The 72,089-nt window shown below is 45.5% G+C and overlaps 1 protein-coding gene and 1 non-coding gene across 2 annotated transcripts; one reads left to right on the top strand and one right to left on the bottom strand.

Annotated features, from left to right (window-relative positions):
- Positions 1 to 39,546: 39,546 nt before the first annotated feature.
- JAM3 (junctional adhesion molecule 3) lies at positions 39,547 to 70,452 on the bottom strand. The gene is made up of 9 exons (XM_027531545.1): positions 70,305 to 70,452; positions 46,329 to 46,394; positions 45,761 to 45,874; positions 44,734 to 44,886; positions 44,204 to 44,406; positions 43,695 to 43,794; positions 42,486 to 42,615; positions 42,348 to 42,402; positions 39,547 to 42,095 (listed from the first exon to the last, which is right to left on the bottom strand). Exons 1-9 carry the CDS (start codon positions 70,435 to 70,437, stop codon positions 42,060 to 42,062), a joined length of 990 nt encoding a protein of 329 aa, XP_027387346.1. The 5' UTR covers positions 70,438 to 70,452; the 3' UTR covers positions 39,547 to 42,059.
- On the top strand, positions 59,147 to 59,219 carry TRNAG-CCC. The gene has a single exon. It is a non-coding gene; the product is annotated as a tRNA-Gly (tRNA).
- Positions 70,453 to 72,089: the final 1,637 nt, after the last annotated feature.

The following is a 72,089-nucleotide window of genomic DNA, read 5'->3' as shown; positions in this document are numbered from 1 at the left end:
AAAATATTGAATCACTATGTTGTACTCCCAAAACAAATATAGGAATGTAAATCAACTGTGCTGCTGCTGCTGCTAAGTCGCTTCAGTCGTGACCGACTCTGTGTGACCCCATAGACGGCAGCCCACCAGGCTCCCCTGTCCCTGGGATTCTCCAGGCAAGAACACTGGAGTGGGTTGCCATTTCCTTCTCCAATGCATGAAAGTGAAAAGTGAAAGTGAAGTTGCTCAGTCGTGTCCTACTCTTCGAGACCCCATGGACTGACTTCAGTTTAAAAATATAGTTGATGTCCAAGAGATCTTCTCAACCCAGGGATCAAACCCAGGTCTCCTACATTGCAGGCAGATTCTTTACCAGTTGAGCCATAAGAGAAGCCCTGATGGTTAGCTACAGACACAAAAAATAATCAATAAAAAAGTAAAATAAAACAGAAAACTTCAAAAATAGAAGATTCCATCAAGAAATTACTTTCAATGAGATTTAAAATAATCAAAGTAGTTTTACTCTTAAATAAATTTGTTTCACAAAGAAATAGTCAAGTCAAGCCAGTTAACTACAGAATAAATATTTTTTTGAAAGTGAAGTTGCTTTTGTCAATGTTCTCTGACAAAACAATTTAACATTATTTTTGATGGCTACATATTGATTTCAGTTCACAATGCCCTAAAATGGAAGTCACTTAGCAATCTTCTAGTTTCAAATTAAGACTTTTGTATGAATTAAGATGTAAGACAGTATACTTGAGTTAGAAGAGTTATTTTAAGTCTTTAAAAGCGTTACTCAAAAGGCACAATGATTCTCATTATGGTCCATAGACTGGTATTTGCAAATCTACTAAACGAGACGCTCTGGAACTGCAATCTGACAATTTGAGTTAATAGTCCTCCAGATGCTTCTGAAGTACCGAAGCACACTGCAGTTTGAGAGCTATGGCCTCAGAAGTCCCGGTGAAACACACTTTACCAAGCCCACGTAGTAAAAACTTATTGTTATAAGTTATGGTAAAATTGTGATTATTTTGTATAAAGAACAATAGCAAAGGAGTTCACTCTACAAATGTATATACCTTTTCATATATGAAATGTCTCTTTTCACATATGAAATATAGAAATGTCTATTTTCATATATGAAATATGCACCAATATTTTAATATGTGAAATATAGAAACTTCTAGTTCCATTAATGAAATATGCACTTACATATTCATAAGCAAAGTATGGAAAATTCTATGTTCATATGTGAAATATGCACTGATATTTTACTGTGAAGAGTCCTATTTTTATATATGAAATATGCATGATTTTCAAATGTGATTTCTAGAAGTTTCCATTTTCATATATGAAATATGCACTGATATTTTCTTATATGAAATATAGAAAAGATTGAAATGCCATTTTCAGCAACATGAACCTAGAGATTATCATACTGAGTGAAGTCACAAAGATAAATACCATGTGATATCACTTATATGTTGAATCTAAAATATGACACAAGAGAACTTACCTATGCAACAGAAACAGACTCACTGATATAGAGAACCAGTGGTTACCAGTGGGGAGAGGGAGGCTGGAGGGACAAGACAGAAGTAAGGGTTGAGAGATACAAATCACCATGTGTAAAGTGAATAAGCTACAAGGACACAGTGTACAGCACAGGGAAATATAACCTTGATTTTATAGTACCTTGCTGGAGAGGGTGTGAAGAAAAGGGACCCTCTTACACTGTTGGTGGGAATGCAAACTAGTACAGCCGCTATGGAGAGCAGTGTGGAGATTCCTTAAAAACCTGGAAATAGAACTGCCTTATGTCCCAGCAGTCCCACTACTGGGCATACACACCAAGGAAACCAGAATTGAAAGAGACACGTGTACCCCAGTGTTCATCGCAGCACTGTTTATAATAGCCCAGACATGGAAGCAGCCTAGATGTCCATCAGCAGATGAATGGATAAGAAAGCTGTGGTACATATACACAATGGAGTATTACTCAGCCATTAAAAAGAATGCATTTGAATCAGTTCTAATGAGCTGGATGAAACTGGAGCCTATTACACAGAGTGAAGTAAGCCAGAAAGAAAAACACCAATATAGTATACTAACACATATATATGGAATTTAGAAAGATGGTAACGACAACCCTGTATGCAAGACAGCAAAAGAGACACAGATGTATAGAACAGTCTTTTTGGACTCTGTGGGAGAGGGTGAGGGTGGCATGATTTGGGAGAATGGCATTGAAACATGTATAATATCATATGAGAAATGAATCGCCAGTCCAGGCTCAATGCAGGATACAGGATGCTTGGGGCTGGTGCACTGGGATGACCCAGAGGGATGGTACGGGGAGGGAGGTGGGAGGGGGGTTCAGGATGGGGAACATGCGTATAGCCATGGTGGATTCATGTTGATGTATGGCAAAACCAATAAAATATTGTAAAATAATTAACCTCCAATTAAAATAAATTTATATTTTTTAAATAAAGTACTGCTGAGAAAAAAATTAAAATAAGATAAAAATATAATTTTCCATAAAAATATTGAATCACAGTCTTGTGCACCCAAAACAAATACAGTAATGTAAGTCAGCTGTACTTCAATTTAAAAAATAGTTGATGGCTAGCTGCAAACACGAAAAATAATCAAAAAGAGCTAAAAATAAAAATGGGAAAATTTTGTACTTAGAAGATAATAAGGATTCTATTAAGAAACTAATTTTGATGAGATTTTAAAAAATCACATATAGCAGTTTTACTCTTAATTTTTGCTTCACAAAGAACTAGTCAGGTCAAGCCAATTAACTACAGAAAGAACGTGGTTTTTTGAAAGTTGCTTCTGTCTGCGTTCTCTGACAAAACACCTTATATAACATCATTTTTGACGCCTATATAGTGATTTCAGGTCACAGAGCTTTAAAATAGAAATCACTTAGCAATCTTCGAGTTTCAAATTAAGACTTTTGTATGCATTAAGATGTGAGACAGTATACTTGAGTTAGAAGAGTTATTTTAAGTCTTTAAAAGCATTACTCAAAACGCACAATTATTTTTATTATGGTCTCCAGACTAATATTCGGAGAAGGCAATGGCACCCCACTCCAGTACTCTTGCCTGGAAAATCCCATGGACGGAGGAGCCTGGTAGGCGGCAGTCCATGGGGTCGCTACGAGTCGGACACGACTGAGCGACTTCACTTTCACTTTTCACTTTCATGGAGAAGGAAATGGCAACCCACTCCAGTGTTCTTGCCTGGAGAATCCCAGGGACGGCGGAGCCTGGTGGGCTGCAGTCTGTGGGGTCGCACAGAGTCAGACACGACTAAAGCAACTTAGCTTAGCAGCAGACTAATATTTGGTAATCTATCAGATCACAAGCTCTGGAACTACATCTGACAATTGCAGTTAACAAGCCCTCCAGGTGAATCTGAAGCACTGAAGCACACTGATATTTGAGAGCTATTGCCCCAGAAGTCCAGGTAAAAATCACATTTTACCTAGCTCAAGCTGTAAGACTTAGTATCATTTTAAGTTACAGTAAAGTTTTTATTCTTTTGGTTAAAGAACGATAGCAAACGAGTTCACTCTACAAATGTTCAGTTCAGTCAGTTCAGTCTCTCAGTCGTGTCTGACTCTTTGTGACCCCATGAACTGCAGCGTGCCAGGCCTCCCTGTCCATCACCAACTCCCAGAGTCCACCCAAACCCATGTCCATCGAGTCAGTGATGCCATCCAACCAGCTCATCCTCTGTTGTCCCCTTCTCCTGCCCTCAATCTTTCCTAGCATCAGTGTCTTTTCAAATGAGTCAGTTCTTCGAATCAGGTGACCAAAGTATTGGAGTTTCAGCTTCAACATCAGTCCTTCCAATGAACACCCAGGACTGATCTCCTTTAGGATGGACTGGTTGGATCTCCTTGCAGTCCAAGGGACTCTCAAGAGTCTTCTCCAACACCACAGTTCAAAAGCATCAATTCTTTGGCGCTCAGCTTTCTTTATAGCCCAACTCTCACATCCATATGTGACCACTGGAAAAACCATAGCCTTGACTAGACGGACCTTTGTTGACAAAGTAATGTCTCTGCTTTTTAATATGCTGTCTAGATTGGTCATAACTTTCCTTCCAAGGAGTAAGCATCTTTTAATTTCATGGCTGCAATCACCATCTGCAGTGATTTTGGAGCTACAAATGTATATACCTATATTTTCATACATAAAGTATAGAAAATTCTATTTTAATATATGAAATATGCAATGATATTTTCATATGTGAAATATGGAAACTTCTATTTTTATTAGTGACATATGCACTTATATATTCATAAGTGAAGTACAGAAAATTCTATTTTCATATAAGAAATAGGTACCTATGTTTTCATACATGAAATATTAAAAATTCTACTGAAAGTATGAAATACATGAAATATGCACCTATAAGTTCATATGTGAAATATAGACTTGGTTTTGATCTCTTGGTCAGGAAGATTCCTTGGAGAAGGGAATGGCTACCCATTCCAGTATTCATGCCTGGAGAATTCCATGGACAGAGAAGCCTGGTAGACTACACTTGATCCTTGTAAGGAAAGTTATGACCACCCTAGACAGCATTTAGAAAGCAGAGATATCACTTTGCCAACAAAGGTCTATATAGTCAAAGCTATGGTATTTCTAGTGTTCATGTACAGATCCAAGAGTTGGAGCATAAAGAAGGCTGAGCGTCAAAGAACTGATGCTTTCAAGTTGTGGTGCTGAAGACTCTTGCAAGTCCCTTGGACTGAAAGGAGATCAAACCAGTCAATCCTAAAGGAAGTCAACCCTGAACATTCCTTTGAAGGTCTGATGCTGCAGCTCCAATATTTTGGCCACCTGATGTGAAGAGCTGACACTAAGAAATACCCTGATGGTGGGAAAATTGAGGGCAAGAGGAAAAGTGGGAGGCAGAGGAAGAGATGGTTAGATAGCATCACTGACCCAATGGACATGAATTTGAGCAAACTCCAGGAGATAGTAAAAGATAGGGAAGCCTGATATGCTGTGGTCCATGTGATAACAGAGTCGGACACAGCTTAGTGACTGAGCAACAACAATATACATGTAGAAATCTATATCTGTAATATTAATATATAATTCACAAAACTTATCTCCTTCCTTTTCTTCCTTCCACATATACAAAAAATCTGTATCTCTAATAGATACTCCACAAGGACCTGATGTTCAGCACAGGGTACTTTGTTCAACCTTCTGCAATAACGTCTTTAGCAAGAGAATCCAAAAAAAGAACAGATATGCTGCATGTATATGTCATAACTGAATCAAAGTAGCTGTACCTTGACCACCAGCCCAAAACTGGAAATCGACTATACTCCAACATAGCATGGGCATGAGGTTAAAGAAAAGGAATAAAAAAGCAATGCCTAGTTTACTCACTCCAACCTCCCTGACTTTTGACTTCTATCCCATCCTGGAGCCTGAGCAGCTTGGGTCTCTAGTCTGGACTGGGTAGAGTTCAGGCCGCTGGGTCAAGACAACCAAAATTTTAATAGAGAAGTATACCCATGTGATTTCGGCCCCACAAGGTACCAAGAAGCAAGAAAGGCAAGCAAGCTAATTATAAAAGCACAGATGGATGGATACAGAAGGTGGGGTATATTTACACAATGCAACATACCTCAACCATAAAAAGTAGGATATAATGCAAAGTCCAATCACAGAAAAAGTAGACATAATCATTCTAAGTGAAGTTAGGGAGACAGGGAGATAAAGTAGCACATGATACCCCTTCCTAGGTGTAATCTAAAAATGGATACAAATGAACTTCTTTCAAAAGGAGACACAGACTCAAAGACTTAGAAAAGAAACTTTCGGTCACCAAGAATGTAAGATGTGGGGCAAGGAGAAATGACCTGCTTCAGACTAACATATGCACATAACTATTTATAAAATAAGACACCAGGACCCATTGCATAACACAAGGAATCTTACATAACACTCTGTAATCTCTTGTATGGAAAAAGAACCTGAAAAAAAAAAAAACACACATGTATACATCTATGTGGAAGTGAACCAGTTACAGTAAATTAAAAAGGAAAAAAAAAAAAAAAGATTGCAATTCACCTATATATATTAGTTCAAATAATAGATTAAAAACAGAAAAAAAGAAGAAGAAAATGCTGACTCTGTTCCCCTCAGGTCATAGTGAGCCGGGCGGGCATCACATCCCTGGAGCCTGATTGGCTTGGGTCCCATGGTTGGAGTGTCCTGGGGCTGAGTGAGCCTGGAGCATGCAGCAAGTGTGTCTCCACAATGGACCTGGAGTGCCTGTTACCCTCTGCAGAGCCCTGAACCTCTGACACAGGCGGGATAAATTAAGAGTCTGGAATTAACGTATACACATTCGTTCCTTCATTGGTTCATTCAATCGCTCAGATATGTCCAATTCTTTGTGACCCCCATGAACTGCAGCACATCAGGCTTCCCTGTACTTCACTGTGTCCCACAGTTTGTTCAAACTCATGCCCATGGAATTGGTGATGCCATCCGACCTTCTCATCCTTTGTTGTCCCCTTCTCCTGCCTTCAATTTTTCCAGCATCAGAGTTTTCTTCCAATGAGTCAGCTCTTCGCATCAGGTGGCCCAAGTATTGGAGCTTCAGCTTCAGCATCAGCCCTTCCAGTGAATATTCAGAGTTGATTTCTTTTAAGATTGACTCGTTTGATCTCGTTGCTGTCCAAGGGACTTTCAAGAGTCTTCTCCAGTACCACAATTCACAAGCATCAATTCTTCAGCACTCAGCCCTCTTTATGGTCCAGCTCTCACATCTGTACATGTATCATGTGAAGTGAAGTCGCTCAGTCGTGTACGACTCTTTGCGACCCTATGGACTGTAGCCTACCAGGCTCCTCATGGGATTTTCCAGGCAAGAGTGCTGGAGTGGGTTGCCATTTCCTTCTCCAGGGGAACTTCCCGACTCAGGGATCGAACCCGGGTCTCCCGCATTGCGGGCAGATGCTTTACCCTCTGAGCCACCGGGAATGGAACATATATAGGTGATCAAAAGTACATACTGAATAGCACAGGGAAGTTCATTGAACACTGTAGTCATCTAAAGCGAAAAAGGACTGGAAAGAGTTTAGATAAACATCTCTATATAAATTAATTGAGTTTCTGTACACCTGAAACAAACATCAGAGATCCACTACATCCAATATGAAATAACAAGGAAATTACGGATTCTTTACTCTTGGAGCCACCAGGAAAGCCCATGGAAATTACAGAGGAGGGGAAAAAAAAAAAAAAAAGATTGTGGCATGGAGAAGTGCTGCCACCTTGTGGCCATTTCCTGTAACAACACCAAGAAAAGCTGTGCTGCTGAGCATTTTAATTATTCACAAGGATCCAGGGCAGTAAGTAAAAACTGCCCTCCAGAAATGTCCTAAAAGGGTGGACATCGAAAAAGAATTTAAAATGAGGCAGGTGTTTAAATAAGCCAATTTTAAGAGGTAGCTTTAACTCACACACTTTTAAAACATCACATGGGAGAAGGAAATGGCAACCCACTCCAGTATTCTTGCCTGGAGAATCCCATGGACACAGAAGCCTGGGAGGTTACAGTCTATGGGGTGGCAAGAGGCAGACACGACTGAGCGACTAGACACATGTATATATGGTTGAGTCCCTTCACTGTTCACCTGAAACTATCACATTAGTAGGCTATACTGCAATACTCAATAAAGAGTCTAAAAAAACTTTTAAAAAATACGTGAAAGATGTCAACATTACTAAATGTTAGAGAACTGCAAATCCAGACTACAACGAGGTATCACATCACATCAGTCAGAATGGCCATTACCAAACACTCTAGAAACAGTACTGGAGAGGGGCGGGAGACAGAGAACACTCCTCCACCAATACCTGGGGTGTAAATTGGTAACAGCCACTATGCGGGACACTGTGAAGATTATTTCAACCATGAAAACAACAATGATGTTAGAGTCCTCCCTAACCTCACATAGAAATAGATTCCAAATAGTATAAATAAAGAAATGTAAGGATGGGTACAATGAAGTTCTTGAGAAAATATGAAGAGGATACAATTTGAAAAAATATGCACCACGTTCTTTGTGGATCCATATTTTAGAATGAAGTGTGTGCTCAGTCGCTCAGTTGTGTCCAACACTTTGCAGCCCCATGGACTGTAGCCAGCCAGGCTCTTCTGTCCATACAATTTTCCAGGCAAGAATACTGGAGTGGGTATCCATGCCCTTCTCAAAGGATCCTCCAGACCCTGGGATTGAACCACATCTCTTGAGTCTCCTGCAAAGGCAGGTGGATTCTTTCCCACTCATAACACCTGTGAAGCCCCTTTAGAATAGTGAATAATAAACCACTATTCAGAAACCTGACCAAATTAACCTTCAAAGTATTTGCATACCAAAAAAAAAGTATTTGCATACCAAAGGAAACCCTACACGAAAGATAAGGACAACCCTCAGAATCCAAAAAAAAAAAATTCCAACTGGACATACCCACAAGGAATACATCTCCAGAACATATAAACAGCCCTTGCAACTCAATATCAAAAGTACATACAACCCACGAAAAAAATGGGCCAAAGATCAAAATGGATATTTCTCCGAGGATGGCCTGTGGATTACAGTTGGCCCATGAAAAGATGCTCAGAATCATGAATTACTGTTGTTGATCAGTTGCTAAGTCATGTTTGACTCTTTGTTACCCCAGGTACTGCAACATTCCAGGCTCCTCTTTCCTCTACTATCTCTTGGAATTTACTCATATTCATGCCCATTGAGTCAGTTATGCTACATAACCATCTTATCCTCTGCTGCCCACTTCTCCTTTTGCTTTCAACCTTTCCCAACATCAGCATTTTTCCACTGAGTCAGCTCTTTGCATCAGGTGGCCAAAGTGAGTTTCAGCATCAGTCCTTCCAATGAATATCCAGGATTGATTTCCTTTAGGATTGACTGATTTGATCTCCTTGCTGTCCAAGGGACTTTCTAGAGTCTTCTCCAACACCCGAATTGGAAAGCATCAATTCTTTGGTGCTCAGACTTCTTTATGATTTACTTTCACATCCATTCATGACAGCTGAATGGATTGGTCCAAATCATAGCTTGGAGTACAGACCTTTATCAGCAAAAATGATGTCTCTGCTTTTTAATATGCTGTCTAGGTTTGTCATAGCTTTCCTTCCAAGGAGCAAGTGACTTTGAATTTCATGGCTATACTCACTATGCAGTGATTTTTCAACCACCCCCCAAAATCATGAATTATTAGAAAAAGGCAAATCAAAAGTCCAATGAGGTAAGCCCTCACATTTTCCAGAATGGCCATCTTAAAACATCTTAAAGAATAAATGCTAGAGAGGGCGTGGAGAGAAGGGAAGCCTCCTGCACTGCTGTTTGCGATGTACATAGGTACATCCATAGGCAGAACAGCATGGAAGTTCATTAAAAAAGAACATAGAAGTTATTTATGTTATTTACTTTAGGACTTGGCAATCCCAAGGCTGGGCATAAATCCAGAGAAAATAAAAAATTGAAAAGACTAGCACACCCCTGCAATCTCGGCTCCACTAGGTGCAATAGCCAAGAGAAGGAAGCAAGCTAGATGGACCAGGACATGTGAATGGATTCAGAAGGTGGGGTACTATACGCAGTGAAATAGTTCTCAGTCATAAAGAAGTAGGCTATAATGCCAAATCCATCCACAGAAGTAAACATGATCATTTCAGGTGAGGGAAGGGACACAGAGAGAGACATGTATCATATAATATCACATCGAGGTGTCAGCTAAAGATGGATACAAATGAGCTTCTTTCAAAAAGAGACACAGCCTCACAGATTTAGAAAAGGGACTTTCGGTTGCCAAGAAAGTAAGATGTGGGGCAGGGAGAAATGAGCTGCTTCAGCCCATATGCACACTATTGTTTATAAAATAAGTCACCAGGACCCACTGTGTAACACAAGGAAACATACCGAACACTCTGTCATCACCTATATGGAAAAGAACCCCCCAAAACATGTGTACATGTATGTGGAAATGAACCAGTTGCAGTATTTGAAAAGGGCGGGGGGAAATAAGATTGGAATTCACCTATATACTCCAGCTCAAATGGAAGGATAAACACAGAAAAAATGAAAAAAAAAATGCTGACTCTATTGCCCTCAGGCCATAGTGACCTGAGCTGGTGTCACATACCTGGAGCCAGACTGGCTTCATCTCAAGGCTGGAGTGTCCTGGGGCTGAGGGAGCTGGGAGCATGGGGCAGGTAGTGTTTCTCCACAAAGAACATGGAGTGCCTCTTGCTCACTGCAGAGCCCCCAACCTAGAGATACAGGAGGGATAAATTAAGAGTTTTGAATTAACATATACCACTTATATATATACGAAATTTAGAATCAAAGTACATACTTAATAGCACAGGGATGTTTATGAACATACTATATGAACATACTATATAATTATCTATATGTGAAAAGGACCCAAAAGAGAATAAACACCTATGTATAACTGAATCGAGTCCCCATACGCCTGAAACAAACGCAACATCCGAAATCAACTATATTACAATATAAAATTACAAGGAAATTATAGGGGCGGGGAGAGGGGGTAGAGATTGTGCCAAGGAGACGCGCTGCCCCCTTGTGGCCATTTTCTGTAACAACACCAAGAAGAGCTATGCTGCTGAGCTTGTAATATTCATAAGAATCCAGGGGTTGAAAGTGAAAAACACTTGCCCTAGAGAAATTTCCTAAAGGTAGTAATTGAAAAGGAATTCAGAACAAGACATTAGTTCAAGAAGCCAATTTCAAGTGGTAAGTTTAACAAACACCCTTTAAAAAAAAATCACATGAAAGATGTCAACGTTACTAAATGCTGCTGCTGCTGCTAAGTCACTTCAGTCGTGTCCGACTCTGTGTGACCCCATAGACGGCAGCCCACCAGGCTCCTCCATCCCTGGGATTCTCCAGGCAAGAACACTGGAGTGGGTTGCCATTTCCTTTTCCAATGCAGGAAAGTGAAAAGTAAAAGTGAAGTCGCTTAGTCATGTCCGACTCTTAACGACCCCATGGACTGCAGCCTACCAGGCTCCTCCGTCCATGGGATTCTCCAGGCAAGAGTACTGGAGTGGGGTGCCATTGCCTTCTCCTACTAAATTCTAGAGAAATGCAAATTCTAAACTACAGCGAGGTATCACATCACACCAGTCAGAATGGCCATTGTCAAATGCTCTATACACAATAAGTGCTGGAGAGGAAGGATGTGGAGACAAAGGGAACCCTCCTTCACTGATGCTTGGAATATAAATTGGTAAAAGCCACTATGGAATACACTGTGAAGCTTCCTTCAGCCATAAAAATGACAATGAGATTAGATTACTCCCCAACACTGTGCTGCTAAGCTGCTTCAGTCGTGTCCAACTCTGTGCGACCCCATGGACTGCAGCCCACCAGGCTCCCCCGTCCCTGGGATTCTCCAGGCAAGAACACTGGAGTGGGTTGCCATTTCCTTCTCCAATGCATGATTGCATGCTAAATTGCTTCAGTCATGTCCGACTCTGTGCGACCCCATGGACAGCAGCCCACCAGGCTCCCCTGTCCACGGGATTCCCCAGGCAAGAACACTGGAGTGGGTTGTCATTTCCTTCTCCTCCCTAACACTATGCACAAAAATAAACTCCAGATTGTATAAATATCTAAATGTAAGGACAGGTACTATGAAATTCTTGAGAAAAATATAACCAGGGCATGATTTAACATAAATTGCAGGAATTTTTTGTGGATCCACTTTTTAAAATAATGAAAAATAAACCACAAGTCAGAAACCGGAATGAAGTAACCTTCAAAGCATTTGCATAGCAATGAAATCCATAAACAAAAGACAAGGAAAATGATCAGGATAGGAAACATAACCCATTACACATACCCACAAGGAATACAGCTCCAAGACATATAAACAGCTCTTGCAACTCAGTATCAAAAACACATACAACTCAAGAAATAATGGGCCAGAGATTGAAATGGATATTTCTCTGAGGAAGGCCTCCAGAGTGCAACTGGCACATGAAAAGATGCTCAGCATCACAAATTATTAGAAAAAGGCAAATCAGAAGTCCAGTGAGGTGAGTACTTATACAGATCAGAATGGCCTCTCAAAACATCTTAAACAACACATGCTGGAGAGGGTGTGGAGACAGGGGACCCTCCTTGCACTGCTGTTTGCAATGTGCACAGGTACATCCAGTAGGGAGAATAGTATGTAGGTTCATTAAAAAATAAAATAGAAGCTCGTCAGGAGCCAGCAATCCCACGCCAGGCCATAAATTCAGGCAGAATGAAAAGGTGAAAAGATGTGGGTATCCCTGTTATCTCGGGCCCACGAGGTACCACAGCCAATATAAGGAAGCAAGCTGACTGTGGCGTGACAGATGACGGGTACAGATGATGCCATACACGATGCGAATACTCTCAACCACAAAGAAGCAGGAAATAAAAGCCAAGTCCAGCCACAGAGACCAAAGTAGACATGAGCTTTCCAAGTGCAGTAAGGGAGACGGAGATACAAGTATCATATGATATCACTTCTAGGTAAAAACGGATACAAATGAACTTCTTTTCCAAAGAGACACAGCCTCACAGACTAATAATAGAAAAGGAACTTCCTGTCACCCGAAAAGTCAAACGTGGGGCAGGGAGAAGTGAGCTGCTTCACACTAACATATGCACATTACTATTTAAAAAGTCACCAGACCCAGTATGTAACACAGGGAAACATACACAACATTCTGTAATAATCTATAGGAAAAAGAACCCCTCCAAAAAACATGTGTACATCTATGTGGAAGTGAACTAGTTGCGATAGCTTGGAAAGGAAGAAAACAAAAATACCAACAAGATTGTAATTCACCTGTATATTCCAGTTCAAATGATAGGATAAAAGCAGAAAAAAAAAAAGAAAAAATAATTCTGACTCTCAAAAAAATAATTCCAGTTCAAATGATAGGATAAAAGCAGAAAAAAAGAAAAAATAATTCTGACTCTCAGGCCATAGTGACCTGGGCTAGTGTCACATCCCTGGAGCCAGATTGGCTTGTGTCCCAAGGCTGGAGTGTCCTGGGACTGAGGGAGCTCGGAGCATGGGGCACGCAGTGTGCCTCCAAAATGGACTGGGAATGTCTCTTCCCCTCTGCAGAGCCCCCAGCCTAGAAATACAGGTGGGGAAATTAAGAGTTTGGAATTAACATATGCCATTTATATGTATCAAGATCCAAAGTAACTTGAAAAGCAGAGGGAAATTTATTGAACATTCTGTAATCACCTTATGTGAAAAAGGACCCAAATGAATAAACATCTCTGTATGTATAACTGGATCAAGTTCCTGTACACCTGAAACAAACAATATCAGAAATCAACTATATTCCAATATAAAATTACAAGGAAATTACAGAATTTAAAAAACAGAAAAGTGTGGCATGGAGAGGTGGCGCCACCTTGTGGCCACCTTCTGTGACAAGCCCGTGGAGCGCTGTGCTGCTGGGCATTACTATTCACAGGATCCAGGGGCCTAAAGTGAAAAACACCTGCCCCAGAAACGTCCTAGGAGTTGTCATCAAAAAACAATTCGAAACAAGGCAGCCATTCAACAAGCCAACTTTAAGAGGTAAGTTTAATTCACACCCTTTAAAAAAAAAAAGTCACATGAAAGATGGCAACATCACTAAATAGTAGAAAAATGCAAATTTTAAACTACAATGAGGTATCGCATCACACTGGTCTGCGTGGTCATCGTCAAGCACTCTGCAAACAAACAGCGCTGGAAAGGGTGTGGAGACAAAGGGAAACCTCCTCTGCTGGTGCTCATGATGTAAATTGGCAGCAGTCACTATGAGGATACCGTGAGGGTTCCTTCAACCATGAGAATGAGGTGAGAATACTCCTGAACACCATACACAAAGATAAACTCCTAATGGTATAAATATCCAAATGTAAGGACGGGTAAACTCCAAACGGTATAAATATCTAAATGTAAGAACGAGTACTATGAAAATTTTGAAAAAATATAAACAGGACATGATTTGACATAACCTGCAGCAAGTTCTCGGAGAAGGCAATGGCACCCCACTCCAGTACTCTTGCCTGGAAAATCCCATGGACGGAGGAGCCTGGTAGGCTGCAGTCCATGGGGTCGCTGAGAGTCGGATATGACTGAGCGACTTCCCTTTCACTCTTCACTTTCCTGCATTGGAGAAGGAAATGGCAACCCACTCCAGTGTTCTTGCCTGGAGAATCCCAGGGACGGGGGAGCCTGGTGGGCTTCTGTCTATGGGGTCGCACAGAGTCGGACACGACTGAAGCGACTTAGCAGCAGCAGCAGCAAGTTCTTTGTGGAGCCATCATTTAGAATAATTAAAAATAAACCATAAATCAGAAACTGGACTGAACTAACCTTAAAAGTATTTGCATAGCAAGGAAAACTCCACAGAAAAGACAAGGATATCATTCAGGGTAGGAAAAAATGTTTCCAATCGGAAACACCCACAAGGAACTTATCTCCAAAACGTAAATAAAGAGCTCATGCAACTCGATATCAAAAATACATACAACCCAAGAAAATAATGGGCCAAAGATCATAATGGATATTTTTCCAAAGAAGACCTACAGATTGCAGTTGGCACATGAAAAGATGCTCAGCATCACAAAAATTATTAGAAAAAGGCAAATTAAATGTTCAGTGATGTAAGCACTCTTATGTGTTGGAATGGCCATCTGAAAACATCTTAAGGATACATACTAGAGAGGCTATGGAGAGAAGGGAACTCTCCTGCACTGTTCTTTGTAACGTGCATAGGTATATCTAGTAGGGAGAACAGCATGTAGGTTCATTAAAATATAACTTAGAAGTAATTTGCTGCTGCTGCTGCTGCTAAGTCGCTTCAGTCTTAGGACTGAGCAATCCCATGCCTGGGAATAAATCAGAGAAAAGAAAAAACTGAAAATACATTCCTACCTCTGCTATCTCAGCTCCATGAGATACAAAAGCCAAGACAAGGAACCAAGCTAAACGTATCAGGACAGATGAATGGATATATAAGGTGGGGTACCTATACACAATGAGTATTTCTCAACCATAAAGGAGTAGGAAATAATGCCAAGTCCAGCCACAGAAAGTAGACATGATCATTTCCAGTGATGTAAGGGAGACAGAGAGAGACAAGTATCATATGATATCACTTCTGCTGCTGCTGCTGCTAAGTCACTTCAGTCATGTCCAACTCTGTGCGACCCCATAGATGGCAGCCCACCAGGCTCCCCCGTCCCTGGGATTCTCCAGGCAAGAACACTGAAATGGGTTGCCATTTCCTTCTCCAGTGCATGAAAGTGAAAAGTGACAGTGAAGTTGCTCAGTCATGTCCGACTCTTAGCGACCCCATGGACTGCAGCGTCCCAGGCTCCTCCGTCCATGGGATTTTCCAGGCAAGAGTACTGGAGTGGGGTGCCATTGCCTTCTCCTAGGTGTAGTCTAAAGATGGATAGAAGTGAACTTCTCTCCCAGAGAGACACAGTCTCACAGACTTAGAAAAGAACTTCCAGTCACCAAGAAAGTAAGATGTGGGCAGAGAGAAGAGAGGTATTTCAGACTAACATATGCACGCTATAATTTATGAAATAAGTCACCAGGACCCACTGTGTAACACAAAGAAACTTACACAATACAGGCTAATAACCTATACAGAATAAGACCCCCCTCCAAAAACAAAAACAAAAACATGTGTACATCTATGTGGAAATGAACCAGCTGCACTAGACTGAAAAGGAAAACAAAAGACGCCAACAAGATGGTAATTCACCTATATACTCCAGTTCTATGATAGGATAAAAAAAGGGGAAAAAAAAAAAAAAACCAACAAAAAAAAAAAACAAAACAGGCTGACTCTCTTCCCCTCAGGCCACAGTGACCAGGGCTGGCGTCATGTCCCTGAAGCCAGATTGGCTTGAGTCCCAAGTCTGGAGTGTCCCGGGGCTGAGGGAGCTGGGAGCACGGGGCTGGTAGTGTAAAGAACCTTAAGTGCCTGTTGCCCCCTGCAGAGCCCCCAGCCTAGAGATAGAGGTGGGAGAAATTAAGAGCTTGGAATTAACATATACACATGATTCCTGGGTCGGGAAGATCCGCTGGAGAAGGGATAGGCTGCCCACTCCAGTATTCTTGGGCTTCCCTTGTGGCTCAGCTGGTAAAGAATCTGCCCGCAATGTGGGAGACCTGGGTTCTGATCCCTGGGTTGGAAATATCCCCTGGAGAAGGGAAAGGCTACCCACTCCAGTATCCTGGCCTGGAGAATTCCATGGACTGTATAGTCCATGGGGTCGCAAAGAGTCGGACACGACTGAGCAACTTTCACTTTCACATTAATATATATCAAATAGATGATCCAAAACTACTGAAAAGCAGAGGGAGGTTTATCAAACAAACACACTGTAATCTACTATATATGAAAAACAACCAGAAAGAGAATAGATTAAGGCCTATGTACAGCTGACTCAAGTTCCTGTACACTGAAACAAACATCAGAAACTGACTCTATTCCAATGCAAAATAACGAGGAATTTACAGAAAAACAAAAAACGAAGTGTGGCAATGAAGACGTGCTGCCACCATGTGGCCATTTTCTGTAATAACAACATTTAGCTCTGTGTTCAGTTCGGTTCAGCGGCTTAGTCGTGTCTGACTCTTTGTGACCCCATGAATCGCAGAACGCCAGGCCTCCCTGTCCATCACCAATTCCCCGAGTTCACTCAGACTCACGTCCATCGAGTTGGTGATGCCATCCAGCCATCTCATCTGTCGTCCCCTTCTCCTCCTGCCCCCAATCCCTCCCAGCATCAGAGTCTTTTCCAATGAGTCAACTCTTTGCATGAGGTGGCCAAAGTACTGGAGTTGCAGCTTTAGCATCATTCCTTCCAAAGAAATCCCAGGGCTGAACTCCTTCAGAATGGCCTGGTTGGATCTCCTTGCAGTCCAAGGGACTCTCAAGAGTCTTCTCCAACACCACAGTTCAAAAGCACCAATTCTTTGGCGCTCAGCCTTCTTCACAGTCCAACTCTCACATCCATACATGACCACAGGAAAAACCATAGCCTTGACTAGACGGACCTTTGTTGGCAAAGTAATGTCTCTGCTTTTGAATATGCTATCTAGGTTGGTCATAACTTTCCTTCCAAGGAGTAAGCGTCTTTTAATTTCATGGCTGCAATTACCATCTGCAGTGATTTTGATGCCCCCCAAAATAAAGTCTGATGCTGTTTCCCCATCTATTTCCCATGAAGTGATGGGACCAGATGCCATGATGTTTGTTTTCTGAATGTCGAGCTTTACGCCAACTTTTTCACTCTCCTCTTTCACTCTCATCAAGAGGCTTTTTAGTTCCTCTTTACTTTCTGCCATAAGGGTGGTGTCATCTGCATATCTGAGGTTGTTGATATTTCTCCCAGCAATCTTGATTCCAGCTTGTGCTTCTTCCAGCCCAGCGTTTCTCATGATGTACTCTGCATATAAGTTAAATAAACAGGGTGACAATATACAGCCTTGACGTACTCCTTTTCCTATTTGGAACCAGTCTGTTGTTCCATGTCCAGTTCTAACTGTTGTTTCGTGACCTGCATACAGATTTCTCAAGAGGCAAGTCAGGTGGTCTGGTATTCCCATCTCTTTCAGAATTTTCCACAGTTTATTGTGATCCACACAGTCAAAGGCTTTGGCATAGTCAATAAAGCAGAAATAGATGTTTTTCTGAAACTCTCTTGCTTTTTTGATGATCCAACGGATGTTGGCAATTTGATCTCTGGTTCCTCTGCCTTTTCTAAAACCAGCTTGAACATCTGGAAGTTCACGGTTCATGTATTGCTGAAGCCTGGCTTGGAAAATTTTGAGCGTTACTTTACTAGCATGTGAGATGAGTGCAATTGTGCGGTAGTTTGAGCATTCTTTGGCATTGCCTTTCTTTGGGATTGGACATCACATGGACATCACCAGATGGTCAACACCGAAATCAGATTGATTATATTCTTTGCAGCCAAAGATGGAGAAGCTCTATACAGTCAGCAAAAACAAGACTAGGAGCTGACTGTGGCTCAGATCATGAACTCCTTATTGCCAAATTCAGACTGAAATTGAAGAAAGTAGGGAAAACCACTAGACCATTCAGGTATGACCTAAATCAAATCCCTTATGATTATGCAGTGGAAGTGAGAAATAGATTTAAGGGCCTAGATCTGATAGATTGAGTGCCTGATGAACTATGGACGGAGGTTTGTGACATTGTGCAGGAGACAGGGATCAAGACCATCCCCATGGAAAAGAAATGCAAAAAGCAAAATGGCTGTCTGACGAGGCCATACAAATAGCTGTGAAAAGAAGAGAAGCGAAAAGCAAAGGAGAAAAGGAAAGCTATAAGCATCTAAATGCAGAGGTCCCAAGAATAGCAAGAAGAGATAAGAAAGCCTTCCTCAGTGACCATTGCAAAGAAATAGAGGAAAACAACAGAATAGGAAAAACTAGAGATCTCTTCAAGAAAATTAGAGATACCAAGGGAACATTTCATGCAAAGATGGGCTCAATAAAGGACAGAAATGGTATGGGCCTAACAGAAGCAGAAGATATGAAGAAGAGGCGGCAGGAATACACAGAAGAACTGTACAAAAAAGAGCTTCATGACCAAGATAATCACGATGGTGTGATCACTGATCTAGAGCCAGACATCCTGGAATGTGAAGTCAAGTGGGCCTTAGAAAGCATCACTACGAACAAAGCTAGTGGAGGTGATGGAATTCCAGTTGAGCTCTTTCAAATCCTGAAAGGTGATGCTGTGAAAGTGCTGCACTCAATATGCCAGCAAATTTGGAAAACTCAGCAGTGGCCACAGGACTGGAAAAGGTCAGTTTTCATTGCAATCCCAAAGAAAGGAAATGCCAAAGAATGCTCAAACTACCGCACAAGCTCTGTGTTGCAGGGCATTTAATATTCACAAGGATTCCAGATCTGTAAGAAAAAACAAATGCCCTCAAGGAATGTCTTAGGGGTTGTCATTGAGAAAGAATTCAGAACAAGGCATGTGTTAATGAAGCCAATTTCAAGATATAAGTTTAACTCACACCTTTTAAAAAAAATCACAAGAAAAGATGTCAACATCGCTAACTAATAGCGAAAGGCAAAGCTAAACTACAGTGAAGTATCACTTCACATCGGTCAGGATGGCCATTGTCAAACACTCAAACAATAAGTGCTGAAGGCAAGGGAACCCTGCTATTGGTGCTTGGGTTGTAAATTGGTAGCATTCACTGTGGAGGATATTGTGAAGGTTCCTTTGACCATGAGAATGAAATTAGAAGACTCCTTAACACCATACACAAAAATAAAGTCCAAATTGATTAAATATCTAAATTTAAGGATGGCTACTGTGAATTGCTTGAGAAAAATATAAACAGGACCCAATTTGACATAAATGCAGCAAGTTCTTTGTGGATTCTCCTTGATGGATGAAAGCTTAGAGTGTTCCGCCAGATTTCTGGTCTCTGAAGGATAAGGTTTAACTCAGGGACCAAAGATAGTCTCAGTCACTCAGAGCTTTGTGTAGTAGAATTTTTATTAAAGTGATAATGGCAGAAAAAATCTTCTGACATAGACATCAGAAGGGGGTAGATTACCGCCTTGTTAGTTTGAAGCAGGGCATTATATACTTTTCTGTTAGCTGTTGAGAATAGAAAAAAGAAAAAAAAAAAAAACAAAAAAACTCATGGCTGTGAAAATTTTTCCCACACCCTTTCCTGTAACATACATCCTGGGATGACATCAGCACGAGATTCAGTTCAGTTTAGTTCAGTTCAGTCGCTCAGTCGTGTCCAACTCTTTGCGATCCCATGAATCGTAGCATGCCAGGCCTCCCTGTCCATCACCAACTCCCGGAGTTCAATCAGACTCACGTCCATCGAGTTGGTGATGCCATCCAGCCATCTCATCCTCTGTCGTCCCCTTCTCCTCCTGCCCCCAATCCCTCCCAGCATCAGAGTCTTTTCCAATGAGTCAACTCTTCGCATGAGGTGGCCAAAGTACTGGAGTTTCAGCTTTAGCATCATTCCTTCCAAAGAAATCCCAGGACTGATCTGAGAAGTACCAAAGGATGAAGCAATCCCATTTTTGGGCATAGATCCAGAGAAAACCATAATTTGAAAAGACAGGTGCATCCCAATGTTCATGGCAGCGCTGTGAACAATAGCCAAGTCATGGAAGCAACCTAAGTGGATAAGGACACGTGAATCAGCAAACAAGACTGGGTACTCACACACAGAGCAGTATCATTGAGCCACTAAAAGGGTGACATCATGCCATGTCCAGCAACAAGGAAGAAAGTAGAGAGGATCATAATAAGTGAAGTGAGACAAAGAAAGACAAGTATCATATGATATGATATCATATGGATATATAGGAACTTCTTTCCAAACAGAAAGGGCCTCACAACATAGCAAAGCAACCTCATGGTTACTGAAGGGGAAAGGTGATGTGAGGGGCAGTGAGAAATGAGCAGGTGGAGATGAATATACAAAAATAATCAACAAGGACCCCTAATCAACACTGTGTAATAAACTATATGGGAAGGGAACCCAAAAAAGGACATGTCCACATCTATGGCAAAGGGAATCATGTTGCTGTACAAAAAACACCCTACGACATTATAAGTCACCTAATTCACAAATACAAATTATGAAAAGAGAATGTTGACTCTGTTCCCCTCAGGCCTTGGTGCCCTGGGCTGCTGGCACATCCCTGAAGCCTGGGCAGGCTTGGTTCCCAAGGATGGACTGTCATGGGGCTGACAGAGCTGGGGAGGATGTACCAGCCAATGAGCCCTGCCCCATGGACCTGGCATGCCTGCTCCCCTCTGCAGGGGCCCACAACATCCAGATCCAGGGGGTCCTCCTGCAGTGAAACTATGCCTACTGCACCCAAAGGATGTGGAGCCTCTGGGCTGGAAGAGATTTGAAAAGCCCCAAGGGCTCCATGTCTCGTGGTGTTGGGGTTCCCACCTCCAGCCTCCTTCCTTGGGGTTCTCCCACCTATGGATGAAACCACCCTCCACAGAGTGGGTGTTAAAGGAATTGGGGTTTGTCCAGGGGATGGGGGAAGGAAGAATGAATGGGACACAGGCCTTGGGTGTTTCTCCTGGCACTTTCCACTCTGACAATCTAGGAACTGGACTTTCCCTAAGGCTACGGTTCCCCCAGTAATCAAAGTTGGGCATAAAGACATGCTGCCCTGTGCCCATTTCCACAGCAAATTTGAAACCAATGCTGATGGGCACTTAATATTCACAAGGCCTGCGGGGCTGGAAATAAAACACACCTGCCCTCAAGAACTGTCCTAGGGGAGGTCTTCAGAAAAATATTCAAAACAGGGCAGGTGTTCAAAAAGCCAATTTGAATAAGTATGTTAATTCACATTGTTTATAAAAACATCACCATGTAAAGATATCAACATCACTAACTGTGAGAGAATGTGAGAGAAACATAAATCAAAACTTGAGCGAGGTATCACCTCACACCGTCAAAATGGCCATAGGCAGAAACTCTACAAACAACCAGTGCTGGAGAGGGTGTAGAGCAAAGGAACCTTCCTGCACCGATGCTGTAAATGGGAACTGAGAACAGCCACTGTGGAGGACATCGGGCAGCTTTCTTAGCAATGAAAATGAGTGGAGTTAGAATACTTCCTAACACCATACTCAAAAAGAAACTCCAAATAGATTAAAGATCTAAATGAAAGGACAGCTACTATGAAACTCTTGTGGGAAAAAGCAGAACAGGCTTTGACATAAAATCCAGCATTTGTGATCCACCTCTTAGATTCATGAAAAGTAAAACAAATGTAAACAAATAGGATCTAATAAACAATAAAAGCATTTGCACAGCAAAGGAAACCATCACTGAAAGAAAAAGACAACCCTCAGAATGGAAAGTATTTTTGCAACCAAAGACACTCATAGGGAATTTATCTCTAACACATACAAAACACTCCTACAAATCCACAGCAAAACAAAACAAAACAAAACAAAAACCTAATAAAAAATTGTCCAAATATCTCAATGCACATTTTCCCAAAGAAGTCATAGAAATGGCCATAAAACACATGAAAAGATGCTCAGCATCACTACTTCTTAGAGAAAGGCAAATCAGATATCCAGTGAGGTATCACCTCACACTGATCAGAATGACCATCTCAGAAAATCTACAAGTATAAATTCTAAAGAGGGTGTGGAGAGAAGTGAACCCTCCTACACTGTTGGTGGGAATGTAAACCGGTACACCTACTGGGGAGAACATTATGGAAGTTAAAAAAAAAAATAGAAGTACCACCTGACACAGCAATTTCATTCCTGGGGTAGATCCAGAGAAAACCAAAATTTATAAACAACACCTGCACCCAAAGATCACGGCACCACGGGGTACAATAGCCAAGACGTGGGAGCAACTTAAGTATTCATGGATGGGTGAATGGATACATAAGATGGGGTATACACACACAGTCAGTATTACTCAGACATTAAGAAGGATGAAATAATGCCATTTCTAGTTACAGGGAAGAAACTAGAGGTGATCATACCAAGTGAAGTGAGACAGGGAATGACAGGTGTCATATGATACCACTTCTGGTGGAATCTAAAAATGGATACGAATGAACTTCATTATAAAGAGAAACAGATTCACAGACTTAGGAAAGAAACTTATGGTTACCCAAAAAGAAATACAGTAGCGGGCAGAGAGTAATTAGCTGGTTCCCATCAACATATACACCTTAAAACAGGGGCTGCTGCTGTTAGTCACTCAGTCGAGTCTGACTCTTGGCCTCCCATGACCTGTAGCCCCACCAGGCTCCTCTGTCCATGGAATTTCCCAGGCAAGAATACTGGAGTGAGTTGCCATTTCCATCTCCAGGTGATCTTCCCAACCCAAGGATCAAACCCGCATCTCCTGCAAGTCTCTTGCAATGCAGGCAGTTTCTTTACCACTGAGCCAGCAGGGAAGCCACAAAACAGATGCTGAAGGGCTCCTAATAGTCACTAGTCCAACAGGGCTTTAAATGACACCTGCCCTCAAGAAATGTCCCTGAGTAAATCTCACAGAAGAATTCCAACAGGGCCAAGTTTCAAGAGGTAAATTGCACTCACAAGGTGAAAAAGAATAAAAGCACATGGAAACATGGAAAGATACTCCACATCAATAATTATTAAGTCAACATCAATCAAAACTACAATAAGTTATCACCTGACACTGGTCACAATGACCATCATCAAAAAGATCTACAAAGAATAAATACCGCAGAGGGTGTACAGAAAAGGGAATCCCCCTACAATCTTGGTGGGAATGCAAAAGGTGAAGCCACTATGGGAAAGAGCATGGAGGTTCCTTGAAACACTAAACACAGAGATAGCATATGATCCTGCAATCCTGTTCCTGGGCTTAGATACAGAGAAAATCACCATTCAGAATGACATGTGCACCTCAATTTTTAGGGCAGCACTATTTACAATAGACAAGACACAGAACCCACCAAAATGTCCATTGACAGAAAAATGAAGACTAAGTGGTACATCTGTACACTGGAATACTGTGCGTGTGTGCTCAGTGACTTCAGTTGTGTCTGACTCTTTGCAGCCCTATGGATTGCTGCCCACCAGGCTCCTCGGTCCAGGGGATTCTCCAGGCAAGAATACTGAAGTGGGTTGCCATGCCCTCCTCCAGGATCTTCCTGACCCAGGGATAGAACCCACGTCTCGTTCATTGTAGGCGGATTCTTACTGATAAGCCACAAGGGAAGCCCCACACTGGAATACTACTCAGCCATAAAACAAAACGAAATAATGATACTGGCAGCACCATTGATGGATTGAGACATTTTCATGCTAAGTGAAGTAAGTCAGAGAGAAAGAGACAAATATCCCAAGATATCACATGCTGGTGGAATCTATAAAGTCATACCAATGAACTAATTTACAAAACAGACTCACAGCCTGAGAAAACCAAATTATGATAATCCAAAGAAAGTTAGAAGGGAGGAATAAATTAAGAGTTCAGGATGAAAAATGCACACTAATATATACCAAATTGATAATGAAAAAGGACCTACTGAATAGAACAGGGAGCTCCATGGTAAAAAAAAAAAAAAAACTGTAGCGTCCTATATAAGGAAAAAAACAGAAAAATAGATATACTTCTATGTATACCTGAACCAAGTTCACATACACCTAAAACAAACAGAACATTGGAATTGGAAATCAACTCTATTCCAATATAAAATAACAATAAATTATAAATTAAATTACATGAACTCAGTCTAGAGGAAACCAGACCGTGGCGACCCTATGAATTAGGTATGTGATATGCTATGATATGACTGTCGCATCACCAAAGGTTTTCACTCAGCAGAACACAGAGCAGCAACTCACTCAAAAGTGCCTGACCTCAAATGAATGGGACAAGATGATGAGAAGAAAAAGGACCACGGGTTAATCAGGGCAACATCCTCAATTCAGACGCTGGGAATCTCAGAGGGGACAAGACACACTGCAGGTAGAGAGCAGGCTTGGGGTCTCCAGGTGCAGGATCCTGACCCGTGCAGCTGGGATGAGACCCACACAATCCCCAGACCTGGCACCTGGGGACACAAGTCCACAGTCTGTAAGGTGACACCTCCTCCCCAGGCCCTGCACCTGGGGTGGCATGACCCTTGGACAGGACACCAGTTTCCGCTGGTTGGGTCCTTAAGGTAGAAATGAGTGGGTTGCGGTAACCTCCTGGGATGGTAGAAAGAAGTGCAGGGTCGGTCCCCTCTCCCCACACTTTTCCGGAGAAGTCCTCCTCTTTTCCCTTTGGTTCTGTGTGATATTAACTGCTTTTACAGCTGTCATGATAATGTTGAACACACTATTTAGTTTTGGCAAGCATGGTCCTTTCTTGTCCCACTGAAATGCTGAGAAAATACAACACGTGCAAGGCAGGAAGACTAGGGGCAGGTCTGGTTTCTGTTGAGTAGAAACAGTCAATCTGATGAAGATCACAGCAGCAGCCTCACCTGCTGCCCGTTGACTTCTTCCCCGATCCGTGTGCCCTGCAATCAGTTCATCAGGGGAACCTGCCTCCCTACTCAATGTGAAGGCGCTAGAAAATTGGAATAATTACCAGGTAGCCCACCTGAGGAGTCTCCATGAGCCCCAGGGAGGGTGAACCTAGCAGGGGGAGAGACTCAGAGCCCACTGCAGCCCCGACCCTGGGAGGGCCACGGAACCCCCTCAGAGAAGAGCACGTTGCCCAGAGAAGCCACCTCAGGTCCAGACCCCAGACATCTGAGCACTGACATTCAGACGCAGGCGCGGAGTTTTCCAGGACAGAGGCAGGCCAGGTCCCACCCAGGACTCCAGTCCTAGCGCACAGAACAGGGTCAGGTGTAAATGTTCTCATTGTAGAAAGCCCATGGTCTCATCTACACATCATCAGTGTATACAGGACTTAGGGGTGTAAATCCACCATGTAGACTGAACTTGGTCAGGTTTTAACTAGTTTAAAGCTGCTCTCCCAGGAGGCACAGGTCACACACTGGCAGAATCACTCATTGTTGGAGGGGGTTCACCCTCATGTGGGAAATAGGATGTATATTTCTTGAAGAAGAAATTGTTGCTGGGCTCCACACTGCACCTACACCAGGGAACTGAAAGAATCCGTGCCATTGCAACAGGCAAAAGAAAAATGTCTTCTCTGACCATGTGATGGCCAGGATCCAGGGGAGAGCCAGGAACTTCTTACAGTGCAGCCTGGTGTCCTGTAAAGCCAGGACGTGGCCTGATTCCAGCATTCCAGGCTTCCAGCAGGAGGCAACCACACTGGAAGCCTTCTGGAAAAGGATATTCTTTATCAGAATAAAAATATATTGTTGAAATTACAAGTATACTAGCTATCATTTGCAAACCTAAAATGTTCTTAAAAGCTTGCCACCCTGATCTTTGTGGTTCCCCTTGGTTCCTTGGTATTCAGATTTTCTAGGTAGAAGCAAGCCATCATTTCAAATTAAGTTTCTTCTATTTATATTATTTCTTATCAATGAAAAGTCACACTTAAAAAAAAAAAGAAAATTCCTGGAAACAATTAGTGATTCAAAGAGTCCATAAGCTGTGTATACTTCATCTTCTAGCAGTTTCATTTTTCTCCCTGAAGAAACCTGAAAAAATAGGCCCGCTGATTTTTTGCTTCTCTATTCAAACTGAGATTAAATGAAACATAGTCATATCAACAGGTGAGAATCTCTGAGGTTTGAGATGTCATACCAGGGTAACAGTGCCTGGAGAAAAGGGAATGCTCCTACGCTTTTGGTAGACAAGCCACATCCTAAAAATAAAGCTTAAAATAAAGCTTTTGGGTGCAACGTGATTCCTTTAGGATCTGTTATGGGCTGAACTATGTCTCGCTGCAACCCAAATTCTTATCTTGAAGCCCTCACCCTCAGCACTTCAAAATGTGACAATACGTGGAGATAGGGTCTGTAAAGAGGTAAGTTAAAGTGAGGCCAATCTGACTAGTGTTCTTAAGAAAACAGGAGGTTAGAACACAAGGGATGATGTGTGTGCAGAGGAAATATCATGCAAAAACACAGTAAGAAGGTGCTCACATACAAGCCAAGGAGAAGCCTCAGAAGAAAGCAACTCTGCCAGCATCTTGGTCTTGAATAGCTACCCTCCACAACTGTGAGAAAAACATCTCTGTTGTTTAAGCCACTTAGCCTGATGCTGTTATGGCATCCTAGCAAACGGACACAGGTTCTGTTTACACTTTCCCATTGTTTTTCCTTTCTGCTCCCAGACTTGATAATGTCAAGTTTCCCGTCATCCAGCTCACTGACTCTCTTGCCTGCTCAAACATGCTGTTTATCCACTCCAGTGAATTTTTCATTTCAGTTACTTACTTTTCAGGTCCAGAATTTCTTTTTGATTTCTTTTTATAATTTCTCTTTGTTTATACTTTGTTGCTCATAAAAATTCTCCTGATTTCCTTTCCATGTCTTCCCTTAGCTCTGAGCATATGTAAGACAAATGATAATAGTCTTTGTCTAGTAAGTCCAACATCTGGGCCTTCTCTGGGATAGTTTCTATTCACTCATTTTGCTCCATTGAATGAGCCACATTCTCCTGTTTCTTTTGTATGCTGTGACTTTTTTGTTGAAAACTAAACATCTATTATGAAACAGTTCCTATGGAAATCAAATTCTCCCTACCCTGGGTTTGCTGTGTGTACTCAAAATTATTGTTGTGGGCTGGAGGAGTCCGTTTGTCTTGAGTTCCAAACATTTTTCTCAAACATTATTTCCTTTTGAGGATGATCACTGAGGTTTCTTTACGTCATCTTCAAATTAAGATCCCCTTGACTGCCAAGAGCTGAAATAAAAACGAGGGGAGAGGAAGAGAGGGAGGAGCTCCCTCTCCCAAGTCTTTGCAAACTGGCTCTGCAAAGAAGGACGTTTCTCCTCCTTCCCCCTTCAGCTAGGCTTGCTCTGAGTGCAGGCATTAACGTGAGATCCAGCATGGTTGCTTTCACCCTAGTATCCCTGTCTCACCACAGCTCCTCTCCTCAGCCTCAAGTGCTCTGTTGTAGATAGACCTCCACCAGTATCTTTTTCAGGCAATTGAGGCTTTGTCATCCCCCTGTCGGAGAAGGCACTGGTAACCCACTCCAGTACTCTTGCCTGGAAACTCCCATGGACGGAGGAGCCTGCTAGGCTGCAGTCTGTGGGGTCGCTAAGAGTTGGACACGACTGAGCGATTTCCCTTTCACTTTTCACTTTCCTGCATTGGAGAAGGAAATGGCAACCCATTCCAGTGTTCTTGCCTGGAGAATCCCAGGGACGGGGGAGCCTGGTGGGCTGCCGTCTATGGGGTCGCACAGAGTCGGATACGACTGAAGCGACTTAGCAGCAGCAGCAGCAGCATCCCCCTGCAGCACTCACAAGCAGTGCCTGCTGCCTTTCCCACCCACATCCCAAGTCACGGAGACTAAGACACGCCCCTGATGCCCATCCTTCACTATCCCCAAGCAGCTAAGAACAATGGACATGATCATCTACAAACAGGATTTGCTCTGCTCCCTCCACTTTGGTGAGAGGAGGAGAAGCGGGTGGAGCGTCAAGGGTTGAGTACATGTGTTAGGAAGCTTTCCTACCATTTTGAATATCTTTTTTTTTGATCGGGCATTTACTTGGTTACTATGAATTTTCAACTATTTCCAGGACTACAAAGCCTGTTCAGCTCCTGTTTGCTTCTCCAATGTTTCTGTTGGGGAACAAGGGCCTGGAGTTTCCTATTCTACCTCTTCCTGATGTCATTCCAAATAAGCACTGCTGCTCTTTTTTTTTTATTATTTCATCCATTCTTATGTATCTTTGCACCTCCAATTCCCTACCATCATACGTGAGATGCAAGGCTTTTTGAAATGTTATTGACTGCCAGTGAAGAAGAGACATGATTTCAACACAGTGTGATAAATATCATGAAAGAAGCCTGCAGAGCATGACAAAGCTGGCTAGAGTGCCAGGATCCAAGCTGAGAACTGTCCCACTCACTGTCTTTGCTCTTTTGGTATCATTTCTGGGAAATGTACATTGGGAAACTGGCAGATTTGGGTTCCATGATTTCCCAGGATTCATTGCTTTAAGTGGGACTGACAATGTGTTTTCAACCCAGAAGAACTAGGTGATCTGTCCAGGACAGAGGACTGATGAGTCTTGGGCTTAAAAGTTTCATTTTCAAATCTATTCCATATGCTAAAGCTATGAGCTAACAAGAAATCTGGGCACTATTTTTAATATTCCTACTGAGTCTCAGTGTGATTTTGTAGCCCTCACTTTTTCCAACTGTAAAATATTATCAGAATATTTCACCAATTGTTACTACTGTTTAGTCACTAAATCATGTCTGACTCTTTTGCAACCCCAAGGACTGTGCCCACCAGGCTCCTCTGTCCATGGGATTTCCCGGACAAGAATACTGGAGTGGGGTGCCATTTCCTTCTCCAAGGGATCTTCTTGACCCAGGGATTGAATCTGACTCTCCTGCTGGCAGGCAGATTTTTACTTCTGAGCCACCTGGAAAGCCCATTTCACCAATAATTGATGATAAACACTTAGAAGAGCAGTCATTTATTATCATTTTTATCATTATATTTTCTTTATAGGGACCAACATCCTTCTAGTGGCCCAAGAACATTAAGTTTCCAATTTAATGGCTCTAACCCTGAGATCAGAAATTATATTAACCCTGAATACCATGAATAGAATAGTATGAGTGAGAATCCCAAGAAAATTCAATGTCTGAGAAAGGAGGATGTGAGGCAGGCTAAAAAAGAAAAGGGAAGGAAAGAAAGGGAGCAAGAGGAACTGAAAAGGAGAGGCCTGAGAGGCAGCAAAAAAAAAAGAAAACATCAAAGTGATGATTCCTGACTTTACACCAAATGCAGAAATTCTAAACTTTTGAGCATCAACATATGCTCACACTCAGCTGGCAAAGGCTGTTGGTCTTCTGGCTCACTGGTGTTTAAACACAGCTGGAGGTCAGATCAGTTCTGAAGATGCGCACACGGAGTCTACTCCTGGGTGGCCCGTCTCTGAAAGTGAGCAGAGGTGACAAAGGATTTATGAAACCCTACAGAATGGCATTTCCAACTACGTTAAGGAGAAAACCTGACCTCAAAGTGGTCTGTTCTCCAGCTGATAATAATTACAAAAATATATCAGCTTGGTGCTGAGCCAAGGCTAAAACCCAGGAGGGAAATCTGTTTTTCCCCCTTTCTTCTTTCTTTTCCTGTAAATAACACCCAAAAGGCTCTGATTTTATTTTTACAAGCAAAAAACACCACCGCTTGGCCACTGTGAGAGTCAATATGTGCTTTCTGCCTGGAGGTAGCTCGTACTAACCTGCCAGCCACGCCGCCCACACAGCAAGGCGGGAGGGCCAGCTTAGAAGCTGAGGGCACAGGCCAGCATCACGGGCCTGTCTTCCTGTTCTTGTCCTCTGTGACCCTCTTCATATTGTTCTAGGAGCAGCAGTGGTCATTCCATTCTCCACGGGGCCTAATTGCTCGAAAAATATTTAATTCATATCTCCAGAGGCATCATGCTTTGATGGCTTATTACAATGGCATTCTTTCTTATTCTTGAAACCAAGTCCATCAGAGGTGGCACAGGCCAGGGCTGGGGACAGAGGTGAGGATGACTCTGACCCCTTCCTCAGTTCACCCTTCAAGACGGTGACGGTGAGTGGCGTCTCCAGGCTATGGAGCAGCAGCAAGGGACTGGCCTTCGCAGAGGGTGAAGCTTGTCCTGAGACTCCGAGTCCAACACTCTTTCCACCTCACTGTATTTCTACGGTTTCTTCTTGTCCCCACGACTCCATCAAAGAATTTTTAAAACGTGGCTGGTTTTATATGTGGTGCACGTGTGACAGGAAATGTGGCAGATGATGGAAAAGTCTCAGAATTCTTCCTCTACAATCTAACCACTTATTGCCCTGATGCTAAAGGACACTAAAATGGTCCCCTAAAGGCAAGGCTATTCCATGATGTGTCAGGGCCAGGCCCCATGGTGCCGACCACAGCACGTTACTAGAGCACCACGGGCACCCACCCCTTCTCTGTAAGGCTGACAAGGTATAAGCAGCAGGACTTGGGGAGGAAGAGACAAAGCCAAGACTCAGGTGACACATGGACACGCCCGGCCATGAGCAGTGGTGTCTGGCACAGGTCTTCCCGTAGGCAGAACTGACCAAGGCTGACTGCGGTCCTAACTGGTCACTGAGCCATGTCCACCGCATGTCTCAGACCACGCCGTAGTGCCCTTGCTGAATCTGGGTGCTGAGTCAGGGAGTTAAGGTGCTACTGTGAGGGAGGGGGCCAACTTGGGATCCCACCTGGAGAATTCAGACAGGCCCCCAGCCAGGAGGTCTGCACTCAGACACAGACAACAGAATCCTACACACAGGGATCTGCGGGGCCCGAGAGCCCGGCCTTAGCCAGAAGCCGACAGAGAGATGGTGGTGGGGCGGGCACGGAGGCGTTTCACTGCACGAAGTCACCGCTTGGACACCCTTCTTTGCCCCCTTGGCTGGGGCGCCAGTTCAGCAGATGCAGAGTAGGAGCCAGAGGGCCAGGTCAGTGTCTAGTCCCAGTGTCATCTGGTTAGGAGACTGAGCTCTGGAAGGATAAGGACCCCACCCCTGCAGACAGTGGTCTGCAAGGGAAACGGGTGCTCTTCCTAAGAGACTGTGGTGGGCAGCGGCGAGGCTGCCAGATGGAGAACGCATGTCAGGGTCAGCAAGGGGAGGAGCAAGGCCTGGACACGCACCAGCAGCAAGAGTGAGGTCGGGGCTGCTTGTGGCTTGACCATTCTCCTGCTGAGAAGGAGAACTGAAGCGCTGGGGTTTTTCTCAGAACAGGACTGACACCTAGCCTGATGAGGAAAGAGCCAAGCAGGAGGGGTGGCAAGGCCTGGGTGCTGTCGGGGTTTTACCCTGTGGGTTGGCTCAGCACTTTCTGAACGCACTGCCCCGTCCCAGATCCCATCAGGGGCGGGGTGACCATGCACCCCGATGGTTCACATCTACTTCTGTGTTTATGTCCAAGAGGTACGGCCCCTGGACTTGACAGGCTTCCTGGTTCCAGGAGAGGGTGCCACCCACATGGGGGCCAGTGGGCAAGGGGAGTCAGGGCCACGCAGGCCCAAGTCCCTGCCAGGCTGCCCCACAGGGCAAATCCCAATGCCCACACTTGAACCAGCATCACTACCCCACACAGGACTCAGAGCATTCTGAGGTTAATCTCATCAGTAGAAGGAAACAGCTGTACCTGGAATCCAAAACAAAACCTTAAAGGCAGTTTTGCTGACTTAGAAAGGCCTCACAGGATGTTTAAGTGGATTTAGCACAGTTCGGGACTCAGAGATCTAGGACAAAGAGATGGAGTCTCAGGGGATGTAGAGCCCCCTGCCGACCCCCGGGGGAGACAGCAAATCAACAGAAAACTAGAACACATGCAGAGTGCTCAACCAGAGGTGGCAATCCAGGGCTGCAGGCAGAGGGGCCTTGAGGAAGAGCCAGCCTCAGAAGTAAAGCAACCGAGGAAGGAGAGGCCCCAGTCTGAACCAGGACGGTGTCCGCCTGAGCCTAGGGGCCCGGGATGCATGAGAAAGAGGCAGAGACACAGCCCTGAAGGGTGATGAGCCTCACCTGACTGCTGGCCAGCCCTGCAGTGAGGCCTCCCTGGCACCCCACAGGCCCCTTGATATAAGTCAGTGCAGCCTCTCACTAAGCTGGATGGTAGGCCTTCCTGGAGACTTGCGGCTCTGTCCTCTGCCACACTCTCTGTTCCCTGGCCTCCCTCCCTCATCTATGCAGCCCCCACTAAGCTCAGGCCCTCAACTCCCCACCTCCACCTGCTCCCCCCACCATGGACGCATGGCCTCAGGGCAGGTGTTGGAGGTGGAGGTCTCCAGCAACCCTTGGCCTCCTCTGCTTCCTCCCAAGGCTGGAGTCTCCTGCTCCAGCATCTGGAGGCACACGGGACTCACCCCCAGCACAATCTGACATGGAACTGCTCTAGAGAAAGACATGGGGACCTACATTTTTTATAATCCCCCCTGTCCCTGGGTGCCCATTGTCAATGAAGGGCAGTGGGTGCCCCCAGCCCCTGCAGCTGCTGGTGACCGCTCTCCCACAGCCGTTTTACTACCCATGTCCTCTCTGGGGCGGGCCTCGGCACTGGGGGCGCCTTCTGGTGCCGGTCTTTCCGGCCACACGCCCCTTCCAGGACCACTTTGACTAAGCTGGCAACCTACCAGGTCTTTGAACCTTCAGTGGTTCCCCTCGGCTTCCGAAGAGCTTACCTGTCCTTGCGGTGGTCTTTTCCAAAAGCTGAGCTTTGCAGTCACACATGGGACCAGTGTCTCAGTCCACCACTGAGCATCTAAGTATCGTGGGCCAGTTGGTTAACCTTGTAAAGCCTCGGTTACTTAGGTCAAATGGGGGTTCTAAACTCTCCTTCCCTGGTATTTGTGAAGATTAATTTAGTACCTGCACCAGCTGTTACCAAACCAAACTAGGGTCTGCTGGGGTAGGGGTGGGGAGTGGGGGAATCAATAAAGCCACATTGGGAGCTCAACTCAGTACTCTGTGACAACCTAGAGGGGTGGGATAGGGGTTCAAGAGGGATGGGACATAGGTATACTTGTGGTTGATTCATGTTGCTGTATTGCAGAAACCAATACAACACTGTAAAGCAATTATTCTCCAATTAAAAAAAAAGCCAACCTATTGATGCCAGGGTGCTGGAAAGAAAAGTTCAGCATTTATTGTAGGACCTGGCCAGAAGTTCAGGCAGCTTGTGCTTAAAGGACTCAGAGGCCCCAAAGCCTTTTTTTTTTTTTTTTTCTGATTTTTTTTTAATTGAAGGATAATTGCTTTACAGAATTTAGTTGTTTTCTGCCAAATGTTCCCCAAAGTCTTTTAGTTCAGTTGTTCAGTCATTTCTGGCTCTTTGTGACCCCATGGACTGCAGCCTGCCAGGCTTCCCTGTCCATCGCCAACTCCCGGAGCTTACTCAAACTCATGTCCATGGAGTTAGTGATGCCATCCAACCTTCTCATCCTCTGTCATCCCTTTTCCTCCTGCCCTCAGGCTTTCCCAGCATCAGGGTCTTTTTAAATGAGTCAGTTCTTCACATCATTTGGCCAAAGTATTGGAGTTTCAGCTTTAGCATCAGTCCTTCCAATGATATTCCGGACTGATCTCCTTTAGGATGGACTGGTTGGATCTCCTTGCAGTCCAAGGGACTCTCAAGTCTTCTCCAACACCACAGTTCAAAAGCATCAATTCTTCAGTGCTCAGCTTTCTTTATAGTCCAACTCTCACATCCATACATGACTACTGGAAAAGCCATAGCTTTGACTAGATGGCCCTGTGTTGGCAAAGTAATGTCTCTGCTTTTTAATATGCTGTCTAGGTTGGTCATAACTTTTCTTCCAGGGAACAAGTGTCTTTTAGTTTCATGGCTACAGTCACCATCTGCAGTGATTTTGGAGCCCCCCAAAATAAAGTTATATGTAGAGTACATCATGAGAAACGCTGGGCTGGAGGAAGCACAAGCTGGAATCAAGATTGCCGGGAAAAATATCAATAACCTCAGATATGCAGATGATACCACCCTTAGGGCAGAAAGTGAAGAGGAACTTTCATCACTCTTGATGAAAGTGAAAGAGAAGAGTGAAAAAGTTGGCTTAAAGCTCAACATTCAGAAAATGAAGATCATGGCATCTGGTCCCATCACTTCATGGCAAATAGATGGGGAAATAGTGGAAACAGTGTCAGACTTTATTGTTTTGAGCTCCAAAATCACAGCAGATGGTGATTGCAGCCATGAAATTAAAAGATGCTTACTCCTTGGAAGGAAAGTTATGACCAACCTAGATAGCATATTAAAAAGCAGAGACATTACTTTGCCAACAAAGGTCAGTCTAGTCAAGGCTATGGTTTTTCCAGTGGTCATGTATGAATGTGAGAGTTGGATTGTGAAGAAGGCTGAGCGCCGAAGAATTGATGCTTTTGAACTGTGGTGTTGGAGAAGACTCTTGAGAGTCCCTTGGACTGCAAGGAGATCCAACCAGTCCATCCTAAAGGAGATCAGTCCTGGGTGTTCATTGGAAGAACTGATGCTAAAGCTGAAACTCCAATACTTTGGCCACCTCATGCGAAGAGTTGACTCATTGGAAAAGAGCCTAATGCTGGGAAGGATTGGGGGCAGGAGGAAAAGGGGACAACAGAGGATGAGATGGATGGCTGGCATCATCGACTCGATGGACATGAGTATGGGTATACTCCGGGAGTTGGTGATGGACAGGGAGGCCTGGCGTGCTGCAATTCACGGGGTCGCAAAGAGTCGGACATGACTGAGAGACTGAACAGAACTGAACTGGAAATAGTCTGTCACTGTTTCCATTGTTTCCCCATCTATTTGCCATGAAGTGATGGGACCGGATGCCATGATCTTAGTTTTCTGAATGTTGAGTTATAAGCCAACTTTTTCACTGCTTTCCACCAAATATTCCCCAAAGGCTTTCAGGGGTTATTTTAAAGACCAGGTGATGGAAGGGGGTCAAGAGGTGTGTGGAACCAGGTTGCAGACATTCTTCTGACTGGTGAAGTAATCAGGAACCAATATCCTCAACCTGGTTCCAACCCATCCAGGTGTTTGTGAGCAGTACACAGTTAACTTCTTCCACTTGGTGGGGTTTCAGTCTCTGCAAAACAGCTCAAAGGACATGGCTCAGAATATTATCTGTAGCACCTGAGGAGGAGCTAAAGTCCTTGACTTTGTTTAATGGCTAAACTGTGATTTTGTTTTGGTTGACTTTCTGCATTTTCTTACCTCATTGCATTTATTCTTTGACTAAAGTTTTCTACGGACGAAAGGCAGGTGGAGGGTGTGGGGCAGGGGTGCGTTCTGGGAAGGCCCTGTAGGGTCCTGCTGTTACACTAACTGCTAAATAAATGCTAACGGCTCACCCTTCACTGGCGAGCTCAGTGCTGTTACTGTTGTGTTGGTTTCTAAGCAGACGATGCTTTGTTTTCTCCCTAGACCCCTTCAGTCACAGTGCAGGGGGCGCATGGAGCCTGGCCGTGCGGTGGGCATGGTGACAGAGGTAGTGGGGACGGGGTGGGGGCATCCTGGGGCACTGGCATCCGCTCTCACGTGGAGACAGGTGGAGGGGCGAGCCCTCTGAGCACAAGTGGATTTGGACACAGATGCCTTTGGTGATGAGGGAGCCCCACCAGCACATGGCAGTGGTGGCTCTGTGTCCTCAGCACTCACCTTGTGCTGACCGAGCACCAAGTGAGGACTTAACCCAGATGATCTCATTTAAACCCTGAAACTCCCCTGAGGGAGGTGCCTGTCTCCCTCCCAGAGACAAAGGTTCTCAGAGTAGCTTACACAGCTGCTGGGATGAAAAGCCCAAGTTGGACCACGGTGGGAGGGTGAGTGGCAGTGAACGAAGCGGGCAGCGGGCAGGGCAGCATCTTCAGGGGACGGGAGGGATGGCAGAGAGAGGGTGGGATTCGGGGGCTCTGAGCTGTGGGGGGTGCGGGGGTGGGGCTCAGGCACAACAGGTGGCTGGGGAGGAGCCGAGGCTGTGAGTGCTGGTGCTTGGAAGGCGGTGAGGGCAGCCGTCGGGTCCTACAGGGGAGCTCAAGGAGGGAGGCCAGGCTCTGGCACTGCCCTGGTGGACACGCAGCTGGACATGCACCCACCGTTGCTCAGCTTCTCTACTTGAAGGCCTTTGCTAACCTGCAAACCATTCTTCTGACCCAGGGACCAGCAGTAATACATCCGGAGAGGACAGGAAGTCAGAAGCCAGTCCCTCCAGACCAGGACACACGCCCCAGGGAAGCTGGATGGCATCGAAAGCCCCAGACCCGGGGAACAAAGTAGTCCCTGGTGGTTCCTAGAGCTGTTCCCTCCTGGGGGGTCCCGCCCAAGGTCCCATTCCTCCTATTTCCAGGCCCTCAAAGGCTTTCCAACCCACACAGGTACTTCCCTGCAAGTGAATGCAACATCTCCCACAAGAGGCAAGTGCCACAGGGCCCCTGGGATGTTCAGCCCCCAGAGCTGGAAAAGAAAACCAAACTGAGTCTGTTAAGTTCTCAGAGGGCACGTGGCCACCAGCCCACACTTTAAATGCTCACCCATGGCAAGGGGCTATGATGAATAAAACTGCTGTATCCATTTGTGTGCAGACTTTTGTATGAACATCAGTTTCCTTTGCTCTGGGACAAGTGGCCAAGAGCACAAAATCTTGTTGTATGTTGTCTCATGGGGAGAAACTAGCTGTTTTCCAGAGTTGGGCTGGACCAGAAATTCCTTATAGGAAAGTTTTCTTTCTAAAGTTTTGTTTTTAGACTTAGTGGGGGTACCGTGGACCACTCTGTATTACCTGTGAAACTTCCTGTGAATCTATCATTATTCCAACAATAAATTGGAGAACACGACTCTATTTCTAAAATGATGATCCTCAAATCAGTATGGCATTTGGAATCTACTGGGTATGCCAGAAAGTGATGTAAGTTTTAAAAGTGTTGATATTTACACCAGCATAGCAGACAGATTCTTTACCGTTTGAGCCACCAGGGAAGCCCATACACCAGAAATCATATACCTAATAACTATACATATTTAATGATTTTTACTTAAGGCCTCCTGAATTCTTTCAGTGAACATGTCAGGTAAAACATCAGCTGGTGTAACTGCATTCATGACCACAGGGTGTGAAGGGGATGCTTGTGTGGTCACGGATAATCTGCAGTGCATGTCACTCAGCAGTCCTGTCTGAGGTCTGGCTTTCAGACTCTCGAACCATGAGCATCGGGAGTCTGCTCTGCTACCCGACTGAAGGTTAGTGAAGAGAGTCAGTCAGGGTGACGTCAAGATTTCCCCTTTACCAAATGTAGCATTTTTTATCTTGGGAGATTCCTACAACTGAATATGACACGAGGGCCCTGTCTTTGTATTCCCACTGTTTTTCATTTTTCCCACATCCTCACCATCATCACTATTTAAAAATATTGCTTATCCCGGTACAACATATACAACATAAAACTTACCATTTTAACCACCCTTACATGTATAACCCCAGTGGCAATACATTCACATGTGCAATCAACACCACCATCCATGTCCACAACTTGTTCACTGTCCCAGACACTGTCCCCAGCAAACAGCAGCTCCTACTTCTCCAGAACCTGGCCCCAGGCAACCTCCAGGCCACTGTCTCTGGATTTGCCTACTCGAGGGACCTCACTAAGTGGGACCCTACAGTATTTGTTCTTCTATGTCTGAATTATTTCTTGCAGGGGGGGGGCGGGTGCGGTTTCCAAGGTACATCCATGTAACAAGCATCATTCCACTTTTAAGGCTGAAGGATATTCCACTGCACGTGTACAATCATCCCTTGGTGATGAACCAATGTCTTGGTGAACCAGGGCATTGGTTCCAGGACACCCCTCAGGAGCAAAATCCATGGGTGCTTAAATCCTTCATATAAAGTGGCCTAGTATTTGCATATAACCCACACCACCTCTCAAGTACTTTAAATCATCTCTAGGTTACTTATAATGCCTAATATAGTGTCAGTGCTATGTGAAAAGTTGCTGAGGCTGTGATCGCTGGTGCTCAGAAAGTGGTCACGGGAGCCGGAGCAGGGAGGTCAGGCTCCAGCACTGCTGTGGGATCCGCAGCTGGACACACACCACTTATGCTCCACCTGCCCCAGCTTCTCTAAGACATCTGCTGTGGGGGAGATAGAAGACCTGAAACAAAGCTTGGGTCCCTTTTCCCTAAGGGAAAAGATTTGGTTGTATTCTTCTCAGACATTCTGTCTGTTAAATGACTACTGATAAAGCCCTGTGGTAAAAGTACTCGGAGGCTGTACTCCCTGTACTCCCAGCTTCTCTCCCTGAAGGCCTCTGCCAACCTTCTGCCAACCATTCCCCTCACCAGGGACCATCACATTCAGCTCGGAAATCAGCTACATGGTCTCACCTGGGCCAATGCTTCCCCTCACAGGCCAGTCCCTTCCAACCCAGTTCAGAAGTCGTGCAGCCAGGCCTGCTAGAAGCCCAACTGACTGCTTCTCCCCGGAAGCTGCCACTGTGAGCAGTTCCTTATAGTCAGTACATAGCTTCCTATGTCTGATGTCAAAATCCTGACTATATTTTGTTATTTGTAAATGTCAAACTTTTTAAAGATTCTTCAAATGCATAAAGGTTAAGCATGAGTACAGTCTCTGAGTACTTTTAGCACAGGGCTTTTATCAGTAGTCATTAAACAGACAGAATGTCTGAAAAGAATACAACCAAGTCTTTTCCCTTAGGGAAAAGGGACCCAAGCTTTGTTTCAAGTCTTCTATCTCCCCCACAGCAGATGTCTTAGCATAGACTGCAGTCCCTGCTTAGAGAAAACCTGTGTTTTTTACCAGAGCAACAGGAGCACTGCTTTACGTCTAATCCACTTAGGGCTATCCCTGCGGTGGAGGGGGCCTTAGGTTCCTCTGTACCACCAGTCTCCTTAAAACACTGGCAGGTGTGTGCTCTGTCCAAGAATGAGCAGAAAGAAACTGGGCTGGCTCAGGTTTCATCCCAGTTCTGCAGGAACAAAAGCACAGGGTTTCTGTTTGTGTGCGCCACGTGTGGAGTGGTGGGAGGATGAGACAGTAGATGCTGTCCTGACCCCCAGCTTCCCATGTGTGAGTGGGCATGTGTGCACATGTCTGCACGGCATACTCCGCATGTACGCACAGCGGGGTCAGAGGGTGGCCCCTGGGGGAACGCCCTCACCTCCGTCCAGCCTTTCGAACCCAGGGTGTGCCTGACCCGAAGCAGGAAGGAGGGAAATGAAGAGGCTGAGCTGCTGCCTTTTTTTTTGAGAAGCTTTTATAAATGAGGTTTAACAAACACCAACGTGCAGGTGTGTTAGTAGCACAAGTCCGTGGCACCGGGCGCAGCCGCAGCCACACCAAGGCCACGGCGGCAGGGGCGGCCTCCAGGCTCCTGCCTCATTTACACCTTAAAATCTCCCGAGACTCCTTTTCTGTCTGCATGTCGACAGTGACGGGCAGCGACCTTCCAGACCCACACTCACTCCTCTCTCCTCTGTCAGAGCCAGGGCACGGGGCAGCGGGGTGGAGGTTTTAGGGTCCAAGAAGGCCACCCCGTCACCAGAGCTGCCCTCGGGACAGAGGGTGCCTCCCTCTCCGCCGAGAGGAGTTGAGAAGGAAGGATCCTCTCAGGTCTAGCGCTTTCAAGTCACAAACTCAGAGAAGATGCTACCCCAGGAGGATGAAGAGCTGTCTTCCGCTGCTACCAGTTCTCATGGCAGTGTCCACACCACTTAGAAAAGAAAGGTCAACACAGTCTTGAGTGTTCAATTAAAAAACCCAAAGTATAAAAAATCATGACCCTGAACGTTTAGCCCCATGATGACTATGTTCTTCTACGTGAAAACCATCCGGTGACAGATGAGCGGGAGCAACCTTCTGCGAAGCTCCTGCTCCAAAAGGCTTCATGTCAGGAGTGAATGCAGCGGCGTGTCTGAGGCTGGGAATGCCTGCTCGCAAGGAACAAAGGCCTCTGGATGGTGTTCCTGACGTCCCTCGAAACAGGCAGCGGGTCGGGTGGACAAAGACTTCATCACCGTCAGGAAACTGTCTTGGACCCAGGCTCATGCTTTGCCCACCGTCAGTTGGGCCGTCGCCTGGCTACCCTTCCTGCCATCTTTAGAGGCTGGCCTCATGACCCCGAACAACAGCCTCCTGGGAGATGAGACGGAACCTGCACTGTCTTCATGGCAGAGGGACAGCGGAGGTTGCTGTCTTGAAACAAATGTAAATGTGGTTGACAGGTTTGATTTCAAAACTGCCTTTGGCCCTGGACCATCCCATGAACTGCATAAGTAGTGTGTGTGTGTGTGTGTGTGTGTGTGTGTGTGTGTGAAAGTCACTCAGTCATGTCCAACTTTTTGTGACCCCATGGACTATACAGTCCATGGGATTTTCAGGCCAGAATACTGGAGTGGGTAGCCTTTTCCTTCTCCAGGGGATCTTCCCAACCCAGGGATTGAACCCAGGTCTCCCACACTGCAGGCAGATTCTTCACCAGCTGAGGCACAAGAGAGGCCCGCATGAGTAAGTAGAAGGAATTTAAAGGCCTGACAGCAGAGCTGCTTTGTTTACTGAGCCACGCACAGCCACGGAGCTTGGGCTCCGGGAAGCCAGGCTGGGGGACCACACGGAGGACCCACCCTTGGACCCCACCCTTCCAGCCCCCTTGGCACTATCCTGGGTGGACCTACATGGCAGGTGAAGGGCACTGTCAGAGCTGTTCTGCCCAGGGCCCGTGTCGCGGCATCAGGTGGATGAGGGCATGAGGGCTGGCCTGGAGGCTCAGGAGCCAACTCCGCTCCGAACAGGCGTGCGGCTGGCGCACCTGTGTCTCAGGGCCTGGGGTAGGGGTGGGGGTAGGCCCAGGGAAGGTCACCCAGGAGCCCTGTGTCTCTTGTGCACGGACACAAATAGACCATGAGGTTACTCAGCTGGAGTTTTCTCAAAGGTTTCCTAAGCCACCAGTGGTGTTTCCAATTGAACAGGAGCAGTTTAAGCTCCTAGTTTAAGTTGAACTTAAAAAAAAAAAAAAGATACAGTATTTAACGGCGTACGACAACTTATTTACAATTTAAATAGAAATTTTCAATAATCAAAATACATCTTTAGCAAAAATTTAGACTGTAAAATTTTATAAAATAAACACCCATAGAAAAGCAGAACATCATGTCAGTACCATTTCAGATTCAGCACAAGATGAAGGCTCTCCAATGCTGGGACCCTCTGTGGATGAGCAGGGTTCCCACAGCTAAGAAGATCCCTCCTTCTAACAAGCTGTTTACTGTCCTGATTTGGGCTGCTGTTATCAAATGCTGACCCAAAAAGAATCCCTCAGATGGACACCAGGACTATCTTGGCAAAGCCTGGGGATGAAGTGGCCCCGGGGCCACTGTGAAGCCCTGTCACTGCAGCCAAGGCTCGGGTCATGACCCTGGCTGCCAGCCCTGGATGCTCATGCTGGCGTGGCCCCACCACGGGACAGGTCACCATGCCTCCTGAGCCCAGGCTGCCCACCTCAAGGCTGGCAGACCCCATGGGGTTGGCTCCGCGAACCCGGCCACTTCCTCGCCTTGTGGTGACTTGCCCATCTCCAGGAAAACTCTTTTATTCGTGTAGCTTGTTAAAAAGTAAGAAAGGAGTAGCGGTCAACTTTGGCCAAAACAAAAGCTTTTGTGCATGTGTCTAGCCCCATCTGGCGCCCCTTGCGGGGCTGCTCCTGGCAGGGTCCCCCGTGGAGGTGTCTGTGTGTGCACACTGCCGCGCCACCATCTAGATCACGAACGAGGACTTGTGTCTGAAGTCACCCTGAAAGGCCAACATAGCAGGTTAGAGGGTGGCCAGCAGGTAGGAAAGGAGCCTGACACCACTTCCCTCGATGTGCTTTTAGATGGGAATGGCCACAAGGCCTGCGGACCGAATGCCCCACAAGCACACCGCCGGGGGCATGCTGAGGGGCTCGTGTGCTGGACATAACTCAAATCTCTCTCCTGGGGACCCGCCTGGTTTTCGGGGGGATGCCATCTTCCCTGTGGAGACACCGTCTCCAGGCTCCCTTACCTCCTCATCTGTCCTGATGTAGTTAACTCCATCTGGCTTCCCTGGGTTCTTGTAGCTGAAACAGAGCAGAGGAGCTGGGTGACGCCTGACAGGCCATAGCAATGCTCAGGGCACGCTGTTCACGCAGGACAGGCTCACCTTTCCCCGCTCCGGTCGTGGCTGATGAAGTAGCCACGTCTATAGGCACAGCAGATGCCCCCTGTGATGAGGGCCAGGACGGTCAGCACGACTAGGACCCCCCCAATGATGCCGCCGATGTTGAGGTCATCTGGAGAAAGCGAGGGGTGAGAAGATGCTGTCCCCCCACCAATACCACCCCCAGCCTGGAGCAGCTCTGCCCACAGGCTGTGACACCACCTGCTGCACCACAGCCGCCACAGCCACGGAGCATGGCCTGCGCCCTGGGGAGTAACAAGCCTCTGGGGCACATCCTAGGGCTTTCTTAATGAGAAACGGTTCCCCTACAGATCAGAACTAGGAGCCAGAGTCCTAAGGAAGAAAAACCCCTAAATTTCGAGGGCTTTTCTTTGCTGATTATTTAGCTTCAAGTGGTCGTTAAAAGGGCAAATAGGAGCTAAGAACATGGCCTTGCAGCCACCAGCCATCCCTCAAGGAGACCCTCAGCTGCACTCTCGAGCTTCAGTGTGGGGCCTGAGGCTGCACCCTTTGTGCAGATAAAAGCACAGTGGAAACCACACAGGGGTGTATCGACCAACGCTGTCCAGGCTGGGAGCTGCTGCAGTTCTCCCTTGTCTGGTAGAGGGTTCTTGAATGTGAGCACATGGTTAAAGATGCATTTGAATTCTGATTTCATAACGTCAGTTTCCAAGCTCCGTCTCTCGGGTCAGGAACTCTGGGGCACAGCCCAGGAATCTTCTTCCTGCCCAAGAGCAGCTCCCCAAATCTGGCAGCAGCTGGGGAGTCCCCTGGGGACCGGTTCCACGGGGTCCCTGTGGGGACCTGGGGTGGGCCCTGGACCCTGCCCACCTCCACTGAGCCCCGACAGCCCAGAGGAAGAATCACCCCAACAGCATAAATTACTGGGGTGAGCCCTTGTTTCTGCTTACTGCAAAAAAGTTAGACTGGGTAAATTCCTAGAGACCTTACACAACCTTACGTTTCCATGATTCTATCAGTTACCAAAGAAATGGAGTTCAGGATACTTCAGTGAAAGCTGTGGGTTGAGCAGAGAACCCGTGGGTCAGTCCTTCAGAGGGTCCTCCCACCAGACCCGGCAGACTCCAGGGAGCCCGTGCGCACTGCAGAGAGCAGCTGGCACTGAGCTGAGGGCACCAGCGAGTGTGACCGGCCCGCCAGCCCCCGGGTCGAGGCTCAGCAGACACTCACACACTTCCATGTCCTGCTCCTCGCAGCGCGCCGAGCCCGCGTCGTTGGATGCGATGCAGTAGTACTGGCCTGAGTCCTCCTTGTGGACGGCGCTGAACACCTGCCAGGCGTCGGGAGTGAAGGGAGACCCAGTGCTGTCCCACCTCCCCACCAGGGGCTGTCCCCAAACACGACAATGTGGCTCAGTCTTGCCCACGACACCATGAGCAGCCCGAACACACCAACAATGTTGCAATGTCATTGTGTGGCCAGTGAGAAAGGCCCACTGCCTCCCGACTCTGCTCCAGATGGCGCTGGGCAGGCTGCCCTGCACTCCCCTTGGCCACTGTCCCCTCAGCTCTGCCTGCCCTCCTGCACCCACTTACAGGCTTTCCTGTCTATAAAGGGCGGGGTTGGGGGGAAGTGGTGGTTCCTGATATTACAGTCTGTAGCTCTGGTCTCCTGTCTGCTCACAGGTGCTCTGCCCACAGCACAGACGCCCATACCGCACCTCTTCCCGGAGCTCTTACCAGAGTGCCCGTCTCAGGGTTTAAGACGAAAGAGGAGTTTCGAAAGCGGGGGTTGGCCCTGGAGTCTGTGGGCAGTGGCACGTCATTGCGGTACCAGCTGTAGTGCGGCCGCGGGAAGCCCTCGCCCTCCTGGCAGGACAGGGTGGCCGCCTTGCCCACAGGCACGGCCCTTGGCACCCTGCACACCGGGGCCACCGGCTTCACTGTGGGAGGAGAGTGGGCGGGGGTGAGAACCAGCAGCAAGGCCTGCTTTTACCCGAGCCCACTCAGAAAGCTGCTCCACAGCGGGAATCCCAGCCCCCGTGAAGACCCCCAGCCTTTCCAGTGCCTCCGGCTTGTGAGGGGCGAGGCAGAAGCTCCACTTCCCTCCGCGCCCCCGACCTGTAGCTCTCAAAAGCCCTCCCTGCCTAGCCCCTGTGGGTCCTGCCACACCCACAGGGACGTGACTCTGGAAGAAAAGGAAGCTGGTCTTTTCCACCAGCAGACGCCGAGCCGAGGGCAAGGGGCCTCTGCCCTGCGTGCACCCCCACCTTGCACGGTCAACTCGATGACGATCTCGTCGATCTCCTTGCGGTCATTCCGAGCAACCACCTCGCAGCGGTAAAGGGCCGAGTCTTTCCTCGTCACGTTCCAGATCTTCAGAGACGTCTTCCCCAGCAGCTCTGCACGGTCGGTCAGGTCTCCTGTGAGAGGAGAGGCACTGAGGGACTCCCTGCAGATGCCTGGCTCCCCCTAAGGCTTCCCCGTTAAAGGAGAAAACTAGTCACCCGGCACCAAAAGACAAGGAGCATTCCACAGACAGTGCTGCGACCACAGGGTACCCCCGTGCAAGAGCGACCTGGACCCCGACCTCGCAGCCCACACCATACACAACACACCTTACTGCACGAGCTACACTCAAACCCTTAGGAAGAAAGAGATGTGAACCACATGACCTTGGACTAGACAGTGATCTCTCAGATATGACGCCAAAAGCACAAGCCCTGCACAACCCCTAACACACACAGTTATATTGTTCCAAATTGGGAAAGGAGTACGTCAAGGCTGTACATCGTCACCCTGCTTATTTAACTTATATGCAGAATACGTCATGAAGCTCCCTATGCTTCCATGTCTTTGTGCCCCACATGCTCCTGGCCCAGCACCCCCTGCAAAGAGTCAGACACAACTCTGTACCCCCGCCTTGCTCTCCTGCGAGGTGTTATCGGCATCCAGGTATATGCAGTGGTCACTGCTGTCCCGCTGCTGCTGAAGTCACTGAACTTGTAAGTCATGGCTCACGAGAGGGAGGTGGCCTCAGAGAACGTTCACTAGATACCTCAAAGAGATGGCTGCACGGAAACTAAAGTCCTCCTGAGGAGGTGATATTTACTGAAGCAGAGAGGCAGCTACAGGGAGGCTCCACCCCTATCCTCACCACTTCTGCAGGCTCGAATTCGCCATAGGAAAACAGACAGAAAACCAATTCCGGCTCCAGATGTAGGTCCACGCAGAGCCAAGTCTTGGCCACAAGTGCACGCCAGGGCCTTCTGTACAAAGAGGACCACAGGATCATACCCTGAATCTTGTTGTCGAAAAACACATAGGTGGTTTGTTCATCTTGGATCTTCTTCCATTCAATCCTGGGGTCATTTGTCTGTGAATCCGTAATGATACAAGATAGTTCCACACCTAATGAGAAAGGGGTTAGAAAAAAGGGAGAGAGAACTCTCTGTGATTGTGGAACAATTTCAGGTTCACCTGTATACCCAGACCCTACGAGCTATGTCTATTTAGGTCTGTCGTGTAGATTAAAAATCCAGCTAGCGCCAGACTCTGAGAAAATTTAATTTTAGCCAGAAAAACAATGAAGATGATTAGCAAAGAGAGTGCACGTCCCCCTCATCCTGTGCTTCTACGTCAGAATGCTCTTGGCCATGTAAATGCAGACGTGCCAGGGACCAGGTGGTGGCCAGCAGGGAGCCTGCTGAGTTGCCGAGAGCCGCCGAAGCCGTGCTGCGCTGACACGCGTGCACACCGGGGGTGCCGACGGGCCTCTTGGGCATGCACGTCCGTGCGCCTGTCCTGTGTCGGCCGCCAGGCCACCGAGTAATGCCCCTTTGCCTCAAGCCTCCCTTGTACTTACTTTCAAATTCCTGAACCACTGGGGTTCGGTTGCTGGATTTGAGATTCACAGCCCCGATCAAGCAGCCTGAGAGGAGAAAGAAAAGCCAAGTCAGAGACGATGTGGCTCTGAAACGGCAGAGAGCCTGCATCTGAGGCCAGATTTTCCTTCATGGAGGCTGCAGTCACTAGCCACAGAGGATAGAAGACATCCTATTCCACAACCAAGTCTTTTAAGATATGGCAGGGTGACGGCTTTCTCTCAGTCTGACCTTTGCCAGAAGGAACCCGGAGAAAGGAGAGTTTCCAGAGTGCGCTCTCTTTCTTCGCCCCAGAATAAAGACGCTAGAGCTCTCAGGACCTTCCCTCTAAGTATGTATTTGTGAGGGACAGTAAGAGAAGAGCTACACATTGACAAACTGGACGACCCAGAGGAAACGGACAAATTCTTAAATTTATACAACTTTCTAAGACTGAATCATGAAGAAAGAAAATCCAAATAGACCCATCACTAGTAAGGAGATTGAAACTGTAACCAAAACCTCCCCTAACACAAAAGTCCGGGACCAGACAGCTTCCTTGGTAAATCCTAACAAACATTCAGTGATTTGATACCTGTCTTTCTCAAACTACGCCAAAATGGAAGAGGAGGGAAGGCTTCCTAACTGATTTGTCAAGGCCAATATCACCCCGATACCAAAACCAGACAAAGGTGACACACAAAAAGAATATTACAGGCCGGTATCTCTGAGGAACATAGATGCAAAAAACCTCAGCAAAGTATGAGCAAACGGAATATAACAATACATTGAAGAGATCATACGCCACGAACAAGTGGGATTTATCCAGGAATGCAAAAATGGTTCTACTCAACGTTAGATATGACTGAGCAATTCCTCCACTCCTGGATATTTATCAGAAGAAAACAAAACATTAACTATAAAAGATATATGCACACCAATGTTCACTGCAGCATTATTTACAGTAGCGAAGATACAGAAACAAACTAGGTGGCCATCAGTGGAAAAACAGATAAAAGGTGTGTGTGGCGGGGTGGGGGTGGGGGGCAATGTGAATGTATAAATCCGAGTGGGATGGAATATTACACCGCTATACAAAGGATGAAATCTTGCCATTTGCAACAACATGGATGAAACTTGAGTTGTTATTCCAAGTGAAACGTCAGATGGAGAAAGACAAGTACCGTGTGATTTCAGTCACCGGTGAAATAGGAAAGCAAGCAAAGGAAATGAGAAAATAAATGAACAAACCAAAGGATGATAGGTCAAGAAGAGAGAGTAACGGTTACAGAGCGGGTGGGGACGGGTGTAGGTGTGAGCAGTACAGTGACAGATGGAAACTAAACTTTTGGTGGTGAGCAGCTGTAGTGGAAACAGAAATATAATGTTGTACACATGAAGTTTATATAATGTTATAAATCAATGTTATCACAATAAAAAAATTTTTTTTTTAATTTTATCTTGCTTGGAGTCACTGTTAATCTTTCTATCATCTCCCAGATCCACATAGGCCTTCCTGCCATTCCTCCCTCTGGCCTGGCACTTCCCAGTAGGATGGCATGGACATTCTGGGTACAGTTACCAGCCACGCAAGGGTTCACTTCGCTGGATTTGCTGTTTATCTAACCTGTGGTTCCCAACATTAAAGGCTTTCTCCAGTCTTGAGTAAAATAAGAAAAATAACAACATGGTGATTTTCATGAAGTTTAGTTGAGTGAAGCTAATGGATGAAATCAAAATATGCTATTTGCATGGTGATCCCTTTCAAAACTAGCTCCTGACTCTCCATGAGTTTAAACAATGTTGTAATTGGTTATCATGGTCTCAAAATGTTTTAGCCGATTTTCTTGGGTGAAAAGATTAAGTAGGTACACTGACCACCTATGAAGAGTCCTTCGGCTGCTTGGCCTCTAGGAAAATCTGCCATCCCTAGAGACGGCCTTCCTGGGCCTCAGCTGACAACACAGGTAAGAATATGTGAAGACCTGTGCTCTGAGCTCCAGGTCACAACCATCCATTCAATAAGCCAGAGAGATGGTGGGGCGGGCATGGAGGCGTTTCACTGCACGAGTCACCGCTTGGACACCCTCCTTTGCCCCTTGGCTGGGGCGCCAGCTCAGCAGATGCAGAGTAGGAGCCAGAGGGCCAGGTCAGTGTCTAGTCCCCGTGTCATCTGGTTAGGAGACTGAGCTCTGGAAGGATAAGGACCCCACCCCTCTAGACAGTGGTCTGCAAGGGAAAACGGGTGCTCTTCCTAAGAGACTGTGGTGGGTGGCGGCGAGGCTGCCAGATGGAGAACGCATGTCAGGGTCAGCAGGGGGAGGAGTGAGGCCTGGACACACACCAGCAGCCAGCATGGGGTCGGGGCTGCTTGTGGCTCGACCATTCTCCTGCTGAGAAGGAGAACTGAAGCGCTGGGATTTTTCTCAGAACAGGACTGACGCCCAGCCTGCTGAGGAAAGAGCCAAGCAGGAGGGGTGGGAAGGCCAGAGTGCTGCCGGGGTTTCACCCTGTGGGTTGGCTCCAGCATCTCCTGAAAGCACTGCCCCCTCCCAGGTTCTGTCAGGGGCGGGGTGACCATGCGCCCAGCTGGTTCACATCTATGAGCACAGAACCAAAACCAGAAGCAAGGAGTTTCAATGCACAGTCCCTACTTCACTGCTCAAATAGTCCCTTATTTATAGAGAGAGCAGCAACAGCAGGTGAGAAGAGGATCTGGGGCTGAAGGAAGCCTGATTCAGACCCTGAAGTCCCGCTCACATTACTCTGTTCTGCAGGACCTTCCTTAGCCGAGAGGCCAGGGAAACAGCCTTGAGGAAGCCTCTGGAAGGCATGGCAATGGTGTCTTGTCTCCAGCAGCTCCCTCCTTCTTCCAGGAAGCCAGGACACTGAATCTGGGGAGCAGAGGAGCGGGCAGGCAGGGAGGAGGCCTCGCTGGGTCCTGCAGCCTCCTGTCCCCGTCCCCCACCACCCAGACGCCTGCGTCGCTCTCCTGGTCTGGAACAATGCCACAACTCTGAGTAGCAAGTACATATTTCTACTTTGTTTTGCAAGACCCCCAGGCCTGGGGGTCTGACGCCAGGCAGGCTGTGGGGGGATTACTTCGGGGCCCCATTTAAAAGCCCACGTCCTACTCCACCTTCTTGGCCCGAGAGGACATACCCCAAATTCTAACTCAGCAGGCTGGGAAGGGCCCGGGTCTGTGTCTCTCCAAGCCCCTCATGTCAAACCAGGGCCACCCCAAGTGCAGAGCCCGGTCCCCAGAAGCACAGGCCTGTTGCTGGGTATGAGGACTCGGCTTGTCCCCCCTTTGCTTTCTCAAGAATCACTGGCTACCAAGTGCTTCTGGATCCGCAGGCCGAAGGAACTGATAACAATAAAAAACGGTCATAGAAAAGTAGACTGTGAGCTGGAACAGCTGCTGAGGTAAGGCCATCTCGGCCGCAGGCAGCCAACTCCACAGACGGTGCCCTGCTCTGGTCACTTGCCCCGGAGCCCACACTGGTGCCTATGTCCTGAGGCAGTCTGAAACAGAGGGAAAATGAAACCCCAAAGGCACCACCCAACCCACATCCATACACATCAGATGGCGAAGTGCAAACTGCCCATCTTCTCCTCCCGTGGAAACAAAACCAATCTGAATAGCAAGACAGGCCTGCTGGCTCCTGGGCCAGGCCAGGCGGGGGCCTTCCTTTTGCCTTCTGAGTGCCTGCAACCATCTTAACTGCAGAGACAGCTCTCAATGAAAAATCACACTGATCTGGGTTTACATTCATTACTGTAAACTGAGAGGGGAAAGCGACTCTGTTAGAAAATGTTTCCACTAAAGCCGGATGCTTGGCTCACTCGGGACTCGCCTGCCTGCGTGTGTCTGTAAAGAGTTATATTTAGCTGCTGACATTCCGTCCAGTCCAGCGAGCGGGCCTGGGGCCGCGCGGGCGCACAGAGGCTCCACCGCGAGCCGCCTCGCAGGTCCCAGGACTCCGGGCTAAATATAAACAGCAGTGCAGGCCTTCCAGTGAGAAGGCTGCACATCCGCCCTTCGAGACCACGCCTGCGTGCCTGGTGAGCAGGGCCTGTCCCTGGAAGAAGGCCTCCCATCACAGTACGTTTTCAACATTGCTTCGGTTCCTTAAGCAAGTTTTATGGAATTTAAGAGCAGGGGGAGAAGGTCCATGTCAGTGATATTTTCCAGACACATTGTAGAGGGTTCTGATGAGAACACAGGCAGCTGAAGCTCTGGTTAAAGCTGGCCTGTTGTTACTCTGGCTCAACTAAATGGTTATTCAAAGAGACCCTTACAAATCAAGTATGAAGAGAACCAAGCAAGCATCATGGAGTTCCAGGTAAATCTGACTGCGATGGTCCAAGTGTTAACTTGAGAGTGTTTGTGTTGTGTGTGTGTGCTAAGTTGCTTCAGTTGTGTCTGACTCTTTGCGACCCTATGAACTACAGCCCCCGAGGTTCCTCTGTCCATGGGATGCTCCAGGCAAGAATACTGAGGTGGGTTGCCATTCCCTTCTCCAGGGGATCTTCCCGACCCAGGGATAGAACCTGTATTCCTTAAGTCTCCTGCACTGGGAGGCGGGTTCTTTACCAATAGTGCCACCTGTGATTAGTATTAAATTGTGGACTTTAACTGCACTGTCCTCTTTAATGTGTGTGTGTGGGATGGGGTGTGGGCAGCGCTCATCCAATCAGTCAGGAGGCACCAACAAATCAAAAATGCCAGTCTCCCAGGCAGGAGGGCACTCTCAGCCCTCCTGGTCTCCAGCCTGCAGGCCTTCCCTGCAGAGTTTCAAGTCACCAGCCTCCATAATCACACAAGCCAGTTCTTAACAGTAAATCTCTGTGTGTGTATAGAACATACATACGGAAAGGAAATGCATTCTGTTCTAGCCACACACACACACACACACACACACACACACACACACACACTCTGTTTGCTGCATTTCTCTGGGGGACCCTGACTTACACCCTGGACACAGAGCATCTTGTCTTGAATCCCAGATTTATTGGGCACAGCACGTGTACCCCCGTGACTCTAGACAGAGCCTCAGCACTATCACATCCTGCTCCAGGGCTCCGCTAAGCAGCAAGACGTCAGCGAGGCCCTGCTGACGCCAATTCAGATTGCTATTTCCTTTAACTCATCTCCAGGCCAAAGCCATAGAAGATTCCTGACCACAGCTCCCACTAACCAGGCCAGGGCACAGCAGATGAAAAGTCTATCAAGTGGTACCTGGACAGTGTCTGAAGAGCTAATGCCCTGGAGGGAGCCCTCCCCTCACCCTCCCTCCTCAGGCAGAGGGGTTCACACAGTCCAGGGAACCCTTCCAGGGTCACAGTGGGAGGAGTCCCATCACTAAAGTAAGCTGAGGGGGGCAACCTGGCGAGGGGGAGGAGGAATGGCTGGGTCCTATATGTCCCTCAGCATCAAACCACCCGGTAAACCAGAGCCTGGGGGGTCAGCCTAGACGGGCAGAGGAAGGAGGGCACAGCCAGGGTGGGGGTGGAGGTGCTGGGGTGGGGAGGAGGGGTCTGTGCACACTGGTTTTAATGCCACTGGACTTGAGGTGGAAGAATACATTCTATTTCTTCTCTAACACCAGTGTATGAAAACCATTTCCTACTGATGGCATCTGAGTCATACACAGAATAAACAAATTATTATGAAGCAATTTAATTTGCTTTTTCTTATCTTAACAAAGAGTGACACTTTCAATCTACTTATATTTTAAGTTCAGACCAGATTATACATTCAATAAATACAGCCAATGCAAAAAAATATATATATTTTTAATTTTACATTAAAGCTAGTTGTAAGGAGACAGAAACAGGGCAGTATGAGAGAAAAATCTAGAGTTTAGAGACAGAGGCACAGTCAGGACAAAATACATAAAGTTTACTATATAAATGCACATAAAAATAGACATATAAAAAGGGAGAAAGTGCAAAACTGTAAAAAAAAAAAAAAGTAGATAGAAGAGGAAATGGAATACAGATCAATGGTCGGCACGAGAGACTGCTGAAACATCTGCAGGGGTGGCCTCGGTCTGATTTTTTTAACTGGTCTTCACCTGCTCCACTAGGAACAGGAAAATCAGACATGCCTGTCTAGAGAGGAAATTCTTCCCTGGGAAGCCACATCAAAGACACTATCATTCTGGGACAAAAATCAAGTAAAGCCATGGTCCTCTTCACTTGTTTTGCTAACAATTTCAGTCTAACAAAACAAGGACTCCAGCCCTGGCTGACCTGCAGGGTATTTCATGTCAAAAGCTGCTCTGAAGGAACGACTTTAGCATTACGTGTTTTATTTTAGTAAAAAAAAAAAAGAATACACTATAAGGACCCATGAAATCATTTATTCTAATAAATAACTTCAATTTTAAAAAAGAGGTGAGGGGCTGCCTGATAGACATAACAGGGTGTGGTGCTGTGATGGCGCATCTGTGGCCAAGCGTTCACCAAACCCTTCAGAACCGTATACCACAAAGAATGAACTTTGTATTTCATGAACACTGAAAAGTACAGGGACTTCCCTGGTTGCTCCAGTGGTTAAGAATCCACCTTGCGATGCCTGGGGCACGGGTTTGACCATGAGATCCCATGTGCCACAGAACTAGGCCCATGCATTGCAAATGGAGAGTCCACGCGCTGCAATCAAAGAGCTGCGTGACACAGTGAAGACCTGGTGTGCCGCAACTCAGACCCGATGCAGGCAAACATATACACACACACATACATATACATATCATACAAGATGTCCTGGGAACCAGGATGGGATGCAGACTGACAAATGAAACTAACTGTATTACGAGTGAAATAACCTCACTTAAGGGGGAGGGGAAGAAAGGAATTGACAGAAATAACTTTGGAAAATATGTTCTGAATGGATATAACAAGGCTACTAAGACAAGAACGTTGCACAAACACTGCACTCTAGTTGATAAAGTTACGTCTTACAGCAGTACAGGTGAGCAACTCTGAAAATACTTTACACATATAACTGGGTTAAACAAATAAAAACTATAAGGGCCACCATCAATAATGAGAGACAAATTCTTCACTGTCAGAAAAAAAAAGAAGTTATGAATATGCAAGGGGGAAGCCAGAAATAGCTCTGTAGCGCTAGATCAGTCAGAGGCACTAATACAAACTAATGTTTATTTCATGTACACAAGTACAGAAATAAATACAAACGTGTGTGCATACACGGGTCACTAAAAACACACACACTTCCTAGCCCCGTCCTCCAAGAGCCTAGAAGTCCTGACACCTCCATAACAAAGAACACACTCAGTACTCAGATCCTGATTTCTAAATACCATTCCCCGGTGAAGGGAACTAGAATTCCTTGGAGAAATAGCTAATTCTGAGGCTGGGGTGGGGAAAATATTACAAGATAAGCCTGGAACATCTTGTAGTGCCAGAAAGTGAGGAAGTGTTAAAACAAACAAACAAAAACATCAAAGGACCAGAAGCCAAATTGAAAGAGCTTCCAAAGACTAAAGCTGGAAGATCTGAGCACAAAAAATAAATGACAGACTGTGTTACAACACAAAGAATAAAATAAATATCCATGAGTCCATATGATATGCATATGCTAATGAATACGCAAATGGATGGGACAGAAAGAACTTTCTTTATGGAAGAATCCCAATTAATAATGTAGAATGAATGAGGGAAACAGAAAACCATCTTTAGAATAACAGAGTAATAGCTGCTTCCGGCAAGATCCATTGATGGTTGCCAAAATTAGTGGGAAAACTTTAAGGAGAAACAGAACATTTGGACAGTTTCAGAATATCTGATCCCCCAAATATTTAATAGCTATTGTGGTGGTTTTACATATGAACACAGATTATTTGATATTCTGCCCTGTAGGAGGTGAAGTTTAACACCCCTCTCCTTGAGGTAGGCTGGCTGAACCTCAAACAGTGTTAAGGAGAAATAGTAACTTCACAGGGTAGAAACCAGAAGCCACCACCTAAACCCAGAGATCCAGGCAGCATTATCAATGACACATCATGGTGATATTATAAGAAGGGTGCTGTACCTCTGTGGTAGTCACTCAGCCACCCCCTTAAAATCTATGACACAAGTCTAATCATTAGGAGACATCAGAAAAACTCTGAGGAACATTCTACAAAATATCCAACTGCTACTCTTTTTTTTTTAATTTTAAAAAAGTGATTACAGGTTTTTCTATTACATCCTAGTTTAGGGCTTCCCTGATAGCTCAGCTGGTAAAGAACCTGCCAGCAGTGCAGGAGACTCCGGTTTGATTCCTGGGTCAGGAAGATCCGCTGGAGAAGGGATAGGCTACCCACTCCAGTATTCTTGGGCTCCCCTTGTGGCTCAGCTGGTAAAGATCTGCCTGCAACGCGGGAGACATGGGTTCGAGTCCTGGGTTGGGAAGATCCCCTGGAGAAGGGAAAGGCTACCCACTTCAGTATTCTGGCCTGGAGAATTCCATGGACTGTATAATCCATGGGGTGCAAAGAGTTGGACACAACTGAATGACTTTCACTTTTGTTGATACAGAGTTCTATTATTTTTCTGTTGACCAATCATGATACAATGGTATTAAGTGAGTAATAGTTATATAATCACAATAAGTAAAAGATGTTTATCAGTTTTCACAATCAATAGCCAGACAAAAAATAAAAGATAATTACAATTGCAAGCCGTAATGGGAATATGACTAACTTAACAATACAAAATAATTACATACAATTGAGGGAGGGGGCTCAAGCAGAGTGATGTGGTAAGTGGAAGTGTATAAATGCACATGTTTTCATCTACCCAGCCAGTCTATGTCTTTTGGTTGGTGCATTTAATCTATTTACATTTAAGGTAATAATCGATATGTATGATCCCATTACCATTTTCTTATTTGTTTGGGGTTTATTTTCTGTAGGTCTTTTCCTTCTCTTGTGTTTCCTGCTTAGAGAAGTTACTTTAGCATTTGTTGTAAAGTTGGTTTGGTGGTGGATTCTCTTAACTTTTGCTTGTCTGGAAAGCTTTTGATTGCTCCATCAAATCTGAAGGAGAGTCTTGCTGGGTAGAGTATTCTTGGTTGAAGGTTCTCCCCTTTCATCACTTTAAATCTTGCCTTCCCTTCTGGCTTGTAGAGTTTCTGTTGAGAAATCAGCTAATAGCCTGATAGGAGTTCCCTTGTATGTTATTTGTCATTTTTTCCTTGTTGCTTTTTAAATATTTTATCTTTTTAAATTTTTGTCAGTTTTGACTACCATGTGTCTCAGTGCGTTCCTCCTTGGGTTTATCCTTCTTGGGACTCTTGGTGCTTCCTAGACTTAGTTGACTATTTCCTTTCCCATGTTTGAAAAATTTTCAGCGACTCTCTCTCCAAATATTTTCTCAGGTCCATTCTCTCTTCTCCTTCTGGGACCCTTATAATGTGAATGTTGGTACATTTAATGTTGTGCCAGAGGTCTCTTAGGCTGTTTTTATTTCTTTTCATTCTTTTTTCTACATTCTGTTCTGTGACAGCGACTTACATCATTCTGTCCTCCAGGTCATTTATCTGTTCTTCTGCCTCAGTTATTCCGCTATTGATTCCTTCTAGTGTATTATTCATCTCAGTTTGTTCTTTAGTTCTTCTAGGTCTTTGGTAAACATTTCTTGCATCTTCTCAATCTTTGCCTCCATTCTTTTCCTGAGATCCTGAATCATCTTCACTGTCATTATTCTGAATTATTTTTCTGGAAGGTTGCCTATCTCCACTTCATTTAGTTGTTTTTCTGGGGCTGTATCTTGTTCCTTCATCTGGGACATACCTTTCTGCTTTTTCACTGTGATTAACTTTCTGTAATATGGTTGTTGTTTTAGCTGCTGTGAGATGGTGCTTCTTCTGTCTGCCCTCTGATGGATGAGGCTAAGAGGCTTGTGTAAGCTTCTTGATGGGAGGGACTGGCATGGGAAAAACTGGGTCTTGCTCTGGTGGGCAGGGCCTTGCTCAATAAAGCTTTAATCCAATTATCTGCTGATGTGTGGGTTTGCACTCCATCCCTTGCAGTTGTTTGGTCTGAGGCGACACAGGTCTGGGGTCTGGGATCACTTTTTAAAATCCAGATGCATATCAGAATTACCTTAAAATTTTTTGAAGAATAAAAATGCTCAGGTATTGCTTTTTTTCTCTGGAGCTCCAGATTCCTAATCAGCAGTCATGTTTAAAAACAACTAGACTATATGACGATCTTTTACTTTTATCTAGTTTGTTTCACTTTTTCTATTTCATATTCAGTGCTCCTATTTCATTTAGTTTATGTTCTCCAATTTCTCCATCTCTTCATTTTTTTTTGGTATTCTTTCTCAATTTTTATCAAGTGTAGTATAAAAGCTTTTGTGTGTATATATATATATATATATATATAAATACATATACATATTTTAGAAAATGTATGAATTTTTGCATAACTAAAAAAATTATATTTTGATTCTGCTTGTTTAACTTAGTATGAATAGAATGCTAGATTTCTAATTTAAAAATATATATTCAATAAGCAACAAAGGTTTACTGTATGGCATGGGAACTATAGTCAATATCTTGTAATAACCTGTGATGGAAAATAATTTCAAAAATAATATATGTGTATTTTTTTTATATATGTGTATTTGTATAACTGAATCACCCTGCTCTGCACCTGAAACATTGTAAGTCAATTATACTTCAATAAAATATACATATTTTTTAAAATCACAAATTAAAAGCAAACTGTATACAAAATAAACAACGATGTCCTACTGTATAGCACATGGAATTATATTCAATATTTTATAATAAGCTACAAGGGAAAAGCATCTGAAAAAGAATAGATATATATATATATGTATAACTGAATCACTGTGCTGTACACGTGAAACTAACATTATAAACCAACTATATTAACTTTTTAAAAATAAATTACATGGCATATATACACACTCTTTAAATACATTTGATTTTTTTCAAAAATAATTTGTAAAATGAAAAAATAAAGCAAACTGGAGCTTGGGAAAAAAGCGTTGTTCTCATTCCAGATAAACAATAAAGCAGGAATCTCTGTGTTCTTTTGAAATAATTCATCTCAATGGAGAAGGTTGTCATTTTTCGCTTCTGTAGACCCACAAATTCAGAGAAGGAAATGGCAACCTATTCCAGTATTCTTGCCTGGAGAATCCCGTGGATGGAGGGGCCTGGTGAGCTGCTGTCTATGGGGTCGCACAGAGTCGGACATGACTGAATTGACTTAGCATGCATGCATGCATTGGAGAAGGAAATGGCAACCCACTCTAGTATTCTTGCCTGGAGAATCCCATGGACAGAAGAGCCTGATGGGCTGCCATCTATGGGGTCGCACAGAGTCGGGCTTAGCAGCAGCAGCAGACCCACAAATTACCAGGACACCCACACACCCGATTTCCCTCTGTTGTAACGCAGGTCCAGTGTGGTCCCTGAGCCAAGCCACAGGGTGACGGGGACCCAGCCTCTCCTCCTCTAAACCTCCTTATCACACGGCTGTGATTTCAGAACCCAAGAGGACAACAGGTCTCTAGAAACAGAAACATAGCTTGTACGTGACAGGGCCCATCTCATGTGGCAAAATTTAACAGGGGAGAGCAATTTAAAATGAGCTGTACACTCTGGATTAGAAATGATGTGCAGGTTCCAAGTCAAACTACAACCACAATCTAAACAAGAACGTGGTATGTATACAAATACACAGATACACAGGCTGTGCACCATCTCACACACATGCACGCTGACGTCCCCAGGAGCACTCCTGCGTGCCGGGTGCTGGGCGCCCCAGGAAGCAGGGCAGTGCTGACTCTCCCTCCCCCGACAGAGAGGCCACTGGGGATGAGGGTCAGCTGTGGCCCCAGACATGTGCTCTCGCCCAGGCTTGTGACTTGCTGAGTCCCCAAGGGCTATTCTTCATTTTCTCCCTACTTTCCCGGGACCAGCCCCTAGCTAGCGCTCCCACGGTCACCCCAGCTCCCCATCTCAGGACGTGGGATTCCTGTGGACACAAAGGCCTGTATACTCACATGACATTCTCCTGAACTCATCCATTCTTCATACTTATTCATCTAAAAAGATGCTTATTTTTAATGTAAACACACAGATTTATATTGGCAGCTTCTTCACTTAAAGATATGCTGGAATTTCCACTGAAACGTTTTATTATTCAAAGTTTGCTAGGGCAGGCATATGAATGTCCCCAGGAAAAAGAGGTCTAATCTTCTCTATAAACATCGTGGAACCACTTTTTAAATACAAGAAAATCAGGTAATTTCTTCTTTAATCTTGAAACTTAAAACTAGACTTCTGGGGTTTTTTTTTAAGAAAAAATCAGGACACCAATCTGTACTTCAGATGAAATGTCTTTCCTATATAGAGAAAATAAGTGTAAAAACTTGCTGTCTCATCAAAACAAGCCATCAAGGAAGCTTCAATATGAGAAAGTTCCTCTAAATCAGGATTGTAGGCTAAAGAACCAGAAGATTAATGAAACTCTAGGACTCACAGGGAACAAAGCCGAGAACGGTACCGTTTACATCTGCACAGCATTTTATAATGTACAGACCACTTGCACCCACAGTCTCGGCTGAACTCTGGAAAATCCCTGAAAAGTGGATATTATCTCCTCTCCACAGATAGAGGGCTCAGATACACTGCTGTTGTTCAGTCACTAAGATATACCAGCAGACAGGTATAGCTTCAAAACTGAATATATCAGAGATCAAAGTGGAAACCAGGTCTTCTGACTCGCAATTATTTTAAAATAAGTTAAGAAACACAAGGATTTCCCTGATGGTCCAGTGGCTAGGACTCCGCACTCCCAATGCAGGGGTCCCAGGTTCCATCCCTGATCAGGGAACTAGATCCCACATGCTACAACTGAGAGCTCGCAGGCCACAGCTAAAAGATGTCATAAGATCCTCCAAGCCAGAACGAAGACCCAGCACAGCCATATAAATACATAATATTAAAAAGGGAGAAAAGGAGGCCATGGTTTCTCATCTGTCCGGGCTGTTATATGTTTGAACAGAAATCTCTGTCAACCCCTATCTAAAATGGCCAGTGAAGCCCCTGCCTCTTTCCCAAACAAAAACTAAGGACAGACACTCATCTCCGTGCTGCGCTAGTGCAAGGCCACCTGACGTAAGGAGAACAGCAGAGGGGAAGAAGAAGACACTCTTACCTGATTGCTGCTAAGGCGGCTAAGCTCTGCAAATCTGAGGATACTGCTAGGATGAAACTCGGGGTTTGAAAGGGGCCTCTTTGTAATAATAGTGGAGTCCAAAAGCCTAAGCCTGATGAGGTTCACTTTCGATTTGCCTCTGAATAATTGAGGATCAAACACAGTGCAGTAACATAGTTATGGGCTTCCCTGGTGGCTCAGTGTTAAAGAACCTGTCTGCCAGTGCAGAAGATGGGGGTTCATCCCTTGGTCAGGAAGATCCCCTGGAGAAAGGCATGGCTACTCCCTCCAGTATTCTTGCCTGGGAAATTCCATGGACAGAGGAACTTGGCAGGCTACAGTCCAAGGAGTCACAAAGAATAGGACAGGTCTTAGCAACTAAACAACAACATGGTAATAGTATCAGCAGCAGCAGCAACAGTTAGCACTGACAGTAAATCTCTACAACCGAATGCTGAGAACTTATCATTATGCCCAACCTCTGCTAAGCGCTTATGCAATTACACTAGTTAATTGTAATTTTACTATATTAATTGGTATAATTTTTGTTACCACTCATGCAGACACTTTGATAGGAGCATGATACATAGTCAATGGGCTGCAAAACAATCCCACAAAGTTATATGTTTTTCTACTCTTTTATGGCTACGGATGTTGAGTTGGACAGGTCGTAGAGTAGAGCTAAGATTCAAGCTTCATTCTAGCTTATGTTCTTCCTGCTGAACGTGAATTCAGAAAGCAAGAGATTACTCTAGGCTAGAGAGCTAAGAAAGGCTTTATGGAGAAGTACGCTGAGCTGGATACTAGGGAATGAACAGGACTGAACAGGAAGAGGGTGATCTGCATTGGGGTGGATGGGCCATGATGATAAAGCGGAAACACAGCACATAAGGTGACTCAGAAGCCGGTGATGAAATGCCTTACAGAGCCCAAGACCATGTTCCAGATTGTATGATTCCCCGATAAAACTGAATTGAGTAAATACACTGTAAGGATCAATTCTTCTCTTTATGACATAACCATAATCTTATAAAAGAAAAGGAAAACACTACATTTCTCAAGACTCCCAACTCCTCTATGGAGAGGGCGGGTGTGGACACCCAAGTGCCTCGACTTCGTCACCCCAAGCCCAAACCCCGTGAGCCCCACAAAGGCGGTGCTCCCCACTGGAGCCCAGCCCCCACAGAGGTGGGGCAGGCAGGAGGACCAGGACAGGGCATCCCAAGTCGAAGCCTCCAAGTGCCGGTTAAAGCATCTTCCTCAAGGGTTCATGAGAGGCAGAGTCAAAACTGAGCCACTCATGAGGACAGAAGCACCAAATCCTAACAGGTTTTATTTACCCCGCGTTACTCTGCACGTAGAAAGTGTACCTGATGAGAACAGCACAGAAAGCAAAATCTGTGAGCCGAAGGGAAAACAACACACATACAAACACAGTCCTCCTGGGGAAAGCTGCCAGCCTCAGGGTGCTGCAGGGGGTGGGGGTAGGGGTTAGCCACACGCCACCAGGAAGGTGCGTGTCCTGGCTTCTGTGAAGGCCGGATCCCTCAGCCGATGTCATGAGGTGTCCTTTAGGCCTCTTGCCTCGTCCCCACTGCCTATGGTAGAGACAGACGGACAAGGACACTGAGGGAAATGGAAGGGCGGGCCCAGCGAGGGTTTCACTGTTTTTCCTATGGCCTCATTCTGCACACCTCCCGGAGCTCTGCTAACATGATGAAGCACTGCAGAAACCACAGACTGAAGTGTCCCTACAGCCATCTAAATCAAGTCTTCCCTCTGACCTAACCACAGAGTGAGGCAAACTGGCAACGTACGGAGATTATGACCACATGTTTCACAACAACAGTCACCATCTGTAACACAGCCTAACAGAAAATTTGGGCTGGAATAGAGTTAAGGGGAAGAAGAAACAATAAAATAACCCTCCTGGATGTATGCTGGTCCCAAACCCCGCATATAGTCGGTATCGACTCAGAACACAGGCCCTGTGCCCTTGAGCAGGCCGCTCCCCCTGAGGGGACCTTCTGGGGTTTGTAACCCACCCCCCAAGACAGCATATAAAATGTCCATATATATACATGAAAGTACCATGTGGAGGGAAGGGCCCTGAATTTCACCACCTCCTACAGTGTTCACGACTCTGCAACATAAACGACTCTAAAACAGCACCCGGTGAATTAAAGACATGAACACTTGTTCTTACTGAACTGCTGCTTCAGAGATTCATGGCGAAGGGGTTCCACCAGCAGTGGACTTGAAAGCGAGACCGAATGTGGTCAGAGCGAAAACTCCACAATCTGATGCGAGATATCAAACAGTAATCACCAGCCCAACCAAACAGTGGTCCACTGTTTTCTTCCTGGTAAACAAACATAGGAACTCTCAAAATACTAGATCTAGTAAGTAAGGTCACAGCAGATTAAAAAACAAAAAAAACCCAAAAAAACCTGAGGTTCTGAAAGATGAATCATCCTAACCTCTTAGAGTAGAACAGGGCTTGAAACCAAGGTTGTGTGTGTGTGTACCAAGTCACTTCAGTCATGTCAACTGTTTGTGACCCCATGACTGTAGCCCACCACACTCCTCTGTCCATGGGATTCTCCAGGTAAGAATACCAAAGTGGGTTGCCGTACCTTCCTCCAGGGAACCTTCCTGACCCAGGGATCGAACTGGTGTCTTTTGAATCCTGAACTGGTTTCCTGGCTCTAAAAGCTTCTAAACTTTCAGAAGATGAAGACATTTCTATGAATTAGGCTTTCAAAACTTTCACTTACACTTGTAATTAACAAACTAATTCAACGAATCCGTCAACAGAAATGTGAATGTGTTGGTGGGAGGGGAAGAGGAATGCTGCTTAAATTACTTTCAAGTGACTTGGATTAAAACCAATATAATTAATATTTCCCCAAGGTCCCCAAATGAATCACATGCAAAGCTGGGAAGCGGGTCCAGAATGCCTGACACCCACACGGGCTCCCTCCTCCACCCAGAAAAGGATCTGGGAGGCAGTGCACAGCATAGCCTGGGGTGGGCTATCCCTCTCGCCTCATCCAGCAAGAATCTGAAAATCTGGGAAGCTCCTTCCCTGTGGAGAGGGGAGAGCTCCTCCACCAAACACTTGTCTAGTGTGGAACAGCAGTAATTCTCTAAATTTCAAGTTGCTGGGTCTCGAATCGTTGATGCTCACTGCTCTTCAGATAAACCCACCCACAGACGGGGATGACAGCTGTGCAGCAGAGTGTGTGTGTGTCTAAAGGACATTACAGCCCCATCCTGGCAGCACTCAGCAAGGCTCCTTCAACCCCTTCCCCTAAACCTATCAGAACCTCCGTGGGGGCACATGTGCTCCCTCCCCCCCAAAAAAGCCAGTATTTTAACTTCATCTTACACTTGAAAAATGAAAACAGAAGCATTACCTTCATAATATAAAAGTTTAGGATGGTGTGTGACTTAAGTTTTTCAGGAGGAGGCCAGAGTTCCTGTTTACAGCAGTGGTTTAACTACACTCCAGTGAGACCTTATGCAGACAAACTGTAGTTTTTACTGTACCTCTGGGCTCATGGGAAACAAGTAAACAAGTTCAGCTGTAGGCTGAACCCAAGAAGTAATAGGATGGGTGGGCCGTGACCCTGAGGGTCATCATGGAGACTGTGCAGCTGGGCCAACAGGAAGGCAGAGCTGAACCTGAAGTTTCCAGACAATGCCAGGGACCCTGAAAGCCATCCCAGACGACTGCCGCCCAGCACAAGCACATTCTCTCACAAAACACATCCCAGAGCTACATAGATTGCGATCAACCAGACATCAGTTTACAAGGAAAGAGAAACAAGCCACGACGAGTAACGGTCACGAGAAACAACAAGCATCAGGTTTAGACTCCAGAGAACTTCAGATATTTGAAGTCTCACGTGTAGAATATAAAACAGTTTTGTGCGAAATGTTTAAAAACAAAAAAGAAATGAAAAATGAGCAAGTAAAATAAACTAGATTATAAAAAGAACCAGGTAAATTTTTTGAAATGAATATAATGGGTTAAAAAAAACCACTTCATACACTGGTTAAACAGATTATAGACATGGTTGGCAAGAGAAACAGTTGTAAAACAAAATTTAATAAATAACCCAGAGCAGCAACAAGAAAGAAGAACATGAAATTATGACAGAAAGGTTAACAGTCTGGGAAGATGAAAGACTGAATATATCTAATCGGAGTTCTAAAAGGAAAGAATTAAGAAAATAGAAGCTAGGCAGTGTTTGAATTGACCCTCTCTGAGAATTCTCCAGAAAGATATAAACTCACAGATACACAACTTATAACAAATTAACAAGGAGAATACAGGTAGTAACATTGCAGCATGCCAAAGAAAAGACGAGATCCCTAAAGCAGGTGGAGGAAGACAGGCTGATGACCTGAGAGCAGTTTCACAACAGGAGCAAAGGAAGCCAGACAGCATCAGTATCACGGAGACCAGGCTCTGGGTCAAAGCAGCTGTCACCCAATAAATCTATATCTCAAGAACAAAGGTAAAAATACATTTTCAGATATGAACAAAACTGAATTCAAGAGACTTCCGCTAAGGGGAATGGGCATGAACTACTCTGGAAGCTTCCTAACTGACTCTCCCTCTCCAGCCTTCTTGAATGCAGTATCAGGCCAACACACCTAAAAATATTCGATCAGATCACTTTCTGCTCCAAACTGCCATAGGAATTTCTAGAACCTACATGACAAGGTCCACATTTTTCAGCCTGGCATTGAAAGCATTTTTCAGTCTCACAGTCTAGTTACTCTGCGACATTCCCTTCCATTGGCGATCTGGCTCCTTGACTTACCAGCTGTGACCGGGGCCAGGTGACCAACCTGCGCAAGTGTCAGGTTCAGCACCTGCAAAGTGAGGCTTATAGGGACTGACTGCTGAGATGGACTAAGACTCCCGTGAGGTGGCGCAGTCAGCGGTGCCTGGCGCAGCCTGCTAATAACTGGCAGCTGTCCTTAGTTATCATCATAACTCACTGGTCCCAGAATACAACACATGCATTCCCAGCACCTCTGCTTGTGGCATTTCCTCCACTTTCCTGGCCCCTAACACCTCCACTCCCCCAAATCTGCACTAAGTCAAGCAAATTACCCCAAAAGGTGCTGCTTCTTGAAATGTCCCTCTCCCAGGTCAGCCCAGAGTTAAGAGCTCTCACTTCTGTACATGTAAAACACTTACCCGAAGGGCTGCTCTGTTTGTTAACCACCTAAGCCATGTACTGCTTCTGGTCTGGGCAAGCACTTATGTTAGATGTCCCTGTTTTGCTGATGTGAAAATGCAAGATTGTGAAATAATTATGGCTTGGCTGATTAAGCTCCAGCACCCTTGTAGAGATGCTCTAGACGAGAATCAAGGGACCAAATTTTAAAAAAGAAAGAAAGAAAAGGCAGTTGTCTTAGGTTGTGTGGCATTATTTGTAATCCTCCAGACAGCTGCACTTCATTCTAAAAGACGTCAAAAGTTTCCCTTAGAGAAAGACATCCAAGGAGGAAGTCGTGGCAGGCAGGAAGACGTGATAAGGGAGCTTCAGCTCTCGGCTGACTTCAGGAAACATCTTTCAGAGTCAGTTTCCCAAGGAAGTCAACTTGACCTGGTATTCCTATCACCCAAGACAAAGAAAACTGGCCCCCCAGGAGCTGCCCGACTGGCACAGAGGAAGGGATCCTCTAAACACGGGCTTGTGCAGAACAGGCAGACCAAAGCGGCTACTTGGATGATTTCACTTGTTTGTTCAAAAACGGAGACGCAGGTATTCTCATCAGTGCACTCTCAGTCTTCCCACCAAGCACTTGCTGAGGACACCACAGCTGGCGCCCCGACCCAGAAGCGGTGACAGCAAGTCTCTCAGATGAGTCACAAAGGATGCCTGATCAAACCGAGCCCCAGGGCTGCCCCTCCTCCTCGCTCTGCAGCTGGCATGAACTTCGGAGCCAGAAGGAGCCACAATCACAGGCTAATGCATTAAACTGTTTTCCCATTTTAAAAGAAAATCCTTACCAACTGTCAAACTTAAAAGTCCACTATGTTATTGGAGGACCCCCCAAATGAAATTTTTTCCATTATATATTAAAAAATTCCTTATAAAATAATCAGCCAGGTAAATAAGGGAAAAGTAGAAAACAATCAGCCATAAGACCTGCCAAAGAAAAACAGAACCCCCATCAACATTTTGATTATCTTTCAGTTTTGATTATCTTTTCAGGTCCTCCAAACATCCCCTCCAAGATGTTTTGTGTTGTTGGAATCATAAGGTATATGACTGTGTCACTTAAATGACTTCACAAGCATTTCCCCATGTTTTCCTTCTTAACATCATATAACTGCATAGAGTGGGTGAGAGAAGATATTTAAAGTAAACCAAGTCGAGAAATACCATCCTCATTCTTCCACAAAAACTACTGAGGTAAAAACCAAGAATCTCCAAAAGTTTCTGGGGTCACGAGATAGATACATAAAAAATGCTTGGATGCATTGGAAGTGTTTAAGAAATGTTAACTGACTTTTAAGTGACAAAGACAATACTTACTATAGCCATCCCTGGAAAGATACAAAAGAAATTCAATTCAGCCTCTGTTCCCAATGAATTTTTAATAACATTGAGAAGATAAAATGCATTTATACCCAACAACAAAAGCACAACATAATTCGGTGGGCAGTCATCCTGGCTTGAGGAGCCTTATTCATGTCTGCACCCCTAGCACCACGGACATATTACAGACACACACTCAATGTCTGTTGCACAGACTACAAGCTCAGCTGTTTAGAAACAGGAAGGATCACTGAGAGCTGAGTGAAGCTGGGCAAAGCAGACAACACACACATGGCAGGGCTTGATGTGGGCAATATTCTGCAGAAAGAAAGCTGAATCACAGAAGCCTTGGGATACTCTGAAAATGAAAGATGGTATGAGAAAAAGAATGGACTTCCTCCTAGTTCAGTCTGTAAAGAATCTGCCTGCAATGCAGGAGACCCGGCTTCAATTCGGGGGTTGGGAAGATCCCCTAAAGAAGGAAATGGCAATCCACTCCAGTATTCTTGCCTGGAGAATCCCATGGACAGGGAAGCCTGGCAGGCTACAGTCCATGGGGTCGCAAGAGTTGGACATGACTTAGCGACTAAAACTGCTACCAATCTATTAACAAGTTTTATGCTTCTACATAACTAGCTTTGAAACCTCGGCTGTTCATATTAACTACTCATAGGAACATAATACATAACATACGGTTGTTGTTTTGTCCCTAAATTGTGTCCAACCCTTTTGCGACCCCATGGATTGTAGCCTGCTGGAGTCCTCTGTCCATGGGATTTCCCAGGCAAGAATACTGGAGTGGGTTGTCATTTCCTTCTCCAGGGGATCTTCCAGACCCAGGGATTCTTCACCCCCTGAACCACCAGGGAAACCCTGCAACACATAGTAAATACTCCTTAAAGACAAACACCAACACAAAGTACAACAGCATTCCTAGACATCAGAAACAAAGGTCAATTCTCAGAAGGCTTTCTGTGTGTCAGGACGTGTTAGAAAGATGCAGTAAATTAAGGCTTTAGAACTGCATATAGAGAACCACAGTGGATACTGTCCTTGCTAAACTGGGTGTAAAAGAATGTGCTTACCAAAACTTTCTTTCAGGAATGCTTTAGAATCCACTGAAGCTATCTGTATATATTACGAGGATCCAGAAGGTAGACACAAGAGATGTGAAATCTGCGCTCGGCCCTAACAGCATCACATTCACCACCTGATCACAAACACGTCTTGAGAAGGGTCCAACTTCACGACGAGGGTATCATTCAGCAGGCTCCATACCTCCTGACTTCATCCACACACAAACTTCTCTTTGTTTTACCACACTTGTGCTTGTGAAAAAATGCAAAGAATTTGTGGGGAAGGAATTTGCTAATATTACATCTCTAACAGCTGCTGGCTCGATTGTACTAAATCCACAGCCTCTACAGTCACATTATATGGCCATCTCAAAAAGTGGGTGTTAAGACACATCAGGTTTCTTTCAAAAGAAATGATTTAAGCCTACCCTGTGAGGCTGCTTAAGAGAAAGTTTCCCAGAGCTTGGGGTGGCATGTGTGATCTGTCTGTCTAGATGTAACGCTGCAATTACTTATGATTAAGTACCTCTAATAGCTTCCCACTCAGTTTCCCCAGACTGAAGCGCTCAGAACAAATGCCTTCAACAGGCCCTCTGGGAATGAACAGCTGGTCTGAAGCAGTGCATGCTTCAGGGCAGGTGGTCCTTGTTTTTCTGAACACACACATGCACACACATGTCTGATAACAATTATACCAGATATAATTAATTCAAGAGACTGAACACAACATGAAAGAAGAGGTCATTTTAAAATGTTTCAGAAGTCCAAACAAATGCAAATGGAAAATTTAGAACTTATTTCAAAAATTTCCTGAAATCATGATTTTCAGATTTTGCTAAACTTTAACAAATTGTCTTAGCCCAGGAATACAAACTGTAACTCTCTTACCTCTAATGAAGCATCTCTCTAAGACATTAGAAGATTTGGAAACCCAATGGCAATTACCACATAATCATTCAAAAAAGACGTGTGGCATAACATTTGCAAAGAGGAATTGCACCTGTCACCAACTCAACAAAAGAATACTTTATCTGCAAACCACACAGCATTGAACATTTAAAAATTTGGTTAAAATGATCCATAACAAGAACTCCACTGTCAAATGGAACAATTTAAGTAACAACAACAACAACAACAAAGGATTAACACAAATGGTTGACGATTTCCAAACTGACACGCGAGGGATGTCACCCTGAGCAGGTTACTAAATCTCTCTGTACTCAAAATGATACGAACAACCTCTTAAGAGTTGTTATCAACGTTAAATGAATACATATTAAATTTTTACAACAGAGGTTGGCAAAGGGTAACTAACAAAGAATGTATTATATCAGGAACCAGATTTTTTTAATGAGATCACTCAAAAATAACAGCAATTAAGAAGAGTAATCATAAAAATAAAAGAGATGCAGCTGTGATGCCCTGTGAACGAATAATTTTCAAGGTATTACCGTATAGTTACAGCATAAACAAAATAATAGAAAAGAGCTCCCTATTAAAATGACAGCCACATCCCTTCAGAGCATATTAATACATCCTACCACTTCTACTCTTTGTCATTCATCCTACTATGCAAAATCTGATTAGTCCTCTTATGCTTCACAGGTCAATTCCAATCTTTAACATCAAGGAAATCACAAACGTGCATTTCCAGGAAACCAAAATAAGAAGTTAGTAAAAATAAGTTTACTGGGATTTCCCTCGTGGTCCAATGGTTAAGGGTCCTTACTCCCAATGCAGAGGGTACAGGTTCCATCCCTGGTCTAGGGACTAAGATTCCCCCATGAGGCATGGCTAGGCCAGAAAAAAATTTTTTTGTTTAATTAAAATTTAAAAAAAAACGAAGCTGATGTGAAGGCCTTAGCATCCACTAGTTTTACTAACAAACCAACTTGAAACTCATTCCTGAACTAAACTGCCAAATGTTTCTGCAGTAAAAACTGCAAACTTTGATGTGAACAGATCTTTTCAACAATGGCGAGTTGTTCCAGTCTGTGAATAGGACAGTGTCCGTGTGACCAACAAAGCGGGGAGGGGACATTCCTGACACCCTTGTCCCCTGGCTAGCCTTTGATCATTCATCTCTCCCAAACACACGTTTATGGAACCCGCTTTCAGGCGCAGTATGGGACACGTATTCCCTGAACTCAGCCCTCACCACAAAGTCCTGCTCCCCGGCTTCTGCCGGGACCCTCACTGTTCTCACCACCCCTGAGGACCACTCCCCTCACTGAGCCTTCAACATAGGAGCCTTTGTTTTCCTAGTGCGCCCACCTCACCCCCAGCAGTCACTTGGGGCCTTGATGTGTACACTCTGAAAACACCATGGGATGACGATGGCAAGTAAGCAGACAAGAAAGTGACCCGGAGAACTGGGAAGTCCTGCGGATGTCCCAGGCAAGCCGGCGCGGCGCCCGGGACCGGGTCTGAGTGTCCCCTGCTCCTCAGTATGCTTTCCGGACACTGCGTTGAGGACTACGTGGGACCGCGGTCTCGAGCGCCCAGCGCACGCCCACGGCCCCCAGCCTGCGGTCCCGCCGTTCCGCTGCCCAGGGCCTCCAGCCGGGGCGGGGGTCGGGGGACAGACCAACGCCCGGCTCGGGCGGCCCCCGCGCCACTCCTGGGCGGGCTGCAGGGCTCGGGGCCGGCGGGACAAAGGGGGCCGGGGACCAGTCGGCTTTGTTCGCAGAGGGACCGAGCTCGGGGCCACGGGACCCGGCCCGGACCCCGCACCCCGGGACGCCCTACACCCAAACCTCCAGATCAGATCTGGACTCCCGACTCCGGGGCCCTCGGCCCCCGGGACTCCCCTACACTCCCGACCTCCACACCTCCCGACCGCTTCCCCGACCTGTCGCGTCTATCCCAACCCCAGACCCGCACCCCCAGCCCGGGACCCGCATCCCTGGGACCCGGGATCTCCAGGACCGCTCCCCGCTCAGCCCGAACGCCTGGATCCCCGCATCCCTGACCCCGGACCTGAGCCGGACCCCCTCACCCCCGAGACCCTTCCCTGACGCTCCCGGCAGCCCTGATCCCCGGGCCCCGGCGCCACCAGACCCGCTCCCCGCGCCTGGTTCCCTCGGGCCGCGTCTGGCGGAGGCCTGCGGACTCACCCCGCACGAGCAACAGCAGCAGGACCAGGGAGGGCCTTCGCCTCAGCGCCATGTCGAGCGCAGCTGAGGGGCCGCGGGCCCGCTCCCCGCGCACGCGCCCTGCCCGCGGTCCTGCGCCCGCCCCGGTCACCATAGCGACCACGGCGGCGAGCCGTCGCCATGGTGCATGGGACGCCCGAGTCTGGTTGCTATGGAGGCAGGGATGCTCTGGACTGGGCCCCTGGGGTCTCTTTCAAAGAATTTGGTGCGAGGAGGTGAAGGAGCGCGTTCAAGAGTGGGCGGGTTAATTCCCACATTTATAAAACGAATCCGTCACTACAGATCTGGAAAGGAATGCTCCATTAAAATTTGAGAAATGAAGTTCTTATTTCACAAATAAGATTGGAGCCCAGTTGTCCTAGAAGCATTTTTGCCTGTGCCTTTTTTGGAAAGAAAAGTTAAAGTGTTAGTCGCTCAGTCGTGTCCACTCTTTGTAACCTTTCCTCCTCTGTCCACGGACTTCTCCAGGCATTCCCCTCTCCAGGGGATCTTCCTGACACAGGGATCGAACCCGGGTCTCCTTCATGCAAGCAGATTCTTTGCCATATGAGCCCCTTGGGGCCTGATTCTAAATGTGATGAGAGGGGAAAGTGCTGAAATCTATATAAAACACAAGGAAGACATGCATTATATAGTACATAAAAGTGATATATTTCTAAAATAAAAGTTTGTTAGATCAAAAGCATGGCTGTATATTTATTGATCCATTAGTTCAATAAGCATGACAGTTTATTGTGCAGAAAAGCAAGATAATTCTTTGCTCTTATTTCTGAATATTGAGAAATGGTAAGGTTAGGGAGAAAAAACAGAGAAGAATTTTAGAAGGACAAGCACACAAGATGAAGAGAAGGATTACATGTACTGGAAATTGACCCAAGGATGCAGGAGATGTTGAGTGTCATTTAATACTGTGGGAAATGATTGACATAACTTATTTTACATTCAACATAGTACATCTCTAATGCTCCAGGAAACAACAAACTCAAAACAAAATTCTTAGTATGGTTATTAGTAAAATAATGCAGAGTTTCCAACAACTAATATGTTTTTAAATGTTTAACTTAGGAACGTCACTTTTCACACAGTCATCCTAGTTTTTACAGTATTAATATTTTAATATTTTAGTTTTTACAAAGTAGAACAATGTGTCTATAAGTATGCATATACATATATAATTTACATATGTACTAAATTATGGATGTCAAGAAACATGAAATAGATTGAAGTTGTCAAGGATACGCCTCAGCTGCCATCACTATGTGATTTTCTTTGTAAGTCTTTGTGCACACTTTTGTTAAGTGTGAATTAATTATATTCCTTCAAATCCCATAAAGACAGAATAAAAATTTAAAAATAACTCAATCACCCAACTCAATCACCTGTTATGATTCTATTGTCTTTCCTTTCCTAAATCTTCTTTCTGCTCCAGATCACCATGTTCTAAAATCACAAGTAAAAATATATAAAAATTATTTTATAGTGGCAGCCTCTGTCCCATAAACAAACTCAACAGAGAAATTTAAAAGAGTAAAATTCTACTTAGGCCCACTGACTTTTTTCCTTCTGCTCTCTCTCTGTTCTGCCATTCCCTTTAGTCCTAATTATACACTCAGGCATATTTGCCATTTTGGTGACCTAGGAAATATGACAAAGTATCTGATTGTGAAAACAGCAGTTTTCAGAATCAGTGCTTCTTCTCTACTGCTGAATTTCCTTTGTTTTTACTGTGAAATTGTTCTGTCTGTT

Source organism: Bos indicus x Bos taurus, chromosome 29 (assembly GCF_003369695.1).
Source record: "Bos indicus x Bos taurus breed Angus x Brahman F1 hybrid chromosome 29, Bos_hybrid_MaternalHap_v2.0, whole genome shotgun sequence".
In the NCBI taxonomy this organism is placed as follows: Eukaryota; Metazoa; Chordata; class Mammalia; order Artiodactyla; family Bovidae; genus Bos; species Bos indicus x Bos taurus.
Note: the sequence above shows the minus strand (reverse complement) of the source record. Positions and strands in the feature narration are given on the sequence as shown.

Excerpts from the sequence above, each read along its gene's own strand:
- JAM3 (XM_027531545.1), bottom strand. The coding sequence starts at position 70,437 with ATGGTGACCGGGGCGGGCGCAGGACCGCGGGCAGGGCGCGTGCGCGGG. Across the intron at positions 45,875-46,328 it reads AGTGGTTCAGGAATTTGAAA|GTGTGGAACTATCTTGTATC; the intron begins GTAAGTACAAGG and ends CTTTCTCATTAG. Across the intron at positions 42,403-42,485 it reads CACGACCGGAGCGGGGAAAG|CTACAAGAACCCAGGGAAGC; the intron begins GTGAGCCTGTCC and ends GCTCTGTTTCAG.